This window comes from Humulus lupulus, chromosome 6 (genome assembly GCF_963169125.1).
Source record: "Humulus lupulus chromosome 6, drHumLupu1.1, whole genome shotgun sequence".
Classification (NCBI taxonomy): Eukaryota; Viridiplantae; Streptophyta; class Magnoliopsida; order Rosales; family Cannabaceae; genus Humulus; species Humulus lupulus.
Genome location: NC_084798.1, coordinates 19,753,676 through 19,825,764, shown reverse-complemented (window position 1 = coordinate 19,825,764; position 72,089 = coordinate 19,753,676). Strand labels below are relative to the sequence as shown.

General features: G+C 35.5%; 2 protein-coding genes, 1 long non-coding RNA gene and 1 pseudogene across 3 annotated transcripts in view; 2 read left to right on the top strand and 2 right to left on the bottom strand.

Moving 5' to 3' along the window:
• The first annotated feature begins 8,254 nt into the window (after positions 1 to 8,254).
• LOC133781821 (uncharacterized) lies at positions 8,255 to 11,303 on the top strand. Its single transcript, XM_062220906.1, has 5 exons — positions 8,255 to 8,572; positions 9,952 to 10,124; positions 10,413 to 10,497; positions 10,735 to 10,813; positions 10,952 to 11,303. The coding sequence occupies exons 1-5, from the start codon at positions 8,374 to 8,376 to the stop codon at positions 11,070 to 11,072; spliced, it is 657 nt and encodes a 218-aa protein (XP_062076890.1). The 5' UTR covers positions 8,255 to 8,373; the 3' UTR covers positions 11,073 to 11,303.
• Positions 11,304 to 21,553: 10,250 nt separating this feature from the next.
• LOC133783868 (uncharacterized) lies at positions 21,554 to 23,151 on the bottom strand. Its single transcript, XM_062223477.1, has 6 exons — positions 23,070 to 23,151; positions 22,744 to 22,985; positions 22,449 to 22,664; positions 22,291 to 22,383; positions 22,104 to 22,208; positions 21,554 to 22,025 (listed from the first exon to the last, which is right to left on the bottom strand). The coding sequence occupies exons 3-6, from the start codon at positions 22,617 to 22,619 to the stop codon at positions 21,681 to 21,683; spliced, it is 714 nt and encodes a 237-aa protein (XP_062079461.1). The 5' UTR covers positions 22,620 to 22,664; positions 22,744 to 22,985; positions 23,070 to 23,151; the 3' UTR covers positions 21,554 to 21,680.
• A 13,048-nt stretch (positions 23,152 to 36,199) lies between these two features.
• Positions 36,200 to 37,759, bottom strand: LOC133784802 (cytochrome P450 CYP94D108-like; annotated as a pseudogene).
• Positions 37,760 to 70,330: 32,571 nt separating this feature from the next.
• Positions 70,331 to 72,089, top strand: part of LOC133783867 (uncharacterized) — a 1,797-nt gene continuing 38 nt past the window's right edge. The window contains exons 1-4 of the long non-coding RNA XR_009870998.1: positions 70,331 to 70,553; positions 70,634 to 70,708; positions 71,177 to 71,238; positions 71,958 to 72,089. The exon at positions 71,958 to 72,089 is cut by the window's right edge and continues 38 nt beyond it. This is a non-coding gene — a long non-coding RNA (uncharacterized LOC133783867). The remainder of the gene's footprint in view (positions 70,554 to 70,633; positions 70,709 to 71,176; positions 71,239 to 71,957) is intronic.

Below are 72,089 nucleotides of genomic sequence, written 5' to 3'. Positions count from 1 at the left end.
ATTTATAGAGTTTGGGAATGAAAATATCTTGATTTTACTTGAATAAAAATAATGGCTTTTTAGGTGAAAATCATTTGAATAATCGTTCAGTAGAGGCTGAAGACTCGTTCAAAAGATGCTGGACTGTTGAAGGAGTTTGAATGGCTGAAAGGAAATGAATTCAAAAGAGTTTGAATCCATGCTGAAGGAGGCGATATATCGCCCCCTGTAGGCGATATATCGCCTGGGCCAGTATGCCCGAGGCGACCGTGCATCGTTTCGTGTTTTCCGTATCTACGTGCTGCGATATATCGCCCCTATAGCTGCGATATATCGGCACACACTGAATATTTAAACACGAAATTACACATTTTTAGCTAAGTTTGAATGGAGTAAACAGCCTTGACTAAGCCCTCAACGTACTCAAAGCTGCTGACTGACCCTATAACATTCAAACTTTACTCCTTATTAGATTTAATCCCCAAAAATACTTAATCCTTAATCACCATTCATAACATGTGTTTAAAATCCTATTGGTTGATGTCTAAACCTTTTAATATAATAAATATAATCCTTAATATCAGTCACTTTAATCAAACCTTAGGTTAACTTAATATTCTTAAACTATAGATTAAACTTAGAAAATCTATAAGTACTACTATGAGTGTCCAAATAATTCCCGGTCTGAACCAAAAATCCACAGTAACAAAGATAATGCTATAAATACTATCATACTACTATCTATCTTAGCTAAGTAAAGTTCTTGGACTCTACACATCCATACTACCTATGAATCTTTCTGTTTTACTGCCTAACTTAATAGAACTTTTCCACGCCACATTTATCACCTTTTACCAAAGAAGAAGTGGGTCCTTTACAATCAGCCATACTACCTTTTGACTTATTCAACTCAACCTCTCCATCATTTGCCTTACTCTTCTCTACACAACCTTTCATCCTATCACCCTTCTATACATCACACGAGTTAAAGTTACCAATAGGTTTCACATACGATGGATCAACATCATCAGATTTCGGTTCGAATCTATCCACCATCTTAAGTTGATAAACTTTTTGGTCCTCCTCTCTGCGTTTGCAATTATCTAGTAAAGAATGCAAGTCCTGATGTATGAGCCGCAAGTCCTCCCTCACCCCCTTATAATCGGCCCGCAATCTTTCCACACAACTCCATATGTATTTCAGAATCGTATTTGAATTTAATTTATTGCTATACCACAAAACCATCCAACTACTAGGTTTAGGGCTTCAATTTAGAGATCACTTATATGTGTTAAAATCTAATTTCGTAAAACCAAACAATCAATCTCAAATGAAGCTACATATGTAGAAACAAAAAATCTCACCTCCCTCTTCGAATGAACCCCACCCGTATATTTCCAAGCCTCCTTCTTTCTCTCTTTGTTCTCCTTCTTTCTTTCTCTGTTCGAAACACCAAACCCTAAAGTCAGGGTTCACATCTACACTACATACATGTACAGACTTACGAAAAAAGACCAACAAAATTTCAAAAAATACTATTTTCTGCCCAAGTGCACAATAACTTAAGTGTAATCAAGAATCAACCATACAACAGAAGTTCTATTTTCAAACGCACGGGTTTCAAGTTTTATCAAGGTTATGCTATACAACAGAAGTTCCAAGCTACAAACAGAATAACCATACAACAGCTCAGTTCATGAAAACTCCGTAAAGAAACAGTGACCCCTTAATCGAGAATGCGGTTGGAATCAAATTGCCCCTATCTCCAATGACAATTTCATAAAAAACACTAGAAAAGGACAGTTCTTGCTTAAACGTGTTCTTGCTTAAACATCACTAGCCATAAACATGTTCTTGCTTAACACATCAATAGAATGTCCAACCTTATTTTTCTCCAGAAAAGGACAGTTCAAGTCACTGAGCCTTTCATCAACAAGTAAATCAAGTACAAGTTCAAACAAAATAACAACTTTCATCGAATTATAGGACTATCTATCAACTACAAAAAATCAAACATATTCACTAAAACATTTACTAAAATGAAGAATTTTTTTTTGAAAACTTTGGAGTTCATCAAAAGAAGACCCATTCCATTAAGCTATGAATAAGAAGAAATAACATTGTTTGCAGCGAAATTGAATTCAAAATATTTATTACAACATTTACTTAATTTTCCATAAGTAATATAGTAACTGAATGCAAAATAAGGGTTCATATATTTATAATTGGTTGTACAAGGTGAAAGAGTTAAAACATACATCCAAATACCAAAGAAAACTGACAACATCACAAAAATGACATTCAATTCAACCATCACAAATAAAAAACTGATAACAAAGAAAAAATTAACTACACAAACAGCCAAAATGAAGATCCATTAACAAAAATATATGGCTATACGCAGTATGAGAAACCCAAATAAAAATAATGAGAAACAAAGAATGAGAAACCAACCAATTAATTAATCCCCAATTTCATACACACTACACACAACCCTCCAATACTAACCTGGGAAAGTGACTTTGGTTGGAGCGCATAAATGGCTATAGGCAGAGGGGTGAGTGGGAAGAAGACTAGCTTTGGCTTTCAAGCGTGAACCAGGTCTTGGATTCGGCATTGGTTGGGCATGGCATAGTGGGCAGATGCTTGACGATGGGGATGTACAGCTTCGAAACTTGCTCAGATCTTCGACGAATGGAGGAGCTTGGCTCGCGTGTGACGAACACAGGAGGAGCTTTAGGTAGACGAACACGGGAGATGGGGTGGAGGAGCTCACTGTGTATTTGTTTGATGAGAAAAAACAATACCCAGCAGGAATTAATTATAAAATACACCCATGCCTATTTTATTAAGAAATGTTATATAATATAAAACCCAATCACGTTATAAAAAAAGGTTCCCACGGGTGGGAACGATTTTAACATCCGCACAACAGAATTTTCCTAATTTATATTTAGGTCCTTTTAAAATTTTGAAAACTAAATTTCTAACTTTTGACTTAATTTATATTTAGGTCATTTTGTTTATGATGCTATAATTTTTTTTTTTAACAATTGACCATATGCTCATTGATGAAAATTATGTAGTACATAGGTCAAATGTATGGTAGGATGTCGTCCAACCAAGTAACCTCATTTTATATCCTGAAGTGCATATCTAGCTAGACCATGAGCAATAATATTACCATTACACTTCACATAAGCTAGACATACACATGGAACGACAAATAACAATGCTCTAATATTCTTAACAAGACAGCCCCACACGAAGAAGAAAAAATCCCTAGAAGAGAGAAACAAAGTAAACAAGAACCCCTAAGTCACTCTCAATAGTATAACAAAAACAAGCTCTAAGCACTACCAAGTCAAAGCAAAAGAAATGCCCAAAACCTCGACATCTTTTGGAGACAAGAAACCTAGAAGACACTTTGCAAAAGAACCTAAAGGAAAACCCTATGAATCACGAACAATTGCACCAAAACCAATAAGGCTTTTCTCAAGATTAATTGCAGCATCCACATTCAACAAGAGAAAACCTGGCGAAGGGTTGTCCAAAAGGTTGGGTTCATAGAAGTCTAACATAAACCAAAATGGATTTTAAACAACTAAACTCTTAACCAAATCTCATAGAATTGTTCCCCATTATAGAATAACATAACCAAAATGATAAGGAGAACCATGTGTTAGCTTTGTTTTGCTCTTCCCATATAGTCCAAGCGTAAATAATTTGATATGCAAAAGTTTTTGTTTTTATTTCATTATTTAGTTTTAGAGAGAGAGAGAGAGAGAGAAAATTGAGAGATTGACTAGTGTATTTTATACTTTTTTTTATTTTTTATATTGCCACTTTGGTAATTGTTATACCCAAAAAATGGAGAATGCATTCTAGAAGAGCTAAGGGGAGTGGTCCTAGGAGACCCCAAGGAGGATGTGGTCTTAGGAGACCCCAAGGAGGATGTGGTCCTAAGAGACCCCAAGGGTATGTAGGAGGCAAGCCTCCCAAGATTTCCTAAGTGTTGGCTCGAACGTGTCCAAGGTAAGTAGCTAAGGAGGAGGAGTCTCATGCAAGAGGAATGAGACTTAGATTTTGATAAGGAGAGCTATACAATGTTCGATCGGACATGTTTGGGGGATGCTAAAGGAGTTTGCCTCAATGTTGTCCAAGGTGAGGTTGCCTCAATGTTGTCCAAGGTGAGGTTGCCTCAATGTTGTCCAAGGTGAGGTTGCCTCAATGTTGTCCAAGGTGAGGTGCCAAGGAGGTTGCCTCGGACCACCTTGGTCCGAGGAGAAGCAAGGAGATTGGTTCAAGGAGGAACATGGCATGCTAGAGGAGAGTGCCATGTTAGAGGAGAGAAGTGCATGTCCTACCACCATGCACGTTCAACCCACCAAAAATATGTCCTACCACCATGCATATCCTACCACCATGCATGTTCAACCAGCACTTGCATGGGTAGTGGGTAGGAGGTGGACCAACTAGCTAGAGGAGACTAAGTCAGACACAACTCCAACAACATACGCGGGAATCTCTCATTCTTCCCACAAATGGGGGGTTTGTTACATTTCGAATTTTGAATGTTTAAATGTAATAAATATAATAAAATATCCCTATCATAAGGGGATATCAGTTGAGGATCCCAGGCCTATAAATAGAGAGTTTATGGGATGAGAGAGGGGCTTCCTTCTGCTTCTTATTTCTAGAGAGAGAAAATTGGGTCCGTCTATTCTAGAGAGAGAAAGTGCTGAAATAAGAGAGAATTCTTGTATTTTTCACAATCTGTACTGAAGAAACTCAGTTGGCTCAGTTCATCTGATCTTGAGTATAGGTCTATAAATCACAATTCTAAGTGGATTAGGCTATTACCGACAATCGGGGCTGAACCACTATAAAAATCTCCTGTGTTATTTACTTTTCTTGTTTATACCGTCTGTTGTCGTTTTTATTTCTCTTGAAGGCTTGTCGTTATTGACGTTCTCACGTCGTTGGCTAAAAACGCAGTCAACAGTAATGTTATGCAATTTTTTATATAAAAATTAGTCAAAAATCACATGCAATTTTTTTTAAAGGTAAGGAAATTTCCATTAATAGGCAAAATCAGACATAATTTATTACATGAAAATATCGCTCATAGAGCATGATCATCAAAAATAAACTTACCGAGTCGTTTTGTAACGACCCACTACTCTAGACTAATTGGACCATTAATGAAACTATACATAAAATCCTTAAAAGAACTTACATTTGCGAAAATACCATAATTTTATTAAGTAACTTATAAAAATAAGAGTTACTTTACAAAGTAAATACCAAAACGGATATGGGATCCCATTGTCTTTAAAACAAAAACATAATTTAAAATAATAAGACATTACATAATTAGTGCGGAAAATACATGTAAAAAGACATAAAACCGAAACTACATCCTCGAATCGAATAACGCTCGGCCCCTTGACTCCATTCACCATCGATACACATCCTCCAAGCGTCACGAATCTTACCGCCTCTAAAGCTTATTTTCCTGCACATAAACAGAAAGGAGTGAGCCTAATGCCCAGCAAGGAAAATCTAACACATAGTCATAAACATAATTTCATAAGAAAACATAAAGACTTAACATAATACATATAACATACACTTATTATAATGGCCATTATTACTTGGGGTCCCATAGACTAAACAAGCATATGCTCATGGAGTTAGTGGGGTCCTACTAGCTAAGTAGTTCATATGCACATAACCCATTTGGGGTCTTGTTAGCCATATGGGTCATATGCCCAAGCCTACAAACATATATACATATCATAACACTTTTAATAACATAAAACATATAGATAACATAAGCACACAACATATTGATTCTAGCCTATTTTCCTTACCAAAGTTACCGGGATATAAAGGACTGAGTTGGGACTTTTGGAACACTCCTAAAACCATAATGAACAAGAGTGAGTTGAAAGAAGAAGAAGAAATGAAAAGGATGGAAAGACTAAACCATAAAAAACATACTTACCGACTTATATGCTTAAGAACTTGGATTCCCTAACCAAAATAAGAATGAGGTTAGGGGACTGAGTAGAAGGTTTTGAGAAAGGAAATAACATGAAATGAATGAAGTAGAGTTTCAGGTTTACCTCAAAGATTTGCAAGATCAATCTAACCTCCACCGAAATACTATAGAACTCCCTTCCCAAAGTGTTTGATAAGCTTATGATGTTTAAGCTTATAGTTTTTCCCCAAACCAGGTGTTTACACTCTCACACTTACTTAACACTAGCAGCTTCTGAACTTAGAGCAAATGGTGAATAATGGCTGGGTACTAGGTCCTATTTATAGAGTTTGGGAATGAAAATATCTTGATTTTACTTGAATAAAAATAATGGCTTTTTAGGTGAAAATCATTTGAATAATCGTTTAGCAGAGGCTGAAGACTCGTTCAAAAGATGTTGGACTGTTGAAGGAGTTTGAATGGCTGAAAGGAAATGAATTCAAAAGAGTTTGAATTCATGCTGAAGGAGGCGATATATCGCCCCCTGTAGGCGATATATCGCCTGGGCCAGTATGCCCGAGGCGACCGTGCATCGTCTCGTGTTTTCCGTATCTACGTGCTGCGATATATCGCCCCCTATAGCTGTGATATATTGGCACACGCTGAATATTTAAACACGAAATTACACATTTTTAGCTAAGTTTGAATGGAGTAAACAGCCTTGACTAAGCCTTCAACGTATTCAAAGCTGCTGACTGACCCTATATCATTCAAACTTTACCCTTATTTAATTTAATCCTCCAAAATACTTAATCCTTAATTACCATTCATAACATGTGCTTAAAATCCTATTGGTTGATGTCTAAACCTTATAATATAATAAATATAATCATTAATATCAGTCACATTAATCAAACCTTAGGTTATACTTAATATTCTTAAACTATAGGTTAAACTTAGAAAATCTATAAGTACTACTATGAGTGTCCAAATAATTCCCGGTTTGAACCAAAAATCCATAGTAACAAAGATAACACTAAACATACTATACTACTAAACAATTAGCTAAGTAAAGTTCTTGGACTCTACACGTTTACAATAAAAAGGAAGAAAACCCTAATAGTTACCCCAACTAAAGGACCAATAAGCCTCCAGCGATCGAGCATCAAAAGAGTGTCATGTAAACTAGGATTCCAAACCAAATGATCATATGACAGATTTATCCCACTAATGATAACTAGCCAAAAGTCTTCCAATAAAAGTTGGGAAAAAATAAACTCATTATTCAAACAAGAAATAAGGGCAACATAGCAACAACCAACAACCAACTATGCTCATGACACACAACTCATGAGAACTGTAATTCACGAAGCACAGAGTCAATAAAGATAGAGATCGAAGAATCCCCTGAATCTGAAGGTGAAGGAAAGCATGATCGAGATTCCTGCAAAAGAAAACTGAGCAACTGGATGAAACACCAACCACCCAATAAGACTCACCATACAAACTAACCCCTCCCCCCCCCCCCCCCCCCCCAATATTAATATAGCAGGGCAATGGATAAACTCCACCTTTATTATGGAAATAAAAAAAAAAGACAATAAAATACAAGAAAACAAAGACTTTAAAACACAAACAGAGAAAACTCCCAATGCAATCTAACACCGACCCAACCTTGAAGTCCCTTGCTCTTCCGGTGCCAACCACTACAACTGAAAAGTTATCTCCCGTGACCCATTGACACACCACCATTCCCACCGACGCAGGCCCAACCAAACGCCCACACCTCTCAGACGAGAAAACTGCAACCTAGCCAAGCCAAACCAATCGGAGGATAGGTCCACACACAGGAACACGAAAGCACATTCCGGAGAAGAAACCCCCACAATCCAAACAACACGAGAGCCACAAGGCAGAATAAGAGAGAAAAAAAAAACCCAGGGTAGAAGGGAACGATGCCGACCATGTGAGGTTCTAATGTGCACATAGCAACGCCTCCCGACCAGAGCCACACCTAAACCCTAAAAAGGTCGGTGAGCCCTAGCCGAAGCCGATGAAGAAGGTGGGCGATGATCTAATAATAGGATGAGAGAAAACTACCAAAAAGAATCCTCTGAATGCCCTATATGCAAAGTTTTGATTGCTACGGGTTCAATGTTTAAGGAGTTTAGAAACTTAATTGTTATATTTTATAGTTGAGGGACTAAATTGCTAAAACACGTATACTTCAAGGACCTGACATGAAAAAACCCTTATATTGTATATGAATTTTGAGAGAGGGTAGAGAGAAGGGGCGAGAAGGGGAGAGAAATTCGTATCAAGAAACAACGCAACGTATACATATAGCAGCGCCAGAAGACGAGTCCCATCCCAGGACTTCTTCTTCAACGCTCGCTAGCGACCCAAACATGGAAGATGATCAAGAATCGACCCCAAGTAAAACTCCAAATCCTAACCCTAATTCTAACCCCAACCCTAGTCCTAATCGGAGCAGAGCAGGAGGATCCACGGGAAAGTCATGCAAGGGATGCCTCTACTACTCTTCTCTTCAGAAAGCCAAATCCAACAACCCCACTTGCATTGGCTTCTCTACAACTCTTCAAAAAGGTCACCCTCTTCAACCCCTTTTATGTATTTATTTATGAAATGAAATGGATAGATGGCTGATTCTTTTAGGGCTTGGATCACTGGATTGTGTTAGTTTAGCGCTATTTGTTGTTGGTTTTGTATTGAAATGTTGATTAGACGAATATAATTTAGGTGGGTTTTTTTATTCATAAAAAAAATTCTGGAATTGCGGCGTTAGGATCTTATTTGTGTTTTGTATCATTCTTGATTGATGTAAAGATTCTTGTTTTCGAGTTAAAGAATAAATAAAATGAAGGACGGAATCTTATGTATAAATATAATGAAAAGCTTGAAGGTGGAAACAGGTAAAGAAACGCTTTAAATCCTAAAGAGTATGAGTAATCGGTGAAATTGGTTTTTTTTTCCTTAAATTGTAATTTTGCAAAATAGCATTCTTTTTTATAATTCTTGCATAATAGTTTTAATGATAGGGTGTCAATATCTCAAGTTATTTTGCAAAGAATCACTTTGCAAATAGTCATTAAAAAAAAAGTCGATGTTGCCAAACGCTGCAAAGTTGCATTAAAACAGGTCCATATTGCCAAATGCCTCAAAAAGTTATTGTAATATGGTTTTGTTTTCACCTTGATTGTTGTTTAATCTTCCAGCTTGTTAGTACTCTACTGTGTGTCTAGTCTAGTGTAATTGCTTCTATTTGCTTCATGCTTCTAGCGAGATTTCTGTAGGTTCTCGGTTGCCAATTGCCATTGTGATTTCTTCAATGGGTTTTCTTATTTTTTATTTTTATTTTGAAAGTTTTGGAAGTCTTATGGTTTCTATGTGGTATGTATTCGTTAATTTTTTTTAAATGATGGTTTGCATCTAAAAATCTAGACTGATTTGTAGTCGAATGCATATTTGAACTATGACATTGTTCATGGTGCTATCTTGGCTGTTGTAGGCACAAATAGCATATTTTTATTTTACTAATTTCTGTAGTTATTTTTTGATAGGAATTTAGATGTGAAAATGGCTATTAAGCCTTGACTATTGATATTCAATCTCAGAATTACAAGATAAAGGAAGATAGTAGGGGAAATTCGAGGATCCCCTAAGCCTCCCAATGAATTCCAAGGAATTCCCACAATTACAAAATAATTCCACACCCCACTACAAACCTCTCTTCTTCTATTTATTCACTCATCACAACTAGAGTATTCCTAACACATTCTAGAACCAACTCAATCCCCTCTCTTTTTCCGCCTAAACTATACAATTCAACCAGCTGTCATGGCTAATACAATCCACATCCCCTATCCTAACATTTTTATACATTTTTAGGCATACTTTATTATCAAATATCAGTTAATGTTTTATACAAATATTGAGACGTGCTGATTTTTTGGGTTCAATTTCAGTACCTGGCTACATTGTGGGAGAAACTGAATTCGAAGCTTCTAAAGAAGGCCGCAGCTTTACGGATTTTAAGTACGCTTGTGTAGGTTACTCAGTGTTCTTGGATAATAAAGATTCTTCTTCAAATGACCCACAGAGCAAACAAGCGGAATTGCCATTTTGTGTTGGTCTTGAGGTGATATACCCAAAACTAATTCTTTTGCATTTTTTTATATTTAGCAACCTCTTGAAATCTATGATTTTTTTTCTTCTTTAATGCTATATTTTTTCTCTTCTGATCTATTAAATATGTGAAGCAAGCAAGGTTAGTTCAAATCTTTGTTATTGATACTAAAAAATTTGAACCTTTGGTTTTTAGATATGAAAAGATAAGCTTACCAATATGGTCTTAACAACATAGTGATGTTCAATCCAGCCATTTGTTTTCAATCAATTGATAACCCAAAATAGTTGCCTCTCTTAGGTATTGTTGGATAAAAGGCCTGAAGGTCACACAGCTCCAACCCATGCTCCCGCTCATGCTTCCACTCATGCTCATAAAAGTGAAGGTACTAAAAGTCTGTGTGCATGAAAAAATTCTTTTTTTAAGTATATATTATTCTTATATAAAGATATATTTATGTAGTGTGTTTTTTATCCAAGTGTGTAGTAACCATAAAAGCGATTTCCTATCTTATATAAAGCTTTGAGCTTTAATTATTTAATTCATTCCATTATACATCCGTGCCATGGAAAATAAATTATTGCTAAGCGATTGGGTTTCAACATGTCTGTTTTTTCCATAGAAAATGTTCATCCTCATCCTATCCCTCAGCCTCGGACCTACAAACCAATGCATACAGCAGGAGATGAATACTTAAACAGGCAAGTCACATCTTTCATACAAAATGAAAATAGGCAATATTTGAAAAATTACTTATATTTTCCGGTTTACATCTTCTAGTATCTGAGTTTTTCTTACCTTCTACCAAAAGCCTAAAAGATAATAATGTATATACTCAGGTTTAAGAGGAATGCAATCTTAGTAGCATCAGGTGTCGCTAGGAATGTCAATAGGGTGTGCAACCATGTAAAAGAGAGCTTGGATGACATTCTATACCCTTACCGGAGACGACCCAAGTAAGCGGTGCTGATTGCAATTACAGTGTAAGATGGAAGAGGGTAAAAAAGAAGCAAAAGCCCTTTTCCAGATCTGGCATGTTCCAGTTACTTCTGAGTTTTTTTTCACTGAATATGCTCCTGCTTCTCTCTCTTCCTGTATTATGAAATAATTGCTTCAAAAGGGGCAGGGCTCTTTTCTGCTGGATATTGTGATAAAGTGATATAATGACAAATTAATCTTACATTTTATTTATTTTATCACTATAAAATGGGTGAGTTTGGGGAGTGGTTGGGGGAGAAGCATTAAAGCACATTGGTTTTGTTCTTGTAATGAAGATTCCTCAAGACTAAGTCTAGTACTGTATAGCATATAAGAAAAAGAAGATCCTTTTGCTTTGTGTTTGTTTTGTTTATTTATTTATATGAACAGTTCAAATTGGGTGAATTTTGGGAGTGGTGGTGGGAGAAGCAATTAAAACGCACTTTGGTTTTGATCTTGTAATGAGGATTCCTGGGAACTAACATATCAGAGAAAGATGGCCCTTGTACATATTTTTTTTGTTTACATGAGAATTTAGACCTTGTCCTCTAAATGTTGAGAAAGAAGATTGTTTGGAACACTACTTACTGTTTTGGGTGTGGAAGGTGTTGGATAATTTTGGAAGGCATGTATGAAGTAAGCTAGTTGAGTTAGTTTGGCTCAACCCATTGTTAAAATTTGCTACTAACATGAAATTAATGTTTAAATTTGCGACTAATATGAAAAGTAGACGATCCAGACAGTTAGACAATAAAGTTTTTTTCAGAAAAATATTTTGAATGGAAGGCCAATAGCTTAATCTCAATTTATTTCAATTTCGAAATGCTGAAAAAAGTATTTGTATCATAAAATCAACACAAATAAGTACATCACTTTTGCTTGATGTACCACACACATACCCTATATATAAATATTTTTCTTTAATTATTTTTAGAGTAAATACTATTTTAGCCCTTGTGTTATAAAAAAAAAATACTCTATTAGATTATCTGTATTGTTAAATAACAACTCGGACCATACATTTTGCAAAACATATCAAAATAATATTTTTTGTTTAATTTTGATCAAACAATTTTTCAATATGCCCCAAAATATTATATTATTTTTTAATTTAATAATATTTTATTATATATTATTAAATATTCTTTAGATTAAATAATTTTGAGTTCAACAATTTTTTTTTCTTTATATTATTTATTGTTATCATATTTTTATGGAATATTTACACATCATATTGTTTTTCAAACTATTTTTTTACAAAAATTACCTAAGAAATTTTATTTACAAATATACCTTACCACATCATCAAAATATACAAAAAGAGGTATCAATTTAATTGCTCAGAATTTCCCATTTTTATGAGTTTTTAAAAGTAACATTTGTTTGCTTACGAGATCGATAAGATATTGATTGTTTACCTTTACAAAAAAAACTTCATTTTTAGATTATATTATTTCATATACATTTTGGTTACCTCTGAAACCTATTTGTAGAAAATTAGTTATCTTAAGATGCCGATTAATTATCTTTGAAAACATGGCTACATTTTTATGTTATATTATAGTGTCTTATTATTTGAGATACTTTTACGTTGTCCAAGACCTATTTGTAGAAAATGACCCATCTTAAGATATTGATTAGTTGCCTTAAAAAACATGACTTCATCCTTAGCTTATAGTGAAAATTACATGTTATATGGATTTTTAATACATTGTGCAAAAATATGGTTTTTTTTTTTAAGAAAAGTTAATCTATGACCTTTTTTTTTTTTTTTTTTTTAAATTTCATTTTTTTGGGTTTAGTTTCCCATATTTTTGTATAAAAGTTTGATTATGCCATAGTTTTACTCTTAATCAAATTTTGTTAATTTGGAAGGGTATGTTTGTAATTTGATTATTTTTTAGCTTATATTGATTTTTTTTATATTAATTTTTGTAAAAAAAAGTTTATGGTATATAAGTTTAGTAAATGGTATATTAGTTTTTTCTAGTATATTAGTGTTGCCTCGAACACTCTACATCAAAAATGTGTATTTTTGTATATATTCAAATAAGAAAAATAAATAACTAAATTTTAACAATAGTTTTGGGTGTTCACACTTCAACAATGGTCTTCTTGCACTTACTCAAAAATAAAACTAAATTTTAACAATAACTTATAACACTCACATGCCTAAAATGGACACTATCTCGCTTGTTCAATGGAGAGACAAATTTGGCTAATAATTTAGAAAAATTCATGTAATCCACGGTGAATTTTTTTTTATGTTGAAATATAAGGTGGAACAAATTAATTACAAAAATACGGTGGTGGTGGTGGTGTTTGATACCACACACATATCCTATATATAAATAATTTACCAAATTAACAATTCAGAACAAAAATAAAATCATTCTGCTTAAAAACTGTGTTGTTATATTCAATCACAAAAAAAAGGAAAATCAACACAAATAAGTACATCACTTTTGCTTGATGTACCACACACATACCCTATATATAAATATTTTTCTTTAATTATTTTTAGAGTAAATACTATTTTAGCCCGTGTTATAAAAAAAAATACTATTATTCTTTGACTCATCGTTCACTCACTTTTATTTCTTCAATAGCCACACCTTCTATTAAATGTACCCGTACCACTATATCACTCTCTTTTTTGCTCATCAAACTCTTGTTTGCCACCACTCTCTCACACACAACAAATGAAACTTAAAAAAAAATGTTTATATTATTTTTTGGAGCACGTGCTTTCTATTATTAATTGTTTGGATCTTATATTTTGATAAATTATTTTTTAGACTATATATTTTGTAAAATGGTTAAAATAGAACTCTAAACCCGATTTTGGTCAATGATTTCTCAACTAAAATCACAAATAATTTACTAAACTAACAATTCAGAACAAAAATAAAATCATTCTGCTTAAAAACTGTGTTGTTATATTCAATCACAAAAAAAAGGAAAATCAACACAAATAAGTACATCACTTTTGCTTGATGTACCACACACATACCCTATATATAAATATTTTTCTTTAATTATTTTTAGAGTAAATACTATTTTAGCCCTTGTGTTATAAAAAAAAAGACTCGATTAGATTATCTGTATTGTTAAATAACAACTCGGACCATACATTTTGCAAAACATATCAAAATAATATTTTTTGTTTAATTTTGATCAAACAATTTTTCAATATGCCCCAAAATATTATATTATTTTTTAATTTAATAATATTTTATTATATATTATTAAATATTCTTTAGATTAAATAATTTTGAGTTCAACAATTTTTTTTACTTTATATTATTTATTGTTATCATATTTTTATGGAATATTTACACATCATATTGTTTTTCAAACTATTTTTTTACAAAAATTACCTAAGAAATTTTATTTACAAATATACCTTACCACATCATCAAAATATACAAAAAGAGGCATCAATTTAATTGCTCAGAATTTCCCATTTTTATGAGTTTTTAAAAGTAACATTTGTTTGCTTATGAGATCGATAAGATATTGATTGTTTACCTTTACAAAAAAAACTTCATTTTTAGATTATATTATTTCATATACATTTTGGTTACCTCTGAAACCTATTTGTAGAAAATTAGTTATCTTAAGATGCCGATTAATTATCTTTGAAAACATGACTACATTTTTATGTTATATTATAGTGTCTTATTATTTGAGATACTTTTACGTTGTCCAAGACCTATTTGTAGAAAATGACCTATCTTAAGATATTGATTAGTTGCCTTAAAAAACATGACTTCATCCTTAGCTTATAGTGAAAATTACATGTTATATGGGATTTTTAATACATTGTGCAAAAATATGGTTTTTTTTTTAAGAAAAGTTAATCTATGACCTTTTTTTTTTTTTTTTTTTAAATTTCACTTTTTTGGGTTTAGTTTCCCATATTTTTGTATAAAAGTTTGATTATGCCATAGTTTTACTCTTAATCAAATTTTGTTAATTTGGAAGGGTATGTTTGTAATTTGATTATTTTTTTTTAGCTTATATTGATTTTTTTTATAACTATTTTTATATTAAATTTTTCCATGGTTGCTTTGCAAAAATTTTATTAATTTTTTTTTGCAATATGAATTGTGTTTATTAATTTTTTTATTATAAACATTTTTTTTTTCAAAACGTGGGTAAGGTAATCAGTTACTAAATTGAATTTTCAAAGTTATGTAAAAAAAAATCCTACAACAATGTTAAATAACATTTATCTAGAGGGGTAACCAGTTACTTGTTTGATTTTTCACAGCTATGTAAAAAATAGTCTTAGAGGTTAAATAACATGTATCAGGAGGGGCAATCAGTTACAGTGAGATTAGTAACTTACTGCCATAAAAGGGGTAACCAGTTACCATAAGAGGGGTGACGAGTCACTCATATTAGAAATGAAAAGAAACATCACATTTGAAGGAAAAAAAAAGAAGAGTAACTATGATTTAGTAACCTAGGTAACTAGTTACAATAGAGAACCCACAAATATACACACACATCAAAATGTGAACGTAACCAGTTATCTCCTGAAATATACACACAAACAACGTGAGGTAAACAGTTACCACAGATATGAAGATAGAAAAAAAATAGACCTGACCACGAACCAACCTCCTCCCTCGCCTCCGACCACCACCAGAAACCCCTATCCCCTGCGCGCAAAACCCGTTGCAAACCCAGCCATCCCCGTTGTTTTACGCAGCTCCGAGCACCACAAATCACACTCAGCCCAGGCGCCACCCTTCTTCCTCGCCTTCGACCACCACCAGCACATCCCTCACCTTAGCCTATCCCCATCGTTTTGGAGTTGGGGGCTCGTGAATGGAATCGCACAAAGATGCGCAGATTGAGGTTGTGTTCGTCGATGGTGCGGCTGGGGTGTTCTTGGCTGGTTTTCACGGAGGTGCGCGCCTAAGATGGTGAGGGTGGCTGGGTTTCACGGAGGTGCGGCTAGGGTGTTCTTGGCAGGTGGTGAGGGTGGGTGGCCGGAGATGATGGTGGAGATGGTGAGGTAGGCGGCTAGGGTGTTCTTGGCTGGGTTTCACAGAGGTGCGCACCTAAGGTGGTGAGGGTGGCTGGGTTACACGGAGGTGCGGCTGGGGTGTTCTTCGCAAGTGGTGAGGGTGGGTGGCCAGAGATGATGGTGGAGATGGTGAGGCATGCGAGTCGAGGACAGGGAGGTGGCGGCTAGGGCAAAATGAAAGAGAATATGTGGCTTGGCTGAAAGAGTTTTGGCTATGTTAATTACCATAGTACCCCTCCTTTTGCTGAATTTTTGTTATTTAATTTTGATTGTCAATATGGGATTAGTTTTCCCATAAACTAAGTTTTTCTTAATTTAATTTTCTCATACAAATTAAGGAAAGTTTAACTCTCATATTTTTGCACAATGATAGCTAAAAAACCATATTTTTTTAAAATGTCCTAGCTTATATTATAATATTTTATTATTTAAAAGATTAAAATATATATTTTTAATTATAATTCGAAGATAACTTCTATTTTTTTTTTTCGTTACTCTCATCTGAATTATCCTCATTTTTTTAAAAGTAAAAATGATGACATGGGAAAAAAGTCATCAGGATGGAAGAGAAAAGCCTCCTATGCGCCCAACAATGAAGAAGCGACTTCTTGTTCACCCAACCATGAAGAAATCAGTATATGTTCGTCCAATCATTTAGAGAAGCAGTGATGTACTTCGCACACATGAACGCAAATGAAAAGTTATCCGACAGAAAACACTTTTTACCTAACCTTCGTATATAATTTAAATCTGCTGTCTACTCGATTGAAGAATAATATATAAATTTGTATCACTTTTAAACAAAAATATAACTCCTAATTAATAAGTTTCGGGTGTTTGATATGGTGTAAAGTGAGTGTGAGAATGAGTATTTAAAATATTTTTTATGTTTTGTTCAATTTTTTAGGAGTAAAGTTAATAATTTTTATAGGTTTCATGTCTATTTTAAGGATAAAGTGAACAATTTTATACACTTAAATTTAATATCATCTTCATCCTAATCTCTTCTATATTTTTTAAGAGTAATGATATGTGCACCCAAAATATGTACTCAAAGATTACACACAGTGACGTGTCACTGCTTTTTAAAATAATGGGTCTCAATTTTAATAAATGTGACTGGCTAGGCTAAACTGACACATCACTGTGTGTAATATTTAAGTGTATATTTTGAGTGCACATATATCATTACTCATTTTTTAAAGTCACTCAACTACTCAAAACGAACACTCCTAACATTAATACATTAAAATTTATTATACACAAATATTAATAATAGCAATAATATATCTTATATTTTTTTATTGTCTAACACTTTTTCCTTCATTATTTTATTTGCTTACATTATTAACTTACTTCTTTCTAGTCATTTTTAGTTAACTCTTAACACTAAAAATATTATTATAATATTAATTTAATTTATTTAAATTATTTAAATTTTATTGTTTCAGATGTTACCTTGATTACTTATCTTTTAACTTATCAATTTTTGGCAAAATTTTATATTATTTCATTAACTATATTATTTTTATAGAGTACTTTTGTTTCTTTGTCTCTTAAAAATAAAATTATATTTTAAAATAATTATAACAATATTTTTACTGTAGCATGTTAACTAAAATCACAAATTAAAACCACTAGAAAAAAGGGTTATAGAATAAGTAAATATATATTTATATTTATATTTATATATATATAATAATATAAGCAAAGAAAAATGAAAAAGTAAGTGATTAAAAAAAATATAAGCAAAAAAAAAAAGAAGAAAATTTACTTATGATAAAGAAGAAGAAATGTACTCTTTCAGTTCAACTTAATTCTATAAACTTTTGCATCTCAACAACACCAAACCACAACATAACCAAAGACATTTCACTCATTATTTGCTTCAATCTAACTCAACGTTTTTCTTTTATTTATCTATGCTTGTAGTTTTAAATTTAAGGGGGTTTCATTAGATACCAATTTTGTCACTTGTTTTCTCATACCATTTAACTTATGCTATTGTACGTTTGATATTCGTGTCATATTATATTGTATTATAATAAATTGTGTTTTATAATATATTTTTATATAATAATATGTTTGGTATTAACTTTTACTAAAATATTATAAAGGAGCCGGCTTGAGCACAGACCCAAATTGCCACAGCTTAGGCCAGCCCTGCAAACACAACCAATACAATTTATTCTTAGCAACTCTCTCAAAAAACAGAATTTACTCTCAGTAACAATCACAATGTAAAGGCCAAAAAGCTCACTTACAAGCAGTATTCTCTAGGAACAAATTCACTCAAAATCTAGATTTAAAAAGGTACACACCCACTGTAACATATATAGAGACTTGAAATAAAGGTCTTAGAAGAAGAAAGAAACTAACGGTTTCTTGAATGCGAACACGATACAATTATTTTAGCAGTTTACACGACACAATATGATTAATGTGCCATGATACAATAATAAATTAATACAAGTAATCATAACTATGTACAAAATTAAAAAACTTATGATAATTATTATGTCGACCCGATTATGACACGACACGATTATAACAAGACACAATTGAGGTAAATACGAACACGACATGATTATTAAACGTGTCAAAAATTCAACACGAACATAACACAATTATTCAACGTGTCTAACAAACCTATTTATTTCGTGTCATTTTCGAGTTGTATCGTCGTGTCGTGTCAAAAAATTGCCAGCCCCCAGTACAAATCTCGTATAGATCACAAGGATCCTTCTTTTAAAAAGGTGTGCATTTTCAATAGTCATTGCCATAATATAAATATATATATTTATGGATTATGTTCCAATTTGGTTCTAGATTTTGTATATTCTAAATTTTTAATTTCATTCTTGGCCATGTGCAAGTTTGATTATGAAATCCCCTGCGAGGATTGTTCGGTGTGATTTCTTTGGGTGACTATGTATGACCTGTGTTATATTATCCTAGTCTATGCATGCTATAACTTCTTTCATTGTCACCACTAAGTACATAATAAATCCAAAAGTTGAATCAAAACAAAACACCGAACTACATAAACTAAAAATACATATATAAAATGAATAAAAGTTGTTGTAAACCAAAAAGGAAAGTAGTGTTGGCATAAAATAAATAAAACTTAATTATATTAAACTAAATAGGAAATAGAGTTAGAGTTGACATAAAATAAAAAATAAAACTTATATCAAACTAGCTAGGGTTGGCACAAAATAATAATAAATGATTTAAGTTATATTCTAATTGATTAAAGAGGAACAGGAAGCAGTGTTGGCCCAAACAAATAATGTATTATGGAGACTGCTGAACAAGGATATGAAGTATCAGATGGAATGAGTATGGCAACTTCTTCCATCTTCTCTTCTGCGATATGATATTCGTAAATACCAACATGACCATGGCGTTTCAGCAAGAATATCATATTCCCATGATTTTTTGGACGAGTAGCAATCAATAATAAAAATGTCCATCTGAATTCCTTAAACCTCAATTCTTCCTCCATTTTTAAACTCCATCTCACCATATATGAGTCATTATTCTCAATGTGTTCATTGTATTCACGATACTTGACTTTCCAAATTTTCAAAACACATCGTCCATTCCTTGGAAAAACCTGGGAAACCAATAGTTGTCCTCTAACACACGAAAGGGTTATTTGAGACCTATAAAACTCATGTGAATGGTCTAATGGAAAGTCAATGAAACGGTGACGTACTGGATGATTTTCATCTTTGAAAGGATCGAATACGCTTAGTCTTTTGTGTCTCATTCTTGGGTGTACTTCCTCCACCCAGAATAGCCTTCCCCTGGAAACCACACTGCTATGGCCATTTCTCTCCAAAACCAAACTGGAGAAAGTGGAAATGGTGGAAAAAGTTGATTCTTTCCATTCTCTGCTCTCTGAACAATAAATCATAACAACAAGACTTTTACGACTTTTACTTATAAGAATGACCTTGTATCTATATTGGTCAAGTTTGCCCCCAAAGTAGGATTGGGGTTCTGGATTGTTTGGCATTGGTTTGCATAACAATGCACCCCATCTCCATATGATCAACTGCTCAGATTTGGATCGAGGCTCAGGAAGCTGACACCATTGTCGTGTAAATGGATTGCATATGATCCAAGTTGTTTTAGAATCCGGTGAAAGGAGAAACAAGTCATCCAAAGTCCAAAAGATTTGAACGTCCGACCAAGGCAAAAAGTCCAATAAATAACTCTTAGTAATAGGAGTGCAAATTATTCCACAAATGCGAGACTCCTTGGAGAAATATGTGTTCCATTCGGGTGAAAAACCTCTAGAAATAAGGTTGTAGGGTAGGAGTGTGGATTTGGATTCATGTTGTTGTAGTTTTTTGTTGCGAAAATCCAAGGAAGAAATTATAGAAAACCAATGTTTACATACCATGCTACATCTAATTGCAGATCCTAAATCTGCAAGTCGTATAAATACTTCCAGCAGAAGATCATAATCTAAGATGGAAATTAAGGGCTCTGATGACTGTGATTCTCTCTTTCTCTTCTTACTGGAAGCACCATTTTCTCTGCCCTTTCTTCTATCCATGGTTTCATGGTAAAGAAGTATGAAATTTGTAGATATTTTTCAGGTTTTATTGTGTTTATAACCGACTTAAACTATGTTTAAAGTTTTTTATTATTTTTATATGTACATATAGATTCTATTTATTTATCAGTTTCTAGTTTAAATTTAAATTATGTTAATCCAGATATAGATTCTAATTTAGATTATATATTTATTTATCAGTTTCTACTTTAAATTTAAATTATGTTAATATTCTAATCTAGATTATATAATTATTACGGTTAAGTTGTTATTATGAGAATTAATACCCCAGATTGTTATATGCTTTGTTTTTAGGGTTTTTTTCATATATAAATATATTATAAAAATACATTTCAATTTCACGGTTTCTACTAAATCTTTGCACTAATACTTTCTTGCATAAAGTATATTCAGAAATACGATTTCTTCTTCATCTAACGTATGTCTACTGTAAAACAACTCCCATATAAAGCTTTCACTACAAAAATCAGGGCCTATACCGAGAACAAATGTCCTCGGTATAAGCCGAAATGTCCTCGGTATATCTTATACCGAGACAATGTCGTCGGTATAAAGTTGTCGGTACAGCCGCGTCGGTAAAAACAAAACGTCTACCGACGACATTCAAAATGTTCTCGGTATACGTTTTACCGAGGATAATGTCCTCGGTAGAAAGTGACAAATGTCCTCGGTACAACAAACCTCAATTTCTCATCGTACTGGTACATACCGACATCTTGGTGGTATATACCGAGGACAATGTCCTCGGTATAGACTTGTCCCCAATTTTTTTTTATATTTGTTATTCCCTTATTTATTTATTTATTTTGAATTAAATATAAGAAAATAGAATAAAATTAAAACACTTATATTAAAGATATAAAAAAAAACATAAGAGTGTATTCGTTGAATTAAAATAAAGACTTGTCTTAAACATGATAATGTAATAGTCAATTGTAATAAAATTCATACATAAGTCCTACTGAGTCGGTGCTCCAACATCAGGATCATCGGGTGGTGGTGGTGGGGCAGATTGAGATCCCGGGGTGATACAATGAGTCCGGACATGCTCCTCTAACTGTCGAAGACGCTCTCTCATCTCAGACAACTCTTCATCTCTAGTTTGTGAAGGACGAAAATCAAATGGAGTTCGGTCCCTTATGTTAAGGATACGTCCATATCCTTTCTGGTGGCCCCGTCGTTTTCCGAAGACATTTTGTACCAAAGATATGTCTTCATCTTCAGGCGCACTCGAAACTGGTGTGGAACTCTCAGTATCAGTTGCCTGTGTCTGCTGTGTGTCGCGGTATGCACGCAATTCCTCCTGTGATACAATGTATAATGTAATTAAAATTTTGAAACAATTAAAAATTTGAAAAATGTTTAAAAAAACTTAACGTACCCAAGTATTTTTTGCTGTCTCTGTCACCCACCCTGTGCCTGATTTATGGTGAGTATCCATCCAGCTATCCGGGATGGACTCAAGTTGCCCAGTCTCTAAATTGCGCTGTCACGTACATATATTTTTATAAAATTAATAATTAAACGTAAATAAGAAAAATAAACTAAAAAATAATTAATTAACTAACCTTTTTATAGCGTAAGGCTGGGATTGACTGAGAACCTCCATAGCTAAGCTCTTTCAATTTCTTTCTATTTTCCTTGTTGACCACAGAACGTTTCTGCAAAAAGTTATCGTTAGTAATATATTTAATTAAGATAGTTAAGTTTAGCAAGAAATTAATACCGTAATTTCTGGGCGACGGAAAAAATCAATTGCTTTTTGCCACTGCGTATCCGTGCAACCACCATAACGATTTTGTGGCCCATTAATCGTTAAGTGCTCTTTAATATCGTACTTCCAGTCAGAATACTTTTTAGCACACGAAGTATCAATGCCTCTCAAGATCCCAGGCATATGCCCTTCTCCATATCTAGTACGCCCAATATCAAACAAATCATCCTAATTTACAAACATTTATTAGTAAATATCATATATAACATAAAATAAGAATTAAGATAAAAATACATAAACTACTTACTTCCAAATGTGCAAGTATTCTTTCTTTCGAGGCATTTGGTACTTTTGACCATTGAGGACAGTCCGGATCTGTGTACTGTCGAACAAGTAATCCGAGCTCTCTTGAGAAATTTGAGCTGTACTCTCCGATCTCTTTATATGTTCTCCCCCGCACATCCCACTCGAGAGGGAGAGGACGCCCCAACTGTTCCCTCTTTTCCCGCGTGTTCAATCCCTTATGGCGTCCACGTTTACTTGGAGGCGCTATTGTATGCAAATTCAATATTTTAAAATTAATATGGATTAATTGTTAAATTTTAAGGAGTATATCAATGTGTAAAATATTACCTCGTTCACAATCAGCTGGGATATCTGCCGGTCCACGTGGAGGATCGCATCCTCCACCATCACCCCCGTGAGATTGAGCAATAACATCAGCAATAACAGCAGGATGACGCAATACACCATCTTCTTTTATACGTTGCTCGTGATGCCATCTCATATGTTGAGCAATGTGCCTCGATGCATATTTTCGCATTAACCTAGGGGTTAAAGGAAAATAACGCATCACTTTATGAGGCACTTTCTTTCCCTTGGTGTTCTTGTCCACCCATCGATCCTCTCCACAAACAGGACATTTGCTTTTTCCAGCATGTTCTTTCCAAAACAGTGCGCAATCATGCTTGCAGACATGGATTGACTCGTAGCCCAATCCAAGTTTCCGCAACAACCTTTTCGCTGCATAGTGCGATTTTGGAAGCTTATTTGGGGCTGGAAATGCATCATGTAACAACTCCAGCATTCCATCAAATATTTTGTTGGGAATTTTTCCCAACACTTTGAAATGCATTAACTTCACTAGGAAATTCAATGAAGTGTAATTTTGACACCCGGGGAATAATGGAGCCTCGATCTCAGCAAACAAATCGTTATAATGTTGCCCACTCCTGTAGTCAGTTGTAGGTATCTCTTGACCGCGCTCATTCTCCGCTTGTTCGTCATTGTCATTTTGCATAAGATCAGTGAGAACATCCATCATCTCATCTTCATCATTTTGATCTATCCGAGCTCTCATTGGTATTATTTCATCCTCTCCATGCCAATGCCAATTGGTATATTTCCGTAGAAAACCATTTACAAAAAGATGATTTTCTAATACATCAATTGTCTGAAATTCAACGTTGACACACCTCCTACACGGACATTTCACCAATCCCCTTGAGTCAACGCACTGCCGGGCTCTCTGGAGAAAATCCATCACACCAGCCTCATACTCATCGGATAATCGATCTGTCAAATTAATCCAACTCTTGTCGATCGACATTGTATGAATGTAGCACTGCACGGAACACTAATCATCAAACTTACAATCAATTTGTGTGTGTCCTAATTCAGAGAGAGGCAAATGTAAGAGTCTTCAATGACTCACCCTCTCTAAACGGGTCTAAGGCTTCTTGTGATGAACACTAAAAAAATATAATATTATCACTATGTGATAATAATACTATTATATCTTTGGTAATAATTTCTTATTACCAAAGAAAAAAGCAAATATAATTAAATATGTTTTTTTTAATGTCTTATGCTTTTTGAAGTTAATTATGTTGTTTTATGATATCTAACTATAATATATTTCAGTGTAAATATTATTAAACTTATTTAAATTTGACATATTAATTTAGTATTTATTAAATTACATATTTTACTTATGCTTTATTGAATAGTTTGATTAATTTAAACAAAATTTCTAAAATTTGTTTAAAATTTATTTAACTACTTTAGGATTAATTTTTATTTTTATTAAAATTTAGTTGCATAATGTTAATGTTAATTTTTTTTATTCTTAATTTTAAAATATATTATTTATATAAAAAACATAAATTATTCAAAAATTGAAAAAAAATATTAAAAAAAATACAGAAAAATTAAAAACAACTAACAAATAATATTAAAAACATATTTTTTTAATTTTAATTTTAATAATGATTAAAACTAACAAATATTAAATTTAATTTTTTTAATTTTAATTTTAATTTTAATAATGGTTTTCTAATAATATATTTGTTAATTTTATTTAATCAGAACTAACACATATTATTTTTTTACATATTAATTTAGTATTTATTAAATTACATATTTTACTTATGCTTTATTGAATAGTTTGATTAATTTAAAAAAAAATTCTAAGATTTGTTTAAAATTTATTTAACTACTTTAGGATTTAATTATTACTTAAATTATTTAATTAATGTTTATTTTTATTAAAATTTAGTTGCATAATGTTAATGTTAATTTTTTTAATCTTAATTTTAAAATAAATGATTTTACTTATCAATTCACTATTTATTAAATTAGAAATTTTATTGAGTACTTCTACTAATATTCACAATATCTCTAAATTTTACAATTCTATAAAAAATTCGGCAGCATAACGACTATATTTTCATCTATCCCAAAATTTAAAATCCTGCAAATAACACATAAAAAATATCCAGACCCAGATCATGCAGAGAGCATTACAAATTCATTTTAAATAACTATATAATTTATAATTATTAGTCTAAATTTTATTAATTATTCAATTTTCTAACCAAAATATTAAAATTCTACTAAAAATTAACAACAACAAATTAATCATCAATATTCATAAAATCTGAATTTTTACTACTAACATAAGCAAAAAAATTAAAATTGACAACAACAACATACTAACATTACCACCAAAATTTTCAAATTAACACTCAAATATTTAATATGTTTACTAATATGTTTAATACACATAAAATTCACCAAACACAACATAGAATTTATTTAAAAAAAATACTAATTAATCATTTAACAATTTTCTAATTCCTAATATCATTTTTACTAATACTTATTTTGAAAACCTAAAAATAAATACATTCTATCTAATATAATTATTTCAGATTTTTATTAAAATTAATATTATATTATTTATATAAAAAAACATAAATTATTCAAAAATTGAAAAAAAAATTAAAAAAATACAGAAAAATTAAAAAAAACTTACCAATGCCTTCAATATCTTGATAGCAATCCCTATAATCCAACAAAAACCGAATACCCAACCTTCAAACAAAAATTAGAAAATATCATTATACAATTTCATAAATATATATATATATAAAATGAATAAATAAACCATACCTTCAACAAATACACAGAAATTCCTTCACCCTTGGCAATTTTGGGGCTTAAAACCGAGCTTTTATGGAGGAAAACGACTATAATCGGCGGAGGGAGGCGGAGGTTTCGGAGAAAACCCAGAGAAACCAGAGAGGAAGGAGAAGGGGCTTCGCGGCTGAGTGTGATATTTATAAACCCTATACCGAGAACATGTTCTCGGTATAGGTCCTCGGTATAGCAACTAAACCTATTCAGAACCGCGAAAATGTCCCGCGCATATGAAATGTCTATACCGAGGACATGTTGTCGGTATAATGTTCTCGGTATTGAACCTTTTTTTTGTAGTGTTTGAAGAATAAATACATATGAGCTCCCAAAACATCCAAATAAACAAGCTACATAAATCATCAAAAACTGGTTAGATTTTAATCTCTGATGGTTGACTTTTTTTTCCCAAAAAAGATTGATTTGATTATTGCTAAAAACTGCCGTTGTCATATGGGTATTCATTGTGTATTTGGTTTGTATCCATAAATGCTTTCTATGTTTGGATTATGCCTGTACTTTTTTCTTTTTAATTGTTACTGGATTTTATATTATAGAAGAATACATTTTATAATGATAGTTCTTAAATTAGTCTGAATATTGTTTGATAAAAGGCTCCACAAAAGCTTAGTAACAAATTATGAAAAAAAAATTATCTTACAGAGGTTTAGTAAGCTCTCTTTTTCCTCTGCAACCTTCGTTGCAATCTCTGCAATTTCTGTGGCAACATCTGCAATTTATGTTGCATGCTTTGAACTTTGAGGTGCTTTTCTTGCATACAAGGTAAGTTGCTTTATTTTATTTTTAATTACTTTAGTTGCATTTGGATAGCATTTAAGGTGCATAGATTTGTATTGGGTTGCATTTAAGATTGAAGTGGATTGCATTTAATTAAGGTTGTTGTGGGTTGCACATGCTGTCATTTGAGGTTTCAGTATGTTGCATTAGGCTGCATTTGAGGTCGTAGTGTGTTGCATGAGTTGCATAAGGATGAAATTTTCAAATAAATATTTAAAAGCTGTTGTAGGTTGCATGGACTTGCATTTGAGGTTGCATTGGATTGCTTTAGGTTACAATGGGCTTGCATTTGGGGTTGTAGTTTGCTTTGAGATGTTATGTAGCATAAGATCAGGTTGCTTAGTTTGTTTAAGTTGCTTCTTATTTTGATAAAGAATTTCAAGCATAAAATGGTCGTTATATGAGTTGCTTTGGAGCTTTAGAGTTCGTAATTCATATGTATAACTCACATTAGGAGTTGCAGTGGGTTGCACTTGGACTAGCTATGTGTTGCTTTAGGTTGCATGTGGTTGCATTCGTAATTCATATGGATAACTCACATTAGGAGTTGTAGTGGGTTGCACTTGGACTAGCCATGTGTTGCTTTAGGTTGTATATGGTTGCATTCGTAATTCATATGTATAACTCACATTAGGAGTTGTAGTGGGTTGCACTTGGACTAGCCATGTGTTGCTTTAGGTTGAATGTGGTTGCATTCGTAATTCGAATGGATAACTCACATTAGGAGTTGCAGTGGTTTGCACTGGATAACTCACATTAGGAGTTGTAGTGGGTTGCACTTGGACTAGCCATGTGTTACTTTAGGTTGCATTCGTAATTCATATGTATAACTCACATTAGGAGTTGCAGTGGGCTGCACTTGGACTAGCCATGTGTTGCTTTAGGTTGCATGTGGTTGCATTTGTAATTCATATGCATAACTCACATTAGGAGTTGCAGTATAATTCATATGGATAACTCGCATTAGGATTTGTAGTGGGTTGCACTTGGACTAGCCATGTGTTGCTTTAGGTTGCATTCGTAATTTATATGGATAACTCACATTAGGAGTTGCAGTGGGTTGCACTTGGACTATCCATGTGTTGCTTTAGGTTGCATGTGGTTGCATTCATAATTCATATGTATAACTCACATTAGGAGTTGCAGTGAGTTGAAGTGGGTTGCAATGGGTTGCACTTGGACTAGTCATGTGTTGTTTTAGGTTGTATACGGTTACATTCGTAATTCATATGTATAACTCACATTAGGAGTTGCAGTGGGTTGCACTTGGACTAGCCATGTGTTGCTTTAGGTTGCATGTGGTTGCATTCGTAATTCATATGGATAACTCACATTAGGAGTTGCAGTGGGTTGCACTTGGACTAGCCATGTGTTGCTTTAGGTTGCATGTGGTTGCATTCGTAATTCATATGGATAGCTCACATTAGGAGTTGCAGTGGGTTGCACTTGGCTAGCCATGTGTTGCTTTAGATTGCATGTGGTTGCATTCATAATTCATTTGGATAACTCACATTAGGAGTTGCAGTGAGTTGCAATGGGTTGCACTTGGACTAGCCATGTGTTTCTTTAGGTTCCATGTGGTTGCATTCGTAATTCATATGTCTAACTCACATTAGGAGTTGCAGTGGGCTTCTATTTGAGTTTCACTGGCCTTCATTTAATTTTGCCTTAAGTTGCTTCAGTTATAAAAGAAAAAAAAATAACATTTGAATCTCTAACTTGTTTAAGATATTTGATCAATTGGCAAATAAGAAATTTAAAGTTACTTTAGATACCAGAAACATGATCCTTCTAAAAAAAATTAATAAATGTCTACATCATAAACAAAACTAAGAAATATATTTGCCTTTATCCTTTCTTGTTTCCTTTTTCTTCTTTGCTTGAGCCTTGCGAGGTGCAACATACCGACCTGAATACTCAGACTCACTCTCATATCCATAAACTTCATTTGCCTTTGCATATGAATAAAACAAAAAGGCAAGCCTGGATCTATGAGCATCAACATTAAAAGTAGATGTTGGAATATCCTTATCTTGAACAAAGTACTCCGCAAATGAGAACATGTGAATGCCACTATCACTGCATAAAGACACATAGGATAGACCAAATAAATTAGAATATGAAAACAAAATTGGAAAAAAGAGACATGACAAAAATGAAAAAAAAAACATAGAAAACATAAAACTCACTAGGACAACCCACATGGTAAATTATCATCCAACACTACATCAAAAGCAGAACTCGTTGACTTCCTAGCATAAGCCTCAAATGAGAAGTCTATGTCTGTTCGGTCATAGAATCCAGTGATATACAAATAATGAGGAAGCAATATACGAAATGACTCTACTACTTTTAAAGCAATGTGATCATTGTTATCACACGTCAATGTATTATATACATACATTGACCTACCTTTAAGTGATAATCCACACAACAACCAATGTTTTTCCTTCATCTCCATCGTCAACACGTGTATACTTCAATCTATAGAATGATCATATCAATTACAAGGCTCCAGTCAAATGACATTTTAATGACCATAAGAGTCATAAGATAGTAGCAATGAGAAACCAGTAAAACTTTGAATAGAATCATCATGTGTGCAAATCAAATCTTTAACATTATATTCCACTATAAATAGTTCAACGAATTTATATTCATTGTAGTGGCGATTCACTATATGGGGGACCTGGACTTGGTGCTGGCTAGGATTCAACAAAGGTTGTAAACTTTTGACTACAATGCTTATATTTGGACGGAAATCAACTTCATATTGTACGCACAAGGCAACAACAACAACCAACTGTTGGAAGACAACACAATTCTGGTTAGATCAATTTGAAGTCATGAGATTCATACATAGCTAGCCAATAGAAAGTTAACAAAAAAAAATAATAATTTAAGTAGCATACAACAACCAATAACAACTAACAAAAAAATTATTTAGGCCTATATTGCCTTTGGATATTATTACTTACTTTCTATAGAAACACATTGGTGAAATAGTGTTGTTGATATTTTGCAGGACATAACTTTGTTGTGATCTGTCTACTTGAATTTTCAACTCAGGAAGCCTAGAAAGTAATATAAATATGTCTTTTTCTTTGGAAAAAGATATAAATACCAACTTGAAAAATTTGACAAATATATAAATAAGTCAATTGCAATTATTTGATGAAAACATTTAATAGTAAAAGTCACTACAAAAAAGGAGACTTTTGCAGGCGCAAATTTGCGCCGGCAAAAGTATGGTTTTGCGCCGGCAAAAACCATGGAGTTTTTGCCGGCGCAATTTTGCGCCGGCAAAGAATCGCGTCGTATCTCCGTCGCTAATGTCACTTTTTCCGACGCAAATATAATGCGCCGGCAATGGCCTTTTTTGGCGACGAAAAAATACGCCGGTGAAAATATGGATGCGCCGGTAAAAAAATCTGTCACGATATTTGTGGAAAACACTTTTAGCGGCGCAATAATGCGCCGGCAATAGTTTAATTTTTTAGTGGCGCATTTTTGCGCCGGTAAAAGTGTATATGTGAAGGTAAGATTGAAACTTTTTGCCGACGTAATTTTGCGCCGGTAAAAGTATTTTTAAAATAATAATTTTTATTAAATTATTAATATTATTTTCAATATATTAATATTAATTAATAATTTTCAATTTTAATATATTAATAATTATTTAATTTTTTAGTAATATTATTTAATTAGAAATAAAATTAAAATTAAAATTTTATAAATAAATAAATAAAAAATTACAACTATTAATATTTATTGTCTCCACCAAACATGAAAATATAAAAGTAATTTAGTAAAATAAAAGTCTCATAAATTAAATTTTAAATAAATAGAAAAAAAATTCTACAAATGAGTACTGGCCGCCTCATCATTCCCGCCCCCGTCAGCATCATCGTCCTCGTCCGAATCCTGGTCTGGTAAGTCAACAGTAAAACCAGGAGCCAATTGACCAACTTGCTTCAACAAAGCACTGAGCAGGAGATCTTGACGCCGTTGACGACTCTCAAGTTTAGTCGTATGCTTCTTTAGGTTCTGATTTTCTAGCATAATGTCCTGATTTTGCTGCAAAATGGTGTCCACTTCAGGTGGCAATTGCCTGGACATTTGAGAAGTTGACGAAGATGCTGCCCTCTTTGCGCCAATTGCCTTCAACCTAGGCAACCCCCCAAACCCTTTCTTATAACGCGAGCGGGGTCCAAGGACATCCGTGACAATATCCATATCAGGCGGGAAATGACCGTCGACATTATCGCCGACACAAGAAGCAGCAGATGATGCAGGGGCCGTACTCTGCGATGCTCGACGTTCGGTCATCTCATTCTGCACAATAAAAAGCACGTATTTCGAATTCCATTATAACATTATTTGAAAACCTAACTTATAAATTTTTAATATAACAACATATAAAATATAACTTTATTATCTATCTGCCAACATCCTATCATTAATGACTGCAGACTAGTGATTGAAAAAGAATGTAATTAATTTTGTTCCCGTATCAGGGAGCAAGTGGGCTAAAGTAAATTTGGTCATGAAAATCCATATCTGAATGACAGTCATGAAGATGTTGTTGATATATACAGTAAGTGCAGTTAATTCCATTAATGGGGAATTTACGTCTCCAAACATATATATCAACTACATTTGCATGTCTCTCATTCAGATATAGATTTTCATGACCAAATTTACTTTAGCCCGCAAGCTCCCTGATACGGGGACAACATTAGTTACATTCTTTTTTTTATCTTAGTCCACAATCATTAATCATAAAAATATTGGCACATAGATTATAAAGATTTCATTGTTAAAAATTTAATTAATAATTAATAAATAATTAATAATTGACAACAACCAATTAATAATTAATATTTATTAATTATTTACTAAACTTTTTTAAAGTTAAATGATCATAAATTAGTTAAGGTTATGCAACTTACATGTTTTGTCGCCGCTGCATCACTAATCCACTTATCCTTCTTCTTGTGCAGGTGCTCGAATGTGTCGATCATGCTCGGGAGCTGGCCAGTAGATGGGTCCATCTAAAAAAGCAAATTATTTAAACATTGTGACATTTATAATATTTTCGTAAATGTAAGGATATAAGTTATTATAATTTACGTGATCATAAACATGGGCAACGATGGATTTGGAACCGTGTCCTCCTGGTATGGTCATTTTAGCTCGAGCTTCTTTATTTTTCTTCGATATACGCTTCAAAAAGAAAATAGTACTCATTAATCTAAATTGTAATTTTATAATTAAAAATTAATGTAAAATGTACGGCATACCTGATGAGAATCAGAAGCCCAAAAATCACACAGAACTGCCCAATCAGAAGAAGTGATCGACACAAAAGGTTTTGACGTCGCTCTCTCATTGTCCACCTCTCCTCCAACATCTACCCAGTGTTTCTTCATCGTGCGGCGCCAATCAGTCAGATGTTTTTGCATTTGTCTTACCATGGCATCGTTGATTACTGGATTGTCTTCTGGATAAATGAATTTTTCCTAAAATCACAATTAAAATTGGAATTTGTTAAAATATTATGAAGATAGACAAAATATTTAATAATGAGTTATTAAAGGTTTAAAGAATGCTTACAGATAGTCTCTTTCGAATAACTTCGATATCAGCTGGTTTTACTTGTTCCCAAGCTAGTGTAGTTGGGGGTACGGTGCTACGCAAATAACACGTTGACTTTTGCCGGCGCAACCCTGAATTGTGCCGGCAAAAGTCATCTTTACCGGCGTTAAATTGCGCCGGCAAAGGGTTTGATTTTTGCCGGCGCAATTCACAAATTGCGCCGGTGAAAGTGATTTTTGCCGGCGCAATTCCGAATTGCGCCGGCAAAGAACTGGTTTCTTGTAGTGAGTAAGATAGCACAAAGAAGAATTAGAAAGACAATTATGCCAAAAAGAACTCAAACACACAACACTATCCACTAAGACAATTCAACAAACATCTGGTTGCTCATAATAGCAAAAAAATTTGCAATCTAGCTAGCTAGCCTTATAAAACCCATATAAAAAAAATCCTCATTCAATCACATACATAGGTTTGATATTATCATCAAGACAGATTTTGATGGTCTATCTTATTGATTCAAGCTTCTACAACTCTAACATGGTATGGGTTTTGTTAATTTTAGTTTCAAATATTTCAAGAAAAATGTATAGATTAGAGAATAAAGTAAAATAACTCACTAGACATAGGGCCAGTAGTCTCTGAGATCAGAAACAGAGATGAGATTGGTTGGTGAGTAGATATGGCAGCCTTTGAGTTGCAAAGACACCAGCCAAACTAGTTGGCGATGAGAAAGAGGGCCTGGTTTTCCAAAATCGTGGACAAAGAGAGGGGAAGAAGAAGACACCAAAGCCACCATGAGTAACCTCTGAGCTGCATCGATACCAGCTGGACTGCTTGGCGATGAGAAAGAACCCTGGGTTTTCAGAGTCATGGGCAAAGAAAGGGGAAGAAAAAGACAATTGTGGCAAGAAAAGAGGAAGAGAATCAGTTGTAAAATTAAAAATAAAACTTAATATTAATATAAACAGTAAAAAAATAAATAAATAAAAATGGAAAACATTTAAAAAAAATCGTAAAATTGAAAAAATAGTTTAAAATCCCGTATATAGGGTAAATTCCCTTGTTTTTATTAAGCAACCATGTACACCGAGTACGCTGAATACGGTATATATGTATATGATATGCTTTTCATTAAGGGAGAGTGTAAACAACGTCTCTTTTAAGACCATATCTCCATTAAAATATGAATAATTATATTAACATATAAATACATATGCATAGTCATATCTTTATATATAAAAAAATTATACAGTTTTGGTTGATGTGTTTAATGTTATTGCGATGCACCTCTATTTTAAAAAATATATTTTTAAACTATTTATTTTGTAAAATGGTTAAAAAATTTCCTGAATTCAAATTCAGTCGAAATATTTTCAAATATAATATCATAAATATTGATATCTGATACAAATCCTCACATTTTCTAAGTTCACGACTCTTTAGATAAAACCTTAGGGGCAAGAATATTGTGACAAACTTTGGAAAATATAAGATCGAAAAAATGTATTTAGCTTTAATGGAATCTTCTAAATATTTAACGAAACATTAGTTAATTTAAAAATTATTTATTTATAATATATAATAAAAATAATAAACAAATTAAACTGATATATTTTCTTATTATGTTTATTTGATTTATTTATTTTTAATATAAAATAATAAAATTATTCTATTTGAAAATGGATATCTTATGATAATAACATATTATTGGTTTAATGGTCGCCACCATCATAATTATAGTTCAATTTCTAAACTTTCAAAACATATCAAATTCTCTTGTTTGGAGTGTAACACCCTTACTAGTGGTAGAAATATGATAGACTCATCATATATTTTATTATTTTGCAATAGAAAATCACTCTCATTAAATAAGGAGTTACTTCTTTCACTGATTTCTAATTCTCCTATAAAATTTTATAATTCAAATCTGCTGTCTAATTTGGTGTTTTAACTGAGTGTCTACTCAATTAAAGAATAACACATAGATTTGTATGGACTTTTAAACAAAATATCACTCCTAATTAATAACTATCAGTAATCACTACAAGAAAATAGGCTTTTGCCGGTGCAATTCGTAATTACGCCGGCAAAAAATACTATTACCGGCGCAAGTGGTGAAATGCGCCGGCAAAAACTAGGTCATTTGTCGGCGTTCATTTGCGCCGGAAAATGTCACTTTTGTCGATGCATTTATCAGAAAATGGTAATTTAAAAAAGAAGAGACTTTTGCCGACGCATTTCACCTAACGCGTCGGCAAAAGTTAACGTGAATATTAAATTGATGCACGTTGACAAAAAAAATTTCCAGCGTATTTTTTCGTCGCCAAAAGATACCATTGCCGGCGCATTACGTTTTGCGCCGGAAAAAGTGCCACTATCGACGGCACATTACATTGCGCTGGCAAAAGTAAGGTTTTTTTGTAGTGATATATCATTTTAAAATTTATTATACACAAATATTAATAATAGCAATAATATATCTTATGTTTTTATATTGTCTTACATTTTTTTCTTCATTATTTTATTTGCTTGCATTATTAACTTACTTCTTTCTAGTCATTTTTAGTTAAATGATTGTAAAAGTAAAAATATTTTTATAATATTAATTTAATTTATTTAAATTATTTCAGTTTTATTGTTTCAAATGTTAGCTTGATTATTTATCTTTTAACTTATCAATTTTTGGCAAAATTTTATATTATTTCATTAACTATATTATTTTTTATAGAGTACTTTTGTTTCTTTGTCTCTTAAAAATAAAATTATATTTTAAATTAATTATAACAATATTTTTACTGTAGCATGTTAACAAAAATCACAAATTAAAATCACTAGAAAAAAGGATTATAGAATAAGTATATATATACATATATTTATATATATAATAAATATAAGCAAAGCAAAATGAAAAAGTAAGTGATTAAAAAAAATATAAGCAAAAAAAAAAGAGAAAATTTAGTAAAAATTACTATCATGTTAATTGTATATAATAAATTTTAAATTTGATGATATATTATTAATTAGGAGTGATAGTTTGTTTAAAAGTCCATACACATACACAGCAGATTTGAATCCATAATATATTGACTAGCAGATCCCTACTCCGAACAATATTTTGGATTTTCAGTCGAGAAAAGGAGGAAGGGTCCACAATTATAAATATACTCAGAATTAATGTACAAAGGAGGGGCAATGATTTTCACTAGGACAACTACCATACAAAGTTCAAAGAGAAAATCTGCGCAAGGGGAATGTTTAGAAAATTCTAGTTTCATCTGAGCTTTTTTTCTGAACAAAAGTTCTAATCATTTAGACTCGTGAACATAACTATTCTTTCCGGTTGAATCACATAAAAATCTTTGTCTTGTTCTTTAATTTTACCCTATAAATATTTCATATACGAAAAATCACGTCAACAAATTTTTCATTCAAATATTACTATGTGGTATATTATTTCATTTCAAATATATTATTTTTTAAATTTAATATTTTTTGATGACGTGGCAAAATATTTTTGTAAATAAAATATATTAGAGCTATTTTTGTAATTATTTTATGATATAAGTACAATGAATAGGGTACCCGTGTTTTCGTAAAATATAGTTTTGGTACCATGTGTTTACAATAATATTTTGATATTCTGTATTTTAAAATCATACATATATTTGGTACCCTGAATTAAAATGTAATTGATGAAAATTTTCATATTTTATTTGCAAAACCACGCGCTACCAAAATGAGTAAATTCCCATTAAATATACATTTGCCCATTGGAAGTATAATTATTTTTTTTGGTGTCCAATGATGTGAAGAAAAACAACATCAAGCAAGCACAACTAACCAGCTCCTCTTTCAAAATTAAATAATACAGCTGATTATTTCTTATTTCAAATAAGCAAATTAATCAATTCCTTTTTTTGTATATAAAAAAAAAAAGTGGGCTATCTTTCCCTTAGCCTGACTGTTACGGGCAATCCACCTTTCATTCTTAGAATCAACAACAACAATTGCTCTGGAGTCTCCTTTTTTCGAACAATCATCTCAAACCTCTCAATCACATTAGCTGCAATGGATTTCATCTGAATATAAGCCATATCTTTCCCCAGACACATTCTCGGACCACCATTGAATATGGGATACTTGTACGGACTCTCCGATCGACAGATACCATTCTCGTCGAGCCACCTCTCAGGCCGAAACTCACTACAATTCTCCCCCCAAATGCTCTTCATTCTTCCCATGGCGTAGGCGTTGTATGTCACCGTCGAATCTTTTCCTACAAACGTGCCATCTGGGAATACGTCGTCGTTTAAACACATTCTCGGTTCGATAGGCACAGGAGGGTAAAGTCTCATGGTTTCTGTAATCGCAGCTTGCAAAAAATGCATGTCTCGGAGCTCATCCAAGGTGTACGAGTCTCCAATGGTTTTGTTGTTTCTCACTCGAATCGACTGGAGTTCGTTCAATATATTGTGTTGGATTTCTGGCCTGGAAGATATGAGCCAGAAGAACCAGGTTAAAGCTGACGATGTTGTGTCTCTTGTGGCGAGAATGAAACTAATGGTCATATCTCGGAGAAACTCAACCGAGTGGTTTTCATCGTACTCGATCAACTGGGAAAGGAAATCGTCTCCATTGTGTTTCAGTTTGTCTTTAATGATTCTGGACCGTATGATTTTGTCCACAAATCCATGAACGCGTGTGATTGATTCTCTTAGCCGTCTTTCTGAACCCAAGTTAAGAAACTTCTTCAGTTTCCACAAAAACGGTAAAGGGTACATGAACCTGATGGTGCTTATCTTGGTAGCTCTGTCATAACCCCTCTTGAACTCATCGCTGGCGCCAGATTCTTTGCTTCCCAGACAACCCAGATCAACATCAAAAGCAAATTTACAAGCATTATCGAAACCAAACCGCTCCAAGATGTCTTGTAGATCCAAGACCTCACCCGATTCCGAAGCTCGTTCCAAAACCGGAACCAACCTCGTGTTTATCTCAGTCACAACGTTTCTCATGACACAGTTTTTAAAGGACTTGGTGTTCAACGTGTAGGTCGTCGTCTTACGGTGGACCCTCCAGAGGTCACCGTCCGAGTTGAACAATCCTCGACCGAAAAAGTCTACGAAAAGAGCAGTGAACCGGTGGCCTTTCGGGTAGTTATCGAACTTGGTCTTCAGCATGTGCTCAACATTCAAGGGGTTCGCCGTTATGACATCGTAAACTCTGCCGTAACGACGGTGGGCGATGGTGTTGGTGGGACAGTCGGTAAGGATTTCGGTGTTCCAGTCGAGAAATCTATGGCGATTTTTAATGAGTTCCGGTAGGATTCCGAATAGAGAGTAGATTTTAAAACCAGTTTTTCTAGTTTGTTTTAATAAGTACTTGAAGTAGAAATAGAGAAAAGCAGAAAGGAGAACGAAACATTGGACAGATACCAAAATCTCCATGGCCAGTAAGCTCAGAGCTAGGGAAAAGTGGTAGTGACCGTTCTTGTTGATTTCCTACATATTTGTAGGATAAATAATTTTATATAATAATATGACGTGTACAACGTGCTGGCATATGAGCTTATTATTATTTAAATTTATGAATAAATATATGTATTATTTTATTTTTGGGTTTATACTTTTTTTTTTTTTTTTTTCATTATCTGTGTGGACCCTGTGTTTTGACAAATTACTTTTTGGACCTTATGTGTTGTAAAATAATTAAAATAGAACCTAGACCCGATTTTGGTAAATGTTTTCTCAACTAAAATCACAAATAATTTACCAAACTAACAATTCAGAACAAAAATAAAATCATTCTGCTTAAAAACTGTTTTGTTATATTCAATTTTTTTTATCAAAATTGAGTTTAGGATTCTATTTTAACCATTTTACAAACCATATGGTCCAAAAAATAATTTATCAAACCACAGGGTCCAAACAGATAATAAGTTAAAACACAGAGTCCAAAAAATTATAAACCCTTTATTTTTTTGTAACATTTATATTTCAAACTTGTTATATTAGGGTATTTCTATTCTATCCATGGTGTGTTACCCCTGTGTGGGAGCGAAACATGTCTTTTTTCGGTACTTATATGATGGGTCAACTCGAGGTAAATGAGGAAATGATTATGTGCGATCCTATTTTGTGATGTGCAGAGATTGTTAGGGCACCTGGCTCCATTCCTATGTTGGCCAAAGCTCCCATAGCTGCAACATGGGTATTACCTATAATGGGCGAGTATGTGTTTGGAGACTCGCACAGTTTATACCGAGCTCAAAGGACTCTATGAAGTCGGGGCGCTCGCTCGAACAATATTAAAGGCATGATTTATGCATGTGTTTCGAACATGAAAATAATGATTGAGTTAAGAGTTTTTTTCACTTATAGATACTATTTTTCACACTTTTTAACACTTAAGTCTCAAAAATTAATTTTATATCAATTATGTTTCAATCTTTTTCAAATTGTATCATTTAGGTCTCAATGTTCTATTCTACCTTTTTTTAAAAGAAAAATGATATACTTTCTTACTAATACTTTTTGAAGAAAAATTTAACCTATATAATTTGTTAGACAAGAATTTAATTAATTTTTAATACCAATTATAAATAGAAAGCATAAGTTTAATTTTTCTTCAATGTTAATAAAAAAATACTTTAAAAACTTGTATGAAAATACTATAATAGAACATACCAATTATTGGAAGAAAAATAAAACTAAAAAAATGCTTCTATAAATTATATAAAAAAAAATTAGTATTTTCTTGTGCACTCTTTGCAAATAAAGAAAAAATATATAAAGTCAAAGTGATATAATTTTTAAAAATAATATATTTAAATAGTTTTTTTTTAGGAGAACAATATTATGGCACTCATAGATTTTTCTTACACAAATATACATTAATAATTCAAAAAAAAAAATTAAAAGACAGACCATCCAAATAAAATAATGAGTTTTTTTTATATAAAAATGAAAAAGATATTTAAACAAATGAATATTTTTAATATGTACTAGATACAAGCAAAGTGCAATGCATGTTTGTTTAATTTTATTTATAGAATTTATTAATTATTTTTATTAAATTTGTATTATTGACATATAAATTTCAAATAAATAAACAATATTATATATAAAAAAATGACATAAGGATATTAAAAGAAAAATTAAACCAAAATATTATTTATGGTTTTAAAATATATATATATATAATATGATAACTTTAAATAGTAATTTTTTTTATAAAAAATTAAGATTATGTATTATATATTATTGCTATAATAATATTTAAATTTATATTAATATAAGTATTAAATAATTAGTCTTGTATTAAATATTATTATAATAATACTTTATAATATTTGAATTTATATTAATATAATTAGTAAAAAATTAGAATTATATATTATTATCATAATAATATTTTATAACATTTAAATTTAGATTAATATAATTATTAAATATCTAGTTTTGTATTATATATTATTATAATATGATATTTTATAACATTTATATTTAAATTTATATTAATATAATTATTAAATATGTAGTCTTATATTAAATATTATTATAATAATGATATTTTATAATATTTTAATTTATATTAATATAATTAATAAATATATTTTTTTAATTATTTTTAAATATATATTCCGTTAAATATTTAGAATATTCTGTTAAAGATAACAAAAAAAAACCGCTAAAATTAATAATTTTCGTTATCTACACACTATTTATATAAATATATATATAAAGAAATGTCAACAACTTTTTTCATACAAAACTAACCAGACTAAATGAACAGAGTTCTTAAATTTTATTTTATTTTTGTAAAATAATTATTTATTAAAATTGAAAATATTTTAAATTCATTATCTCTTGTTATTATTGGTCCAAATAATATACATAATTTTGTTAATAAAAAGGATACACATAATTATAAAATTAGAAAAAAAAATTATAAGTTTGTCAAAGCATTACCCGAAATAGACGAAAAAGGGACTATATATAAATAAATAAGCAAATAATACTTTAATAAAATAATATAGTATACAAGTATGACATAGTATTAAAAAAATTATGACAGTTTAAATAAAAATTAATGATTAGCTATTAAAATTCTATTGGTGCGATAATAAAAAATAGAAAATTAGAAACAGCTGTCAGAATTCTATTTGTGGCATATCTGTGATGTTACAAAAGTACTCCAACAACCAAACAGAATGTTAAGAAGTTGAGATTTCAACAAGAAGATGATCCTCAAACTATTTTTAATTGTTGGAAGCTTTAAGTATGAGGTGGACAAAGTAATTAAATAAACAATAATCCCAGTTGTTTATATTCTCACATCTAACATATATAACAGACTCCAACGCACGTGGACAGGCTCTTATAGTTGATTAAGTTAAGAGTTTTTTTATTTGATAATGAATATGAATAATATATATTTGTTGAAGATAGATAACTTGTATAAAAGAGAGAAAAATCTGGGAAAGTGTTTTGAAAAGTTGTTTGGATTTTGGAAGAAATTTTTTTAAATGCTAATTTGGGTATCATTTTCTTTATTAATATGTATGTTATAAAATTTGTTCTAATATTCTTGTCGTAGTGCTTCTAATTAAAGAGTTGAAATTGTCACTATAATAATATAGTTAATATTATAAAAATAAGAAAAGAAAGAACTAATGCACGTGGTTGTGAGTGACAACTAACTACGTTCTAATGATAAGAACACATTAACACATCGCAATTAAAAACACAATTCTTTCATGAAGAAACACAATATTAATTGTTTAACTTGCTTTTGAAAACTGTCTTGTTTAATAACCAAGTATTTTTTTTTATACAAACGGATATGTACGAGATCCTTTCATGAATTATTTTAGTCAAAATAATAAATAAATCAAGAAAAATGTATAATAACATTGAGAAAATTGTGAGGAAAAAAATATCAAAAATAAAATAATACTTAATTAATTTTATAATATATATAACTCTTTTATATAAAAAAGTACCTCACATCAATTTTTTGTTTCAACTATTTTTTTTATTAACGGAATATATATTTAAAATTATTAAAAATAAATATTGATTAAAAGTTATTATAAATTTAAATATTATAAAATATTACTATTATAATAATATTTAATACAAAACTAGATAATTACTAATTATATTAATATAAATTCAAATAATATAAAATATCATTATCATAATAATATAGAGTTATCAACGTCTAAAGTCTCTCTTCTTTTTCAAGTTGTTGACGCCGTTTTTCGTCAACTTAAAACGTAGAGCAATTAAACAACAAGAACTATGGCGCAGACAAATAATAGAGAATAACAACGAGAATTTTACGTGGTTCAGCAGTTAACTCTGCCTAGTCCACGAGTCAATTTTATTAAGACTTTGGATATTTCAGGAAATTCTTCAGGGATGAATTCTCCAGAAACTCTCTCAAGATCTCAAAAATCCGTCCCCTCTAAGTGTCCATGATCTATCTATTTATAGAGGGTTCTCAGAGTTCGTTCCCACATATTTCGGGAAGATACTCTTCTTCATTAATGGGAATAATGACATTAAATTTTGTAACTCCTATATACAAGGAAACGTCCCCTGAATACCAGGAGGCATATAGCAGACTAGTTAATATCCCTTTAATGTAGGGAAGTTACAACAATAAATATCTTTAAACGCATGGAACACGTCTCATCAGATGACCCATTACGTCGTTCGAGATCGGTAATCAGTATCATGTCGGACCAGATCTTTAGATAAACCGAGGCCGCTACATTCCGAGCTTATACCATGCCAAGCTCGGGCTAATTGATCCGAAAACACCCGACAACGGATATACTCTGATGCTATGTCTTTCGAGCTTAGAAAGAACTTCGAGGTTACATATCTTCGAGGTTGCCACCTCGCTTCGAGGGTTTGACATCTGGACCACGATGTACTTTAGATATCTCGAGCTCACACTTGACGAGTCCAGCTTTCGAGGCCACAATCTCAGGTCTCGAAATCTGGGCATAACATTTTTCTCCCTCAAAAGTATTGGTTCGAATCCTATGAGAAGGAAACTTTTGAACTACTTCCGTCAGGAACCGTTCCATCACACACTCGAGTATGGACACGCGTCAGTTGGGTATTGCTTATTCAAGGTACTTGAGTGCCTTGAAACTCTGCCCATGTCCATCCGCCTACCCTCCTTTTGGGTACCATCACTTCACTGTTCCCTGACCGTCAGATTTGATACAGAATCTGGCCAATGGCCCAGATTAGTTCTTTTTTCGTTCCCGTGGGCCTATAAATAAGTTTCTGGTTGTCTTCTTCATTTTTCCTTTACATTTAAACTTTTAGAGAGAAAAAAATCAGAGTCATTCTTGTCCAATTCTTGCATGTTCTCCAAGCCGAGAAGACAAAACACAGTTGGACATTTTGAATCAGTGAGATCGTACTTGCAACCGCTCGTTCAATCATCCATTTCTCAATTTCCACCGATTACATTGTGTAAGTTTTCGGTTTATGGTTTCTTTGTGTTATGTATATAGACATTTTTTTTTTATGCATGCTTATGTTTCTGTTACACCGTAGGCATTAGGATTTACTCTCGTCCCATTTATCTATTCACTAGTTTAACGCACTAGGATTAGGGTGCTTCGACTGATGGACATTAGGTTCAAACCCAGTTTCTGCGAAAAAGGGTCCAAAAATGGTTCCTTTTTTTGGTTTTCAAATTTTAGGAACCGTATCTTGCACACCAAGATATCGGGTACAAAATTAGGGTGTGTCTTTAAGGAATGCACGATTCCCAAAAATATCACTTTTTTAATAACCGCCACCTTTCTTCCCTAATATCTCGGGATTTCCCATGACATATCCACCTTCCTTCTCTTCGGTGGAACACACGCTCTGTGACTGGTCTCATCCTTTGGATCGAGCTTGCCTTGTAGCCTCGATCATTCGAGCTTAGGTATTATTTATCTCTATACTTCTTGTTCGCTTGGCCCTCACCCTTTTACTTTCTTGTTAGATGTCGCAGAATTTGGGAAAGTGGTGGGGGTCAAATCTCGCAATTCCCTACTTACCAGTAACTACGAGCCTGAAATCTCCTTTCACCCAGAACCAACATTTAATTCAGGAGCACGAACTGAGGCGTGATCAAGAGGACACTCGAGATCACTTCCGACGTCAGATAAACGAGGTTGAAGAAGGAAAAAGGAAAAGACTAAGGGTCACTCTTCATCCAGATCCGAATACCGAGCCTAGACCGATTCCACTCGACCCTTCGCTTAAAGTGACGATTGCTTTCAAGCCAGGTGATCTTCAGTTTTCACTGATGGGGGAACCCTCTACCTTGCAGCCGAGAAGGGAATTCTTCGAGGCCGAGCATTATTGGAGCTCAGTTACGTCACTAGGCCAGATAACTGATATCCTAGCCTTTCACGGTATAGGATTATCAGGCTCGCTAAGGTGTCGAGCCCCGACCTCCCACGAGCGAAGCTGCCACGCTCCAGGAGATGGAAATCCTGCAGCAAGCTGAGATACGCAGCTTAGAGCCAGGAGCATATGAAGGTAGGGGCGGTACTGCCCTTGAAGTCTTTTTTCAAGGACTTCATAGATTTTGTTGGGCTGGCCCCTTTCCAGCTCAACACCAATTCTTACAGGGTACTGTCTACCCTGAAGTTGCTGTATCACGAGTTGAAGTGGGCAGAACCTTCACCAGGAGAGATTTTGTAATGCCCCAAATTTCCTAATAAGGTTTAGGACCTTGATTAGGAGACCGGTAGGGCCATAATTGATTTATTATAGTATTTAATGATTATGTGCATGTTTACGTGAATTATATTATTATATGGTGGTGAATGCATGCATATGGGCTCATATGTTTATTATGAGGGTATTTTGGTAATTTGGCCACTGTGGGCGTAATTGTATATTTTGGGTGCGTGATTGTGATTAATTAATATAGCCACACTATAAGGTGGATTGGTTCGAGCTATCGACATGAGACGATCATGAAATGTAAGTGTTCGGTCTAGTCATAACGGGTTTAAGCTCGGGGCTCGGGGTGATATTAATGGTTATAGCGTTACCGGGGATTTTAGGGTAACGGGATATGAATTATTGGTGTTTGAGGATATTGAGATTAGCGGGAATTGAGAAGCGTTAATTATGATTAACGGGTTAAGTTAAAAGTACCAATTATACCCCTAGAGTGGCTTGAAAGGCTTTAGATGACATAAGGGCATTTTGGTCTTTTAACCCTAAGGATATATATGATATGAAGGCTGTAGATTGATATTAAAACAGAGCCTATTTTCTCATTCTCCTTTCCATCCCGTACAAGCTTCTTCCCTCACCTTTCTTTGAATTTTGAGAGCTCAAATGGAGGTGTTGAGCTAGGGGATTAAAGGTGGCAGCTAGGGAACCTGTAACAACCATCAAAGGGGACTCAAAACAGGATTCAAGGTGAGTTCTAGTCACTTACTTCAGGTGGTGCTCTGTTTTCAAGCTTTGGTTTTCATCTTTTGATCTTTGTTAGAAGCTTGGATTCAAAGGGGTTTTGATGGATTATAGGATTGGGTTTTGATGAGGGGAGGTTATGGGTGTTGTCTAGGGGTTTAATTATATGTTTGGAGAAGGTTTTATGTTGGTTAGAGGGACTGGTTCGAGAGGAAATAGCACAGGGGAAATTCTGGTGCGTGTGGCCGACTTGGCTGGTTTGGGCTGGGCGCCGCGGCGCAGCAGGGGAGCGCCGCGGCCCTTGGCGTCTGGCAGGGGGAGCCTTTCTGTTAGAGGCGCGCCGCGGCGCAGCAGGGGAGGGCCGCGGCCCTTAAGGCCATTTTGACCAAAAACATGTTTTCAGCTTGGGGATTCAAGCCATAGGCCTCGGGGTTGAACCTAGTACCCAGTTAAGTGGGGATTGAGGTCCCGGAGGCTAGATATTGACTTGGGAACTTATGTTGATCATTTTTATTAATGATACCTTATATTTGGTTATGACTAGGTGACCGCTAAAGGACTAAAGGTTGATCGTTCTCAAGGGTCGTTCTTTTAATCGTTCTAGCTCGACTTTGAGGTAAGAAAACTGCACCCTGTGTATATGAGACATGCATGGTTGTTATTGATGCATGTCGGTTGATTATTATGTATGACATGCATGGCTATTCTTGATGCATGTTGGTTGATTATTGAGTATGACATGTGTGGTTATTATTGATGCGTGTCAGTTGATTATTATGTATGACATGCATGGCTATTCTTGATGCATGTTGGTTGACTATTAAACGTGACATGCATGGCTGCTATTGGTGCATGTTGGATTGCTGGATATATTGCATATGATGCATGAGAAACATGTGATTAGGACATGCTTTGTATACTGGGTATGATATTGTTCAGAGCTTGAGCCTCTGTGGTTGTGCATGGTCCTAATTGTACTGGTATCTGTTAGTAAGCATGCTAAATACCTTGTTTATGGATAATGAACATGTGGTATACGATTGGTGGCATGACTTGCTTGTGTATGGCACTGACTAATCAGGGACCGACTCTAAAGTCGAGAATCACGCATTGAATGGCTCTATGGCATTAATGCTAGACCGACCCTAGGGTCGAAGAACTTATAAGCGCTTGCCTGGTCTACGACCAGATGACTATAGCCAAGGTATATGACCCCGGTGACCGTTTGTCACATGGCTAAGGGACGTTGTCCATAGTTTCGACTCTAGAGTCGTGAGGAAGGTTATGTTGGTGACTAATCACCATGCACCTGTCCTAATCAAACTTATGAAAGGATCACTTATCAATTAAGCCCTGGTGACCCTATCGTCACATGGCTAGAGGGAGCGATGCTCATTATTGTGGCTTTTGGCTACTGTCACCTATCTGCATGGACCGTTGGTCCTGAATGACTGTTCAATTACTGTTGATATTATATCATGTTATCTGTTGGTATTATACCATGTTATCTGTTGATATTATATCATGTTGGATTGTGTTTTCTTGCTGGGCTTCGGCTCACGGGTGCTACGTGGTGCAGGTAAAGGCAAGAGGAAGCTAGACCATCCTTGAGTTGGAGAGCTTAGGTGATGACGTGTACATATGCAGCTGCTCGTCCGCCACGGCCGAGGTTTAAAGTGGAACTAGGGTTGAACCCTGTTTTGCCGCTTAGAACGGCCTGTTGTAAATATTTTCTGCAATAAACTCTGAATTGTATTTTCGGGATCCCAATGTATATATATTAAACGTTCTAGTGAAACGTTACACCTTAACCAAAATATTTAATCCCTAAACCGCTAATCATACTTAGATCACGATTTTGGTCAAATGACTCAGTTAGCGAGTTTAGTACTATTTACAAGGCACACCGTAACGGTCCCAGGAGTTGGGGCGTTACAGATTTTATATCTCTTCTGTTTGAAAAACAATCCCTCCCGAGCTCGGGGATGAGACGGCTTCTACTATCTCTCGAGCTATCCGAAGGAGAAGAAGGTGTTCGAGGATCTTCCCAATCATCCTCCTGATTTCAAGAAGGCCTTCTTTTGGACAGATGGCCTAGCCCCGTCTCGATTCTACTCGTTCAGACGGATTCGTAAGTATCTCAACCTCCTTCTTTTATGTGCTCGAACTTTGTTTTTAGGCCCGTACTTAGTTGAAATGCGTTTGATTTTCCAGCCAACTATCATCGCCCTACCCCTACCAAGGAGATGAAGGAGCACAGAGAGACTCTGCTCCAACTTCCTTATGGCAGGAGATCCCTTTCATATCTCCTGCATGAAGACAAGCTCCGGGCGTGTGGGCTCTTAGGGGAGGATCAGTCTACATCGGACTAGTCCAATAAGAAATACGACCGGTGGGAGCTCGTGCCTCTGCCAACCGGCAACCTCCCCCCGAGGAGAGATGCGAGGCCTCCATCTCCAGCTCGTCATAGGAGTCCACAATCGGGGAATGAGGCCAACAATGAGGCCTCGAGCTCGGGCTCGAATGAGCAAGGTACAGTCATCCTTAGCTCGAATATGTGGTCTCCCTCACTGCTAAAGCATAGACCTGATAGGTTAGTATTATGTAAGGATGATAGGGACCATTTCTATGTATGGTCTTGGGTAGATTATAGGGTACATAGGTTTGATAGCTGGCTCGGGAAATACGACATCGTGTATAGCCTGAACGAGGTATGGAACGGAATAGCCGTCCAATACGGGACTAATGATTATAGGGACCTTTCGAGGTTGACATCCACCTATAGGGAAGGTACTCCCCCCGCCTCTTCTGAAGATGGGGGAATTTCGTGGTCGCCGAGCACAAGCTCGGGGAAGAGTTTCAGTTAGGTTTTTCTCCTCTTGTCTTTTTATCCTTCGAATGTCTGCACTATGTTGAGTTATTTTATTTCACGACAACTCATAATGTGGTGTAACTGTGCAGGCGAGATGGACTCCGACCTTGACAACATCCTGATCAGTGGCGGAGCCAAGAGGAGTAAGCGTCCCAGGGGGTCGCAAAAGATCGACCGGCCCGCCAAGGTCCTTAAGAGGACCGAGAAAACACCACCTCCCCTGGCTCCGGTTGCTCCGAGCTCGGCTCTAAGTCCACCTGCCCAGGTCAGGACTTCCTCGTCGACCCTACCTCCGGCTCCTCTTGCATCCCAAGTCAATCCCCAAGTTGGCCCGTCTCCAAAGAAACCCTCGTCCTCGAAGACATCACTGCTCTCGATCTCTACTCATGTTGATGAGTATGTGATCGACAATGCTGCTGGATCCCACTGGGCAACACTAGGCTCGGACATCCTGTCTCTGGTGGGCCAAAGCTTTGGGAGCTTTGACGCTCCTCACTGGCAGTTTCTGAACAATGCCAAAGACTGTAACACTCTTTACGAGAAGAGTGTTAAGCTTCACGTTGCGGTAATCTTTCTTCTCCCGCTAGTTAGTTGCATTCACACTTAGTCAATATACTAATTTTGTGCTTTTTTTTTGTATGTCAGACTCTTGCAGTCGATGCTCAGCTTAATTATAGGCTGAACAACGAAGTCCACTCGAGCATGACTCTTGCTCAGGAGGCAAAGGACCTTCAGCTTTAGTTGAGTGACGAGCTTAAGTCCACAAAAGCAAAGGTAAAGGCAGGAGCCGAGGAGCTTAAGGTCAAGATCTCCAAGCTTGAAAAGCAGAATGCCAGGCTCGCAAAGCTTGAGAAGGAGAATGCTCGGGTCAAGGAGGTCAATGCCAAGCTTGAAGAAGAGAAGGCCGCCATTTTTGAGATCATTGAGAGTGAAAAGGCTTGTCTTCTTGAAGAATTTAAGGAGAAAAAGGATCGGGCGGTCGACCTGGCCATGTACAGAATCTGGGCCAACAATGTCGACCTCGATACCAGCTTCTTAGGTCATCTTGAAGCGAAGCTCGTGGCCAAATGGCAGGCTCGGCTTAATGAGGAGGAGGCTGCTCGAGATGATTTGGAGGGAGCCGAGGAGGATGTTGATGCTGAGAAGGCCAAGGAGATTGCTCCTTCTCTCTAGATGATACCTCGGGGTTGCGTCCCTTTATTTTTTGTAATTGTTTTCTTTTAACTTATGCCCATGGGGCTGATACAAATTTTGTTTTTTACTTCATTTTAATATATATGCTTTACATTTCTCGGCCTTGAAATATTTTGCACATTTTATATTAAAGTGTCATATATGCCTGTTTAATCGCACAAACATAGTTAGGATTTAAGCTCGAGGTTCAATGTATTCATGCACAGTTTTCTCGAATTATCCGCTTCTGATCTCGTTATTTGTCAAGGTCGGATATTACTTTTACCATGCACCCGAAAGTATTTGTATGGTGTGTAATGCAAATGGTTTAGTTATATCTTACTTTTTAGTTACTTTTTCTCGTCCTCGGTTAGCTCTCCGAGGTTATGAGGTCGAAACTATTGTTTTGCAAGATACTCCAGCCTCGATCTCGGCTTAACACGAAGTGGGTTATGCTCCAACTTACTGCCGATTAGTTTTAGCTGGTTTGTTCCAAACCTATTAAGGTTGTGTTAGGTTTGTAATCCATACACTTATATTTTAATCTAGTTTGCATATTTGGTTACATCCAAACATTTTTATCTTTTTGCCAGTTTGGTTATATCCAAACTTATCCCATTTCGCGCATTTGGTTATTTCCAAATACTTGTGTACTTTTGACAGTTTGGTTATATCCAAACAGTTATATGCATTTCGTATATGCTGTTTTATTTTTTCAAACTGGTGGTATATGAGCCACTGATGCCCCCTTAATATCCTATGAGTGAGACCATAGGTTATTAAATTAAGAGAGAATGCAAAAAATACAGCATATTAAACAAAATCAAACTTCATTCGAAAAAATCCAAAAATAGAAAAACAGTACAGACAAACAAGCATGGTTATAGGCAACATCCTTCCTATACTATTGATAGTAAGGTCGTAGGTGTTCGCCATTCCATGCTCGTGGTACTAGACTTCCATCCAATGTCGCCAACTTGTAAACTCCGGGTCGGATGATTGACTCTATCTGGTAGGGTCCTTCCCAATTTGGCCCGAGCACGCCAGCTGCTGGATCCCGTGTTGCCAAGAATACACGCCTTAGCACCAAATCTCCCATGCCAAATTTTCGATCCCGAACTCTTTTGTTGAAGTACCGGGTAGCTCGTTGTTGGTATGCAACATATTTTAATTGAGCTTCGTTCCTTCTTTCTTTGATCAGGTCAAGAGTTTCTTCGAGCTGAGAATGGTTCGAGGCTTGATCATAAGCAAGGGCTCGAATTGTGGGAATTTCGACCTCGATTGGCAACATAGCCTCGCAACCGTACGCCAGAGAGAACGGGGTATGTCATGTCGATGTACGGGCCGTGGTCCTATATCCCCATAGGAGCTGGGGCAATTCTTCGGGCCATCTTCCTTTAGCTTCTTCCAACTTTCTTCAGCGAACTTTTTAGAGTCTTGTTTACAGCTTCGACCTGGCCATTTGCCTGGGGATGGGCCACTGACGAGAAGCTCTTTATTATTCCATTCTTTTCACAAAAGTTGGTAAACAGATCGCTGTCAAACTGGGTTCCGTTATCGGACACAATCTTCCTCGGCATCCCATATCGACATATGATGTTTTTCACCACAAAGTCAAGGACTTTTTTGGAGGTTATTGTCGCCAAAGGTTCAGCTTCTGTCCACTTTGTGAAGTAATCTACGGCGACTACCGCGTACTTTACTTCGCCCTTGCCAGTCGGAAGGGAGCCTATGAGGTCGATTCCCCATACCGCAAATGGCCATGGGGAGGTCATCATAGTTAGCTTGGATGGTGGAGCTCGAGGAATTGTGGCGAATCGTTGGCACTTATCACACCTTTTTACGTAATCAAACGAGTCTGATTTGATGGTAGGCCAGAAGTATCCTTGGCGTATGATTTTCTTGGACAGGCTATGCCCCCCAGTATGGTCTCCACAGAACCCTTCGTGAATTTCTTGTAAGATTTTTTTAGCTTCGAGAGGAGTCACACACCGGAGTAGTGGCATGGAATATCCTCTTCTATACAGCCTTCCATCTATAATGGTATAACAAGGGAGTTGATACATCAACTTTCAAGCCTTGGTCCGTTCTTCCGAGAGGATGCTGGTCTCCAGATATTCAACTATCGGAGTCATCCAGGTAGGCTCGGAATTGATCATACACACGTCCTCCTGCTCTGGCTCGTCAATACTAGGTGCCGTGAGATGTTCAATTGGCACGACATTCAGTTCGTCATTCTCGGTAGAGGTAGCGTGCCTGGCTAAGGCGTCCGCATTTGAGTTCTGTTCTCGGGGGTCCTGCTCTATCGCATAGAACTCGAAATGTTATAATGCTGATTTTTCCTTCTCTAAGTATGCTGCCATTCTCGTACCACGAGCCTAGTACTCTCCCAAAATCTGGTTAACCACTAGCTAGGAGTCGTTGTAGCAATGTATTGCTTTAGCTTTGAGCTCCTTGGCTATACGAAGTTCTGCCAGTAAAGCCTCGTACTCGGCCTCATTATTTGGCACGCTGAAGTCAAATCTTAAGGCAGAGTGAAATCTGCTTCCTGCAGGAGTGATCAAAATTACTCCTGCCCCCGATCCATTTTCATTGGATGACCCATCAACATAAAGTTTCCACAGCTCATGGGCCGGGGTTATAACTTCATCGTTGGTCATGCCAGTACACTCCACTATGAATTTTGCCAAGGCTTGTCCCCTTATGGTCGTCCTTGGGTGATAAGTGATCTCGAATTGCCTGAGTTCAACGGCCCATTTAAGCAGTCGACCTGAAGCTTCTGGCTTGGACAAGACTTGTCTTAGTGGTTGATCAGTTAGTACATGGATGGGGTGCGCTTGAAAATAGGGTCGAAGTTTTCGAGATGAGTGAATTAGGCTGAGAGCTAGCTTCTCCATCAAGAGATATCTCGATTCTACCCCCAGTAACCTTTTACTGACGTAATACACGGGCCTTTGCACTTTTTCTTCCTCTCATATGAGTACTGCACTTATGGTGTGCTCGGTCGTAGCAAGATACAAGTACAGAACTTCTCCCGTAATAGGTTTTGACAAGATAGGGGGTTCTGCGAGGTGTTTCTTGAGTTCCTGAAAAGCCAGCTCACATTTCTCCATCCATTCAAATTTCTTAGCTCCCCTCAACAGGTTGAAAAACGGAAGACAACGATCTGTAGATTTTGATATAAACCTACTCAGTGCCGCCATCCTGCCCGTCAAACTCTGGACATCTTTGTGTTTTCGAGGTGAAGGCATATCGATCAGGGCCTGGATCTTGTCTGGATTAGCTTCTATTCCTCGAGCATTTACAATAAAACCCAGGAATTTTCCTGAAGATACTCCGAAAGAGCACTTCTGAGGATTAAGCTTCATGTTATATTTCCAGAGCACGGCAAAGCATTCTTCAAGGTCATCAACATGGTTATTGTTAAGTTGAGATTTGACTAACATATCGTCAACATAAACTTCCATGTTGTTCCCTATTTGCTCGGAGAACATCATGTTCACAAGCTGCTGGTAAGTGGCCCCAGCATTTTTGAGCCCGAATGGCATAACGTTATAACAATATAACCCTTTGTTATGAAGCTCGTATGTTCCTGGTCAGGGGCATGCATGGCAATCTGGTTATATCCAGAATAGGCATCCATGAATGACATTAGTCCATGCCCTGTCGTGGCGTCCACGAGCTGGTCAATCTGTGGTAAAGGAAAGCAATCCTTAGGACAGGCCTTGTTGAGGTCCGAGTAGTCAATGCAGGTTCGCCAAGTTCCATTAGGCTTCGGGACCAGTACCGGATTGGCTACCCAATCGGGGTAAAAATCATCCCTAATGAATTAGTTTGCCTTTAACCTGTCGACTTCCTCTTTTAGGGCCTTTTTCCTATCGTCATCCAGTTGTCTTCGCTTTTGTTGCATCGACGGGAAGCTTTTATCGATATTTAGCGCGTGGCTCACTATATTTGGACTTATTCCTACCATGTCTGAATGTGACCACGCGAAGACATCCTGGTTTTTCTTCAAAAAAACAAATTAATTGCTATTTAGTTTCTTCGTGGAGGTTTTTCTCGACCTTTACCATTTTCGGAGGGTCCGATTCTTCGAGCCTGATTTCTTCGAGCTCTTCCAATGGTTCGAGATCAGCTCTTTCCTCTACTCTTAGGTCGATTTCTTCATCTATCTCCAAGATCGTCCCGTCCTTATTCTAAATAATGACGAGCGCTTGTGCGCTCGCCTGCTTCTTTCCCCTTATTGAAATGCTATAGCATTCTCTCCCGGCTAACTGGTCTCCCTTCAACGTCCCGGGTCCACTAGAAGTTGGGAATTTGATGGCCAAATGCCTTACAGACGAGACTGCCCCCATCCCTACTAGGGCGGGTCTCCCGAGCAGTACGTTGTAGGCCGATGGCAGGTCCACTACTACAAACTCCATCATCTTGGTTGCTGAGACTGGATAGTCTCCCAAGGTTACAGGGAGTTCAATGGACCCTATACAGGCAATCCCCTCTCCTAAAAAACCGTACAATGTCGTTGCACAAGCTTTTAGGTCTCGAAGCGCGAATCCCATCTTTTCTAAGGTGGCCTTATAGAGAATGTTCACTGAGCTCCCATTATAAATGAGAACTCCGGGAACTCTCTTATTCGCGAGCTGGAGAGTGATGACCAGTGGGTCATTGTGGGGAAACTGAACATGGGACGTATCGTCCTCAGTAAAGGTTATCGGCTGAGATTCAATCTTTTGGCACTTTGGAGCTCTAGGTTCGAGTTCATAGGGGGACCGTCCCCAGTTCTTAGCTCGTTCACGTACTGCTTTTGGGCATTCTTGCCCGTCCCTGCGAGATGAGGCCCGCCCGAGATGGTTATCACATCTTCTCCATCTATCGAAGGGGGCCTATCTTCTTCTCTAGCTCGGGAATTATTGTTTTGAGCAGGCTGCGGTGCAGCTGCCCTCTAGCTAGTAGAGGCCTAATTATTATTCTGGTTCCTGAAATATTGTCTTAAGTATCCTCTCGAGATCAGTCCTTCGATCTCGTCCTTCAACTGCCTGCATTCATCAGTAGTGTGCCCAGTATCTCTGTGAAATCGACAGTACTTGCTGGAGTCTCTCTTGGACTTCTGATTTCTCATGGGGTCTGGACGCCTAAAAGGGACCTGTTTTTCATTAGCCAGGAATATATTCTCCCGAGACTCGTTGAGCTTGGTGTACACTTTGTACACGGAGAAATACCTTTCCCTTTTCTTCTTCTTTTCCCCTTCCGCCTCGGGGTTACTTCCTTCATTCTTCTTCCTTTTAGAAGGGTTTTATGCAGGAGGTTTCGAGGCTGATGGGTCCGTCGAGGCTGAGGCAGATTTTACGTTTATCGTTGTAGTTATGGGCTGAGAGGTCATGTTCAACGTTGACCTCGCCTCTTCTACATTGACAAACCTCTGAGCTCGTCTATTAAACTCGGTTAAGGACCTCACAGACTTTCTCTGCATATCATCCCAGAGGGGACTTCCCGGCATTACCCCAGCTTGGATGGCCATTAGATGACTGATGTCGTCTACATCCCGAGCTCGGGCAACCTCCAAATTAAACCTTGTAAGGTAGCTCTTCAACATTTCACTTGGCTGTTGCCGAACGTTGGTCAGGGTCGATGCCTCGGGTCTTACCCCGATCATGGCTCTAAACTGCTTTTTGAAATATTTTGATAGATGATCCCAAGAAGTGATTGATTGCCTTTTATATTTTTCGAACCAGTTTTTTGCAGGTCCTGTAAGCGATGCTGGAAATAACATGCATCTGAGCTCGTAACCTACATTACTTGCTCTCATTATGGTGTTAAATGTACTCAGATGACTGTACGGGTCGGACTTCCCTTCAAAAGGCGGGACATGAGGAATCTTAAACCCTTGAGGAAACGGAGTGTTTGAGATATGGGGAGCGAATGGTTCGAGCTCCTCATCAGAATTCTCATCCTGACTCCAACCTCGCTCATTCTGCAAGAGCCTAAATGTCTTTTCCAACTGATCAATTCTTTCTTGAACCGGGTCCACAGGGGGTCTCACCTGAAATTGGCTATCATTGATCACAATTCCAGGCTCGCGCCTTCGCAGGTGATCTTTGCGCCCATTTAGGTGATCTCTCAGGTCTGGGTTCGATGGATTACCACTACCCCGATTTTGATTTAGCTGCTCCTGCAAGTCGGAGCGGTTCCTATGGTTTCCAGTATTTCTTCGTCCTTAATCATACATGCCGACTGATCTGGCATCCCCTGAGTCGCCACTAGCGAGGCTTGTGGCATGATTGTTCCGAGACGAATTTATTTCATGCTGCCTCGTCTCTGCAGTGTGAGATCGAGACATTTGGCTTCTCGCATGCTGGTTGCCTCTCCGTTCTCTAATAGCCTCTCTATTTCCCTGTTTTCGTCCTGCCCGCCTTGCCTCATTACCCCGAGTTGGTTGTGCGTTCCTCCGAGGTGGTGAGGGGTGTCTTATTGGTGACGGCGGGAACCGTATGGGTGACGGTGGCTGCCAACCATTTCGGGCCCTGGATGGTCCTGAGTTCGCCCGTGCTGACTCGGTAACATTCTGTGTGCTACCAGGAATCTGAGTCCGAGCCTCTGCAAGGGCTCGGTTATTCCCAGTTTTTGTTGGTAATTCCGCGGTTGAGTTAGTCGGAGCCCTTGCTCGAGTGTTCCTTCGGGGTCTCAAGGGAGCAGGTTGCTTTGCTGGTGGCGGAAGTTGCTCTGCTCCTCTTGTGGCAGCATTTTTCCGAGGTCGCCCACGAGACCTGCGGGAGGAACATGAGCGTCCCGCGGTGGTGGATCTTGGTTCTCCTGCGGAGGTTGAGGCTGAGCCGCATGCGCATCTGCAGCTAGCCTAGCCAACTCTTCGTTCCGCTTCTTGGCTTCAGCCAACTGTTTTCTTAACTGTCGGTTTTCAAGTTCCACAATGGGGATGTACCGTTCAGGATTATAGTACATGTCCTCATCGTCCCTTGGAGCCGGAGGTGCTGGAGGTCCTCGAGAATCAGATGACTCACTTCTCTCTTCAGGTTCAGGATTCGTCATCGGCTGCTTCCCAGGGCGCCGTGGATAGTTTTCTTCAGGAATATTCTGATCATTCGCGGCCATAGCTAATCAGGGATTGTACTGCTTAAGGCTCTCAATGAAAGCACCAAACTATTGACGCCGTTTTTCGTCAACTTAAAACGTAGAGCAATTAAACAACAAGAACTATGGCGCAGAAAAATAATACAGAATAACAACGAGAATTTTACGTGGTTCAGCATTTAACTCTGCCTAGTCCACGAGTTAATTGTATTAAGACTTTTGATATTTCAGGAAATTCTTCAGGGATGAATTCTTCAGAAACTCTCTCAAGATCTCAAAAATTCATCCCCTCTAAGTGTCCATGATCTATCTATTTATAGAGGGTTCTCAGAGTTCGTTCCCACATATTTCGGGAAGATACTCTTCGTCATTAATGGGAATAATGACATTAAATTCTATAACTCCTATATACAAGGAAACGTCCCCTGAAGACCATGAGGCATATAACAGACTAGTTAATATCCCTTTAATGTAGGGAAGTTACAACAATAAATATCTTTAAACGCATGGAACGCGTCTCATCAGATGATCCATTACGTCGTTCGAGATCGGTAATTAGTATCATGTCAGACCAAGTCTTTAGATAAATCGAGGCCGCTACATTCCGAGCTTATACCATGCCAAGCTTGGGCTACTTGATCCGAAGACACCCAACAACGGATATACTCCGATGCTATGTCTTTCGAGCTTAGAAAGAACTTCGAGGTTACATATCTTCGAGGTTGCCACCTCGCTTCGAGGTTTTGACATCTGGACCACGATGTGCTTTAGATATCTCGAGCTCACACTTGATGAGTCCAGCTTTCGAGGCCACAATCTCAAGTCTCGAAATCTGGGCATAACACAAGTATAACATTTAAGTGTGTTATCTTTTTTTTTCGCAAAAGTCTCTAACGTTACATAATTGTTGTATATTTTCTCCAAACTGTTATCCCTCCGTTAAAATGGTGACTAAACATGAATGTTAGGGAATATTGCCGCTAAAAAAATAAAAGATCATAGACTTAAATGTTTCAATTTTGAAAGAATGGGGACTTTAGCCGCCAATTTCCATATAATTTTTTTTTCAAGAACACTATAATTAACATATAAAAAAATATTTCTTGGATTTTTTAAGGTGACAAGTTGTGATTCTATCACTATATAATCTCATATTAATTTTTTTAATTACTGACAAAATAATTTTTTTTTACAATATATCAATTTCTCTATTTTTTTCTTTACATCATTTAAATATTATATATTTAAATATTTTTATTTAAAACAATAGGAATAAATAAACAAAAATTAATAAATTTGAAGGAAGAAAGAAATAAAATTGAATAATTTAAAAAAATGTTTAAAGGAGCTCTAAAAATCTATACACGTAGATAAATCATTATTAGAACTCATTTAAACATTTTAAAAAAAATTATTTATTCAATTTTCTTTTTTTCTCTCTCCAAATTTATTATTTATTATTTTCTATTATTTTAATTAATAAAAATATTTAAAGATATAATATAGAAAAAAATAGACAAACTAATATATTGTAAAAAAATTATTTTGTCTTAATTTTATGATTAAAAAAATTAATATGGGAATATACAGTGGTAGACCACTAAAACCATAACTTGTCTAGGGTAGTCAATAGTCCCTTAAAAAATCTAAGAAATAATTTTTTATATATTAATAATAGAGTATTTAATCTTCTTGAAAAAAAATTATATGGAAATTGGTGGCTAATAAGTCCTCGTTCTTTCAAAACTGAAGCATTTAAGTCCGTGATCTTTTATTTTTTAGCGGAAATAGTCCCTAACATTCATGTTTAGTCCCCATTTTAATGGAGAGATAACGATTTTGGAAAAATGTGCAACAATTATAAACGTTAGGGACTTTTGCCAACAAAAAAAAGATAAGGGACTTAAATGCTACACTTCCATAAGAATAGGGGCTTTAGCTGCTAATAATCCAATAAGGGCCAAAAACAAAAAAATTAGAAATTTTACTTATAAAAATATTAACATTAATTATGTATTTTTCATATTATAATATTATAATGACTATTGCAATAAATAATTAACTCAATTTTTAATAGGGGTGAACATTTGACCCGAAAAACCTGCAAAACCCGTTTTTTGGGAAAACCCGTCGGATTCGGGTTAAATCCAACCCAAACCCGACAGGAGTCGGGTTGGGTTTGGTTTCGAAATTTGTTGAACTCGGGTTTGGGTTTAGACCCGAAACTCGAAAAAATGGTATTTTTGAAAAAAAAAATTATATTTTTGCAAAATTAGGCTTTTCGGCCCAAAACCCAATAGGCCCAGCCCAACCCGATATCCAACCCGAAACCCAACTCGAACAAACCCGAAACCTCACAAAAACCCGAATTTTTTGGATCGGTTTCGGTACCATTTTTCTCTACCTGAAAATCTGACTCGTGTGCACCCCTAATTTTTAATTTGGAAATTCAATTTATTTCCAAAATTAAAATCTAAAAAAAAAAATTATATATTGATAAGTTATTGAAACATTCTATGAAAATGTAACACCATGGTGATGTAACCATTGAAAACTCTTCCATATTCTTTTTCTAAAATCATAAACTATGTTTAGGTTTAATTTTTTTTAATATGTTTATGTCATTCTTTTATTTATATATATATAATATTTTTTATTTATTTAAAATTTATATGATAATTATAAAAACTTAATAAATATATTTAATAAATTTTTTAAATAAAACTAGGCAAATGTGCATTGCACATTGCTTGTACCTGTATATATATATATATATTTGTAGCAATGAAATTTATTCATTGAAAAAAAACATATCATAATGTCATACAACCTAGAAATCTAAATTGCTAGAAAAAAAAAAGAAGGAAAATCCTTCTAGCTAAACAAGTTTATTATCCACCCTAAGTGTATGCACTGTCAATCTATGAACAACCTTATTGGTTGTACGATGACTATGAATCAGGGAAACTTCTGGAAAATTGAACAACAAACTTGCTATATCATCTAACAAAGACCCTAAGTTATTGAAAAATGATGATCTCTTAGAGAAAGCTGTCACAACTGCCAAACCATCTGTCTCGACATGTACAAAGAAAGACCAAGAGAAATACTCTAATCCAGTACTACAACTAAGGTCACACATTCAACTTGTATAGTTGTAAAGTACAAAACAAAACAACACACTACATTAAAAATATTATAATTGCAATAAAAATGAAATACAATAAAAGAAAAACTTATTTGTTGTTGTAAAATCCTATTTTGGCTAACATTTTTAATAAATATATTTTATTATTTAATTGGTATTTTTCGAAATTGTAAATTGAGTAATTAAGTGTGATTGTGTCTTATTTTGGTAAGAATCAATTCCTTATTAAAGTACATTTTATTCTTAGTCAAGTTTCCTAATTTGTTTATGGTAACTTGCCTATTTTAAGAACGACTTTTTTATATGATTGTTCTTTGAATATTTTGATTGATTCTAGTTTATTTAAAAAGAGAAAAATTAGTGAGTCTTGTTGCCCAAGAAAGTAAACTTCAAAAATGAACCTGGTTGGGTTTTAAGACCAGGTTCGTCCATTTCCCGATGCTACAGAATGGTTGTCTGTCACATCTGGAAATTCCTGCAGTAAATGAAATGAGAAGTTATTTTGAGTAACTTCCCGATTTGGTCTGATTTGGGCCATAAACGAGATTGGCTGGCTTAGGGGTTTCTAAACTCTATAAATACCAGACCTAAGCAGCAGCCAACCTCACATCTTCACCATTTCTAACGCTTTATGCTTTTGAAGAGTTATTTTATTTGTAAAGAGTAGTTCTTGTTATACTATCTCTTTGTTTGTTTGTGCTTTGTGTTGTTTATTCTTGAACAGATCATGTAGCGTCTCAAATTTGCTAATAAGGCTTAGGGTCTTGATTAGCGTGCTTGGAGGGCAATAATTGATATATTGTATTAGTATGTGAATTTGATAAGTATGTGATTAGAAATGCATGTTTAGGTGAATTAAATATGCATGTGGGCCCCATTTGGTTGTTAGGGGCATATTTGTAATTTTATCCCGCTGAGGGCTTAAATGCAATATTTGTATATATTGTGATAGATACCACATGTGAGTAGTGATATAATTGTGTTGCACGATCTGAGACGGTCTTAGAGAGTGGTATAGCTAGAAAGTCACAACGGGGTCAAATACCCGGCTCAAGAGGAGCCTAGGGGTATTTTGGGAATATAACTTGTGTTCGGGAATTATTGAGTAATGGTTAGTATCTTATCAATAATTTGGTATGTTGTGATTAAACAGGGATTTATAAGAATAATCAGGGACTTAACGAGATATGGCAAATGACTAGATTGCCCTTGGAGGCACTTAAGGATTTAAATAAGCTCAAGGGGTATTTTGGACCTTTTGTATAGGAGGGGATTTTGATCAAATAAGGCAGTTGATTCTAGGGTTATGTAGAAGAAATTAGAAGGAAAAAAGCAGAAGGAAACTCTCATCTCTCTCTCTCCCATTCGGTTCTCTCTCCCTCCCTAAGGTGTTTGATTTTTGGAGGATCATAAGGCAGAAACTCAGGAGCTCAAGGGCTTAGTTAGGATCAAGGGTAAGTCCTTAACTCAAATCTTTCATGAATTTCTGCTGGAAGTGTTGAATTAGCGAGTTAAAATTGTGTTTTGCTTTGTGGATTCTTGGGATGAAGTTTGGCAAGGTTCATCTTGGGATTAGTGGATTTGAGCTTGGGATTGGATTAGGAAAGCAGCTCAGGATCGGATTTCTACTTGAGGTAAGAGTTCCATGCATCTCTAAAGTTTATTTGCTGGTGTGGTTTAAGTTTTCTGAAGGATGGTTTAAACTTTGTGAAGTGTGGTTTAAGTTTTTGTGAATTTTGAACCACTAGGTGATTCTTAGGTTTGATTGTGTGTTTGGGTTTGTTGCTGTTGTTTTTGAGTTGGTATACTGTTTATTTGATGTTTTAGGCCGAATTGGGACTTGGGTATACTTTGGTAGTGATTTGGATGAGTTTTGGCTTGGGAAAAATGTTGGGAAAAACCTAGTTTTCTGGGTTCGCGTATGAGCGTCGCGGCCCTATTCTTCCATGTCGTGGCGCTGGGTTAAATCAGGACAAGGGAGCCATGCTGGGCGCCGTGGCCCCTATAGGGCGCCATTTTCAGGATATGGGGATTTTGTGTTTTTAGGGTTTTGGCTCAGGGGGCTCGGGGGATGCTTTCGCTACCTTGTGTGGGGAAACGGGAGGTCCCGAGAGCACGGGATTGGTTCCGGGGGTATGTTTATGAATTGGTTAGTAATGAGAGTGTTATGTATGTGTTGTGACTAGGTTTTCAGCGAGGCTCGAGTAAAGGATTGTGCTCGGGATTTCGATGCTCAAGAAGCTCGGGACACAGGTAAGAAAACTGTTGTACCCATAAAGCAGGGCGAGGCCCTATAGTTTGTGTTGCAAGGCACGACCCTATATGATTGTGTTGCAGGGCGTAGCCCCATTGAATATGTTTATACATGTTTAAGTATTTGTTTAATTATGCTATGTGTGCATATATGTGAATGAACGGCAAAGAGCCGGGAACGGTGAAGGCCGAGAACGGTAAGGGGTCATGAGCAGCGTTTAGCACGCGGAGTGCGAGTTTCCAGGGTGAGACCCTAAAGGATGCCTGGGATATCCTCACGGTGTAGACCGCGAACCCAGGGCCTGGTAAAGCGCCTGGGACGGCATGGCCGTATGTGTTTAGCCTGTTGGCGGATTTGTTATATACTGAGTGATTAATATGCATATGTTATTTATTTGTGTGGAGTTTTCTTGCTGGGGTTCGGCTCACGGGTGCTCTATGGTGCAGGTAAGGGCAAGGGGAAAGTCGACCAACCATGAGTATAGAGACCGTGAAGTGACGCGTACATGTTCGATCTGCCTGGCCGCCACGGCTAGGGGTATTTTTGGGAGATGTTTTGTACTAAATCATATTTTGTCGTTTAGTCGACTTTAATCATATTTTTGAGTTGTAAATATTTATAAATAGTATTTTGGGATCCCGAATGTTAAACGCTTTATAATTTTCAATGAATGACTACATTTTCAAATTATGTGATTTTATTACAGTTTAGTTACACTTTTGACCTAAATTCTTGATTAGCAAGTTAAATGCTTGTTTTAAATTCACTTAGTAACGACTCTAAGGAAGTAGGGCGTTACAACTTGGTATCAGAGCGAACCAAGGTTTATGGTTCCTAGAGATTGATCGAACATGTACGCTCGCTGTTAGTGACAAGCTCGACTCAGGGTTGGTTGGTAATGATTGAATTATATGCCTGATTATGTGCTTAAATGCTCTGTTTGCCTGCTTATTTTATATAGAGAATGATAAATGAGTTAACATATGCATGATGCCAGGGCATGGCACGTTGAGTGTAATATGCTATTTGTATGTTATGTGGATTATTGTTTTTGGTTGGCTGATGTGATTAGGACGTGGTTTTGGTTTATTTTTATCATGCCTAATGAGCGGCGTCATTGATTGTAGGCATATTGTTGCGATGCCTCGACAATCATCGAGACTCCGCGACAGTAGGGCCGAGGATGACAACCAAGGTTAGGACCCTCAATCTGCCCCATAGAATTATCAACAGATGTTTGCCGAAATGGAAGCGAGACTGCAACGAACTGAGAGGTTCAGGAAACAGCATCCTCCCACTTTTGAGGGTGGACCAGACCCACTGCGGGCAGAACAGTGGATGAATATGATTTCCTCCATCTTGGATTTTATGAGGGTGGTAGGGAATGAAAGGGTAGCTTATGCCAGCTACATGTTCAGAGAAGATGCCCACATCTGGTGGGATGTAGTGACTCAGAGGAGGAATGTGGCAGTTATGACTTGGGAAGAGTGTAAAAACATCTTTAATGAGAAATACTACAATGTTGCAGTCCGAGCTGCGAAGGTTGACGAGTTCATCAACCTAACTCAGAACCAGTCAACAGTTACTGAGTATGTCTTGAAATTTGATCGGTTGGCGAAGTTCGCACCGGATTTAGTGCCGACTGATGTGGCAAGAAGGGATAGATTTGTACGGGGGTTGAATGTTATGATCGCTCGTGATGTGAAGATTACCTTGGATCCAGAGACTACTACTTATGCACAGGTTGTGGACAAGGCCCTTACAGCTGAGGGGGTCGAGGATCAGATATGGAGAAAGAGCGATGTGAGGCGCAATGCTAGGAGGACAGTGCCTCCTTTTATTGGGTCCAGTCGGGGTAGAACAGAAGAGAAAGGCCCCAGATTCTTTTGTTCCTCCTAGCTCGGATAGGAGGGCACGGGGTGCTTTTGGCGGCCATCAGGGCGGAGGTGATAACTGGAGGAGTTTTCCAGTGTGTCCTCGGTGCAGACGAAGACACCAAGGTGAGTGCAAAATCAAGGCCTGATTTATCTGTGGGAGTGCCAATCATCTGAAGAAGGACTACCCACAAGCAAGGAAAGAGGAGCCGAGGCAGGGCGACACCTCGCTCCTGCCAGGGTGTTCACCTTGAGCAGACTGAGGCGGAGGCTAGCCCCTCGGTTGTGACAGGTCAGATTTCTAGTGCTGGTTCTTCTTACACTGCATTGATTGATTCGGGAACTACTCATTCATTTTTGTCTGCTAGAGTGATAGATTAGTTGTGTAGACCTAGTGTTTTGTATGTTAGGGGTTTTCAAACTTTGTTGCCGACTGGGGAACTAGTAGTCTCTAGGAGATGGATTAGAGCATTGCCAGTAGAGATAGACGGCAGAGAGTTGTCTGTTGATCTGATTGAGCTAGTGATGGATGACTTTGATATGATCCTAGGGATGGATTGGTTATCGAAGTATGGGGCGACGATTGACTGCAAGCGTAGAATGGTGACTTTTGAACCAGAAGGGGAGGTACCTTTTGTATTTGTGGGGAGAGTTAGTGGACCGCGGGTACCTGTGATTTCAGTACTGAAGGCTAGAGACCTGACGCAGGAAGGTTGCATAGGATTCCTAGCAAACGTTGTGGATACCTCTAGAATGGTGTCGGTTGGACCGAGTGAGAACAGATTGGTATGTGAGTTTCCAGATTTATTTCCAGCAGACCTACTAGGGTTGCCGCTGCAACAGGAGATTGAGTTTGTTATAGAGTTGGCGCCAGGGGCGGAGCCAGTATCTAGGACACCTTGCAGAATGACTCCAATGAAGTTGAGGGAGTTAAAGATTCAGTTACAGGAGTTACTAGATTTGGGGTTCATCAGACCGAGTTTATCGCCATGGGGTGCTCCAGTGTTGTTTGTCAAGAAGAAGGATGGATCTCTTAGGATGTGTATTGACTACAGGGAGCTGAACAAGTTGACCATTAAGAACAAGTACCCACTGCCTAGAATTGACGATTTATTTGACCAATTACAGGGAAAGACAGTGTTTTCCAAGATCGATCTACGGTCTGGTTACCATCAGTTAAGAATCAAAGAAGAGGACATACCAAAGACCGCTTTCCGCACGAGGTATGGACACTATGAATTCCTGGTTATGACATTTGGATTAACCAATGCCCCAACAACTTTTATTGTAACTGATTTTGTAACTCCAAAATATGTCACATTTGGGCACACACATGTGTCTAACTTTTGCGACTCTCAATAATATGTTACAAGGTGTGACAAATTACATTTTGTCACATTATTTAATGTAACATTATATTATATGAAATAATATAACATTTATGGACATGATGAACAGGGTTTTCAAGGACTACTTGGACAAGTTCGTGATTGTGTTTATTGACGACATTCTGGTGTACTCTCAGTCAAAGACAGAGCATGAGCAACATCTACGTTTAGTATTGCAGCGGTTGAGAGAGCATAAACTATATGCTAAGTTCAGCAAGTATGAGTTTTAGCTACCGCAAGTCACATTTTTAATGTAATAATGTAATTAGTGCATAGAATGCACTTTATATGGAGAGAATGAAATGTTAAGATATAAAAATATAATAAAATTGACCAACGTGTTATATATGTAGACCAAAGTGTCTACATAGATAACTTTTAATTATTTTACTTTTAATAAATGAGGGCGTAATTATTATTGCAATTTTAGGAATGCTTCTTAACATGTCGCATGCATTGATCAGTTTAGGCTTTATTTTTTTATTTTATAGGGAAATTTGCGGCTAAAGTACAAAAACGTTGCTTTTTCTTACATTTCAGTACCAACCATTAAGTATGACTTTTAACTAATTAATGGTCACTTGTCAGCTAACGGTCGGTCCATGTTTTGGTACTTTTACCGCAAAAAAAAATTGATATTTATTTGTAAGAAAACACAATTTAGGTATTTTAGCCGTAAGTAAACACAAATTTTAGATATTTTATCTGCATATTTCTCTTATTTATTTTTTAGGAGACAAAATTAATTTTAGGATATAATTTTTATTTTTATTTTAATATTGATTTATTTTTTATTTTAACTAAAATATATTTTTAATATATTTTTTCATTTATAAATCAATTAAAATATTTTTATATTTTAAAATATATTTTAATGATGCTATGAAGATAAATTTTGTTATGGAAAAAAACAAACAATAAAAATTTTATTTTAAAGGAAGAAAATAAATGATAATGTTACTACAGATGGAATGAGATATTGTTTTTCATAGGATTGATTAAGAGATGAAAATGTAATTTTATTGATATGAAAAGTTAAAAAAATTAAGTTTTAATTAGTATTTTTATAGATTTTATATGATATATTTTTAAAATATTTTTTTAATTTTTATTTACTTTATGTTTTTTGTAGGAAATTAAATGTATTTTTGCATTTTTGAAAATGAAGAAAAAAGAAAAAGAAAATAAAAAAAACATATTATAATTAAAATAAAAAATAAATGCATATTAAAAAAAAAAAAACTAAATCCCAAAACTTATTTTTGTATTCTCCAAAATAAATAAGAAAAATTTGTAACTAAAATATTTAAACTTTGTGTTTACTTACGACTAAATATCAAAATTTTGTTTTTTTGGTGGTGAAAGTTTCAAAATGTAGACCAACCGTTAGCTAACACGTGGTCATTAACTGGTCAAAAGTCACACTTAACAGTTGGTACCGAAATGCAAGAAAAAGTAATGTTTTAGTAATTTCACCATAATTTCTTTCTAGTATTTAAGTATAGAAAAAGTTAAAATTTTGGTATTTTAGCAGCAAATTTTCCTATTTATATAATAGTCATGGTAAAGTAATTATCTCCTAGAGGACCTTCGTCAAATCAAAACCAGTTAACACTAAAAGCCACCCAACACAAGCAAGTTTGACAAAATGGCTTACACTTCTCAACCGACTTCTTACATTACTTCTTACATTTTTCTATATGAAGTGACTTCGATATTGATGTCCACTATGCAGTTAAGAATAAATTTAAAATGCCACAAAATATGGTGAGTTTTGCAAAATAATAAGTTTAAAATATGAAAATTCCATAAAATATAAAATTTAAATACCATATTTTTATACAAAAATGTCTTTTACTCTCTAAGTCCCTCATCTCTTTGTCACGACATCTCTTGTATTTTTCTCATTTCTCCCTCTTTATCTGTAACATCCAAAAATTACCTAATAAGGCTTAGGGCCTTGATTAGGGGACGGGATGACAATATATGGAATTACGTGTTTAATTGTTATATTAATTGTTAATATGTGAATTATGTGATAATATGATTAAATGCGCATATTTAGGGATATTAAATATGCATATGGCCCACTTCTTATTAGAATGACGATTTGGTAATTTGGCCCGTTGCTGGCATAAATGTGTATTTATGTGCATATATGTGAGAGACCACATCATTATGTGGGTTTATTTGAATTATTCGGCATGAGGCGATCCTAGGGAGCAAGTTAGCAGGAAAGTCACAACAGGACCTGATACCCGACTTGGGGCGAGTCAAGGAGTATTTTGGGTAATAGACATTTATTTGGTTATTGGGTTATGAAAATAAATATTTGGAAATATATTTGGAGTGAGAATGTTTAGGAGGGAATACCATTTCGCCCTCAGGGACGTTTTTGGTACCCCGAGCCTTGGGATTAACTTAAGTGTCTTAAGTTAGATAAGACAAAACCAAAGAGACATTTAGAACTCTGCCTAAACCAACTCTTTCTTCTCTCTCTCAGTCTTGTTTTCTCTAGACACTTTTCTAAGAAAAGCCTTGAAGCTAAGTGGGATTTTTGGGCTAGAAGTCACAAATTGGAGCTCTAAACTTGGGAAAGAATTCAGTAACAACTTGGTGGATTCAATCTTCAGTAGAGGTAAGCTTTAAACTATGGTTTACTATTTAAATTCTGGAATTTTCTGGCTGTTTTGAGGTGTTCTTGAGCCTTTGAGTTTCAAAGATTGAATTGGAGTTTTTATGAGGTTTTAAGCTAGTTTTCTGTTGGGTTTTGTTGCTGGGAATTTATTAGAGCTGTTGTATTGATTTAATTGTGTTGTTGGGTTGATTTTGGGTTAAATTGGATAGAATTTAGCTGCTGAAGTGGAGGTTATTTCTGGGTTCGAGAGGCCAAGTCGCGACCTTGTTTTTGACAAGTCGCGACTTAGCTTGAACCAGACACCTTGGGAGGCCTCTGCCTGGGGGGCGCATCGCGACTTGATAGGTCAAGTCGCAGCCCATGCCTCTAGATAGAGAGGAGGATGGGGCTGGTCAGGGGGTGCGCCACGACCCACAGGGGCAAGTCGCGGCCCGCCTGGGCAGTTTTGCCTTGGGAGGTTGTTTTCAAAATAGAACTTTTTCCTTAGGGCTCGGGATTGTTTCCACTATCCGGTTTAGTGGAACCCGAGGGCCCGGATGCTAGGACTTGGTCCAGAAGCCTTTGGCCGCTCGATATTAATAGAATCCTATTTTATGGTTGTGACTTTGGGTATCGCTAAGGGCTCGGAACCGGGATCGTGCTCGAGGGTCGTTCTTATTTACGCTTGCTTGGACCTAAGGTAAGAAAACTGCACCCATAACGTGTTGTATGCGATTAGGGCTTAGCCCATTTGTTATATATTAATATGATTAGGGCTTGGGCCCCAAAATTGGTTATGTTAGGCTATTGTTCTAAATGTTTGCTGATAAATGCTTAAGTGCTTATATCCGTTGCATGAACTATATGGTTAGGGCATGTGGCCCTGTTATATGAATATGTGTAGTATTATGAAAATGGTTATTCAATGAAATTATATGATTAGCATGATTATGTGCTTAATTTGACAGGATGTGTCTATCCACATCTATTTTTATAAGTTAGGTATGTAATCCTGGATCAGGGCTTGACTTATAAGTCAAGCACGGCAATAGCACGTTGTGCGCTAGTCGAGAGGCATTGGCCTAAACCAGCAACGTACTATTACGTTGATCAACTCTAAGGTTGATGGTGAACCACGGGGGTTGGGCTAGCTCTATGGCTAGTGAGACAGAGCTAAGGGCAAGGCCCCGGGTGACTCTATTGTCACATAGCTAGGGCATAGGCTCGAGAATTGGCTTAAAAGCCAACTAAATAGGGCAGTGGCCCCAAGTTGATCCAATGATCATGTGATTGAACTTAAAATATATTGGCAATGAATTAATGTTTCTAATTTCATTGAATGGTCAATTTAAATTTTATATTCTCTGTTGCTGCCCGTTTTGTTTTCTTGCTGAGCCTCGAATCACGGGTGCTTTGTGGTGCAGGTAAAGGGAAAGGGAAAGCTTGACCAACCATGAGTTGGAGAGATTTGGTGGCGGCATGTACATATGCGCTGCTCGACCATCACGGTCGGGGTTATCTCAGAGGAACTAGTGCTACAACCCTGTTTTGCCGCTTAGGCCGACTGATGTAACTTTTGTTATGTATTTACTCTTTTTAACCATTGAGTTGTAATATTTTGGGATCCCATGTTATATAAAACTTTTGGAATAAAAGTCAATGGTTTTTTTACCAAATTTTTTAACCTTAACCCTTGTCACTAACCTTAGTTACACGTTTTAAGCCAAATAACCTGATTAGCAGGTCTGACACAATTTTAAGTACACAATGTAACGTAGGGGTGCACATCGGGCGGGTTTGTCAGGTTCGGGTTAGTCGAGTTTCGAGTGGAAGAAATTAATACCGAACCCGCCCGAATTGCTTTCGGATTTCTTCGAGTTCGGATTGGGTCGGGTGGGGAAGGATCAGTTTCAGGTGTGGTCGAGTTCGGGTGTGGGAAAAGTGTAACTAAACCCGCCCGAAAGGGATGTCGGGGTGGTCGGGTTCGGGTGTCACACTCTTTTTTTTTCTTTTCTTTTTTTTAAAAAAGTTGGGTCTATTTATTTTTGTCAAACTTTTAATTGATCAACATTTTACCATTAATTAAAGAAAGAATAAAAAAACTTACTAAATACATACTAATTAGCAAAAACTTATAGCACAATTCTTAGTTTCTTAGAAATTCCCACAAATTAATAACAATAAGTAACTTATATGAAACATCCAAGTTCTAACCAAAAACAAAATGCCATAAATTCAAAAGTCCATAATTAAAATTCAAATGTCCATACCAAATTACCAATGCCATAGTCCAAATCCAAAAGTCCAAATTCAAATTTCAAAGTCCTTAACAAAAAGTTACTAAACTACTAAAACTTAAAAAGTCTACAAAATAACCAAAGTATAAAGATGAGGTTCCCATCTTCATTCAATAAGTTCCTTGCGCTAACAATGGGTCATCATCCTCAACTGTCATTCTATACAAAGTGCGTTGCATATTACATATTTCAATAAAGTACTTGTGTAGCACCCACATTATTTTGATATATATAGCCAATAATCACATGATTGCATTGCATTACATATCATACAATATGTATAATTTGAGCATATGCATATTCTTATAAGTGTTTTCATGTATAAGTATAAAAGTTGTGTATGTGATGTCTATATGTATGCTCAATATTATTAACCTTGTGACATTTGAGTTGTCTTTTATGGGTGTTTGATGTGCTCAAGATATAAGAAAGTATGAAAAATATGGACAAGGCATGGAATTAAGTGATGAAAGTGAGATATAGAAGGCAAAATAGGTTAAGTAGTGAAAAATAGTACAATGTCGATTACTAGTATTTCGGTGTAAAATTGAGTATTTATGGATTTACCAAATGTAATCGAGGTATGATTAAGGTATCATTGATGATGTAAAAATGGTTTTAGAACCATTAGATCAATTCTTGATGGGAGGTATACATAATCAGTGGTATTGATGCAAAGTCAAAACGAGCTTAGCATAAGTGCGCTACGCTCGATCGGGTAAGCATAACTATTGGGTATGAAGTCATATGGACCTAAGGTTTGGTGTGAGTGTTTTACACATAACGATAATAGGCCTAGCAGATGATTAAGTTGAAATTATTGAAGTGATAAGGTTTTCACAAGTCAAAAGGTGAAATGATGAGATGAAATGTGTCAAATTTTGATACAATAAGGCTAAATCATTGAAAATAAGGAATTTTCATCAACCTTATCACTTTGCACGACCATTATTCTGAAAAAACAGAGAGAAAAGAAAACCAAAAACCATTTCTTGGCTGGTTTGAAGAAATTCTAAGGAGATCCAAGTGAAAGCAAAGCCAAAGAAGTAGATTAAGCTTAGTTCTAGCCTTTTTATGGTAAGTTCTTGTACTTGGAAGTTAAAATATGTTTTTGAATTTTTCTGAGAGCTTATATATGGTGTTTTATCCTTTTTAAGATATTTCTTGGGGTTTCCAAGTGGTTTGAGGTTTAGAAAAGCTTGAAGAGATTGTTTTCGCCGAAAAGTTGCTCGGTAAGTGAAATTTTGTGTTTTATGAGGTTTTTGGGGTTCTTGGAGTACAAGATGACTTTTGGTTATTTGATTGAGTTTATAAGAGAGTATATATGTTTATAAATGTTTGAATATATGTGGAGACTCATTTAATTTGGGTGATGATCTAGGAGATAAGAATTTTATCAAAATCGGTATATGATAACTTTATGATGAATCATGTTGGTATTTGGGATATATGGTTATGGCAGGTTATTTGATGTTGATTATTGGTTGATTTTGACATTTGAGGATAGTTAAAATTAAGGGGAAACTCTGTCAAAATTTCTCCAAATGTCTAAGATAAATCTAATGCTCGATCTAGGTGGTTTAAGGCATTTTAGGCATGTTTTGGGTATGAAATTTGATATGATGTTTTATGGGTATTTTTAAATGAGAGTTCAATGTATTACTGCCATCATTATGATGAGAAATCCATGCCATTGTCAGGATAAGCACATCAATACCTAAGACACCACTTGTTACACGGTGAACTATATTTTGGACAAAAGGTAAGTAAAGTACTCAACTGCAACACAAGAATTATGTGTTATGTGAAAGTATGCATTATATGAATATTTTGTGAGTAAGTGGTATTAACATACATTGACACTTCATCATAAATTTGTATGCATGACATAATAGTGATATGGTAAATTATTATATGATACAAGACCATGCATGATATTATGATGATTAATTATATGATGCCTTTGCAAGTTTTGTGCAACATAAAAGAAAGTTGTAATAAGAAGTTTAAGTTCAGTGCCACTGTTTTGAAAAGGCAAATGAAAGTGTTAATAAGTGTAAATGGAGGCCTATAGTAGGCTTATAGTGGCTGCCCAATAATTTGGGCTAGGTTTTAGTGAACCAATTATATTGTTTGTCATATTTCCGTTTTTATTTCTCCTCCATATGAGTTATTGTTATATGTATTGACACCACAGTGTGTGGCCGCCTTAACTCTTGAGCCTGACGGGGCAACGATGGAATAAGGTTTTTAATGTGCCCTATTGTGGTGATGGCTAGCCGGAGGAGAACCCATGGGATTTTATATTGTATGTGTAACAAGCCCTGCAGGCATTGACCAATTCAAACAGTGTGCACAATATTAAGGGGCCCAAAAATTTAAAAAGAAGTTGTGTATGTCCATTGATATTGGGTAATCATTAGCATTGCATGCATTACTTTGCTTACTGAGCTTTAGGCTCACAGTTGTCTTGTGTTGCAGGTAGAGAAAGAAATGTGTGAATGACATGAGGAGAACTGAAGCATGGTCCTGACCCTGATTTGTACATATGAACATATCGACCTTTTGTGGGTTATTTCAGTTATCAGTGAGATGTTTGTAATAAAGTGTGAA

Bases quoted from the DNA above. Each gene is read 5' to 3' on its own strand.
- LOC133783868 (XM_062223477.1), bottom strand. From the start codon at position 22,619: ATGCCTGGGATCTTGAGAGGCATTGATACTTCGTGTGCTAAAAAGTAT. The intron at 22,209-22,290 runs GTTAGTTAATTA...TGTACGTGACAG, and splicing joins CAGCCTTACGCTATAAAAAG to CGCAATTTAGAGACTGGGCA. The intron at 22,026-22,103 runs GTACGTTAAGTT...ATTGTATCACAG, and splicing joins AGACAGCAAAAAATACTTGG to GAGGAATTGCGTGCATACCG.
- LOC133781821 (XM_062220906.1), top strand. From the start codon at position 8,374: ATGGAAGATGATCAAGAATCGACCCCAAGTAAAACTCCAAATCCTAAC. The intron at 10,498-10,734 runs GTACTAAAAGTC...TTTTTTCCATAG, and splicing joins TCATGCTCATAAAAGTGAAG to AAAATGTTCATCCTCATCCT. The intron at 10,814-10,951 runs GCAAGTCACATC...GTATATACTCAG, and splicing joins GGAGATGAATACTTAAACAG to GTTTAAGAGGAATGCAATCT.